Raw genomic sequence first — 62865 nt, 5'->3', positions numbered from 1 at the left:
TTTTTCAACAAGAATGCCCAGCCCGAGAGATGTTGAAGTAATTGCAGCACTGTTCTGTGCTGAAGCAACATACTAGCTTCTCCAGAGGGTCCTCTTCTGCGACTACCAACTTAGCACTGGGCCCGGATCCACTGTCAGAGTGCCAGAGACACTTGGCAGCCTTCCCTTCATGCTTGACTGAGGACGACGACGCCACAGATGGCTCAACCTGCAAGGAAAGAAAAAAAAAAGGAATAACAAATAAATAAACAAGAATTAAAAAACAGAGGTTTCGCTTAAGTTGTTACAACGAATCTCAACCTTTCATGCAAAAACCATGCCTTGTTTCGAGTATGTGCTATCGGTTTGCACGCGTTACTGACGATTATTAATACGGAGGCGAAAGCACTATATCTGGCAGGCCATGCGATGCACTGAAAAACCGATTGTCCGCCATAAGGATCGTCTCGTGAGAAAGGCCGGTTTGGCTAATCAATGGGCGTGTCCATCTTGAGCAGTCATGTGTCCTTGCCTTCGCATCGTTTCACGCCATGAACGCCGACATGAACCTCCCACAATTAGGGATACGTTTCCGACGAGTTTTCAGCGTCGGCAGACTTGGCCGTCGAGCGAGCGTACGGCAGGAAAGAAAAGCAAACTGCCTGTGTCTTCTCGTCCGTTCTAATCTTATTGCACTAAATTTCGTCTCAGCCTTCGCCAGCTACATTGACTACATTGTTTTCCTTGAGATGGGCATTGATGAGATGCAGGAAAATGCGCTTGTTGTTCTCGAGACGTTTAAAGACTGTTTTAAGTCCCTTGAATTGACGCATGAAATGCGCCGTAACAGTACTCTTAAGTTTCTTGACACTAAGATTGTTTTTAGATCGGACAAAATATGTTGGTGCTATGAACCGTGAAGTAATAAGCCGATTTTGCCCTATGCCTCGGCACATTCTAAACTGGTTAAAAGAGGAATCATCAATTTATGTTTTTTGAATGCAGTTAAGAAATCGTGTTCGCATCAGATGCAACCAAGTCTTCGCTACCAGGTGGAGCGAATGTTACAAGCTGGATACCCGTTGCATGTGCAGTGCTCTGTTGCAGAATCTTTGCTCCGAAGATTGCGCATGGAGATTAATCGATCACAGGTTTCATCCCCCAACACGCTTCAGAAAGTGGCTGTCATCCCTTATATTCATGGGCTGTTACATAATATCAAAAAGATTGCAGGCCGCTCGAAAGTTAATGTTGTGTTTTCGGCACCACAAAAGCTCATTAAATTCTGCAATCAGTGGTACGTTCGTAATCAAAGAGGCTGCAATAGCAGCACAAAGACCCTTTTGTTCACTGTACTACTAGTGTAGTCTACAGTATCCCGCTAACATGTGGCAAACAATACATAGGGCAGACGGGGAGATGTTTGAATGAACGTTTGAAGGAACACGCGCTAAACGTAAAGAAAACGGCACGTAATGGTTGGCTGGCAATGCACTGCAGTTCCTGTCAATGTAGACATCTTTTTGAAAAGTGTGCTGTTGTCAGCAGAAGTGACCATAGGCTCACCCGTGAGATAACAGAAGCTGAAAAGATATCTTCATTAGGCTCAACCTGTATCAGCACTCCTGTACACCTGTCCGATAAAGAGCTGTCCTTTCTTAGAAGGCACTGTGCGCATGTGTAGCGGTAATGGGAACATAGTATAAACACGTGTGGTGGTCAATAAACCTTGTTGGTAGTTTGCGCTCGTCTGTGTCTCATGTGCTCTCGTGTGTCTGTGTATTTGCGCTTCAAACTATTTCCTTCGCCAGCTATAGAAGCCCAACTGTCACGAACCTGTGGCATGGGCGTGGAAGCCACCGTGGGCTTGAAGGTGATGCGTGCGGTGCCCGGTCTGGTAAACGTCGACGACGCCGAAGACCCCTCGGAGTTCTGGACCATCTCGGCCGTCCCTAGAAGCGAACGCCAGAGGCGCGTCTGGTCGCTGTAGGTGGCCGTGCCTACCGCGAAAGCGGCGAACTCCCGGGCGCGTGCCGGGTTCAGCTTCTTCAGCACCGACGTTATGCGCTCTATCAGCGCCTCTAAGCTCTCGTCGCCGGCCCCCAGTTCTCGCTCGGTTTTTCCCGTCGGGTCGATGGCGGTGAGCACCCAGCGAAGGAGCTCGAAGCGCTGGCGTCCGGGGGCGAAAAACAACTGCTTCACCTCGCCGCTTCTGTCGTCGTTGGCGACCATGTTAAATGCACTTAGCAGCATAGAGGCGTCTCGGCATGTCAGGAGGTTGGCTGCCGATATTCCAGCCATGTCGACCAGGCACTGTCAAGTGCTCTTCAAAGGAAGCACCTGCCGACAAAAGTCTGCGTCATAGAATAAGGACCAACTTCTGCGTTCTGTTCTGCGTCAAATCCTGCCGCCTTGTCAACCGCTACTGCTCACCTGGCGGCGCCGGCGACGCTCTCTACCGGAGCCGCGATTTAGAGAAATGGCACAAAAGCGGTGGGCAAGGAGAGTTTTCAGTTATTTGTACATGAGGAATGTTGACACAAAATGGAGGAAGCTGACCAGAAAACTGTCAATCAAATATTTGGACTGCAGGAAGGGTGCAAACCCGGAAACAGCGCTTAAGAAAAAGGTTAAGGAAACAGAGAGGGGTCTGTGGAAAACAGGGATGCAGACGAAATCAGCACTGGGAACATACCGAACTTTCAAGCAAGAAATTGCCAAAGAAAATATCTGCGATAATTCTAGGGGAAGCTCTTTGTTGTTTGAAGCCAGGACGGGAGTATTGCGGACAGAGTCAAGTACCAAGGTATAGACAAGTTGTGCTGTGCGTGTGGAGAAGAAGAGGAAACGGCTGAACACCTCATACTTTTCTGTAAAGGGCTTAACCCTACAGTGCAAAGCAACGGGCTGATTTTTTCAAAGCATTGGGGTTTAGGGACAGTGAAGGCAAAATAGACTTTAAGCGGGTAGAAATAACCAAACAGAGGTTATCTGATTGGTGGATAAAATCAAGGCAGGGGTGAAATTTCACCCACCACAAAGTACAAAATATGTTAATAGTCATGGCTAGGTGGCGTATGCCACCGCCCGGTTTAAATGGTTCAGCCTCATCCTTCCATCCACCCATCCATCCATCCATCCATCGTGGGCTTTTCGCGCTCGCGAAGCGCGCCGGAAGCGAGGGTCTTCTGCTACGCGCTGTAGTTTTTTGCGTTCATTTTCCACGCAAAGCACTTAAACTCTATTCAACTTCAACAGTGTGGTGCTGCATGGAGCTTACCCATCTTTGAGCGTTTCTTTGTGCTTGGGCAGCAAGATAATGCAAAAACTAACGTATCAAACTCATCAGCGTGGCCTAGCTCCGGCGCTACAGTTCGGGAACGGTATCACGGTAACTGTGCGTGCGTAAAACGCGCTAAATGAGCCCGCACAAGGAAAGAACGTACAAAAATAAACGTTATTCGCATGGGTACGCGGGCAGTAGCACCATGCCTGCAAGAATAAGAGTAACGAAAAAAAGTAAATTACTCGCGCAGTAAAGTGAAATAAAAATGCGTGCAGTGACTGCTTCGCTCACCATTACGCGCTTTTAGCTCACGGTCAGAAGTGGTTTACAGCTATATGCGTATGTATTTAATCGATTATTTTTTAGCCACGACAATATTTTATTATGAACACATCAGAGTGAGAAGGTGTAAGGGAAGCAAGAGAAAGAGCAAAGACGGCCCTAAGGCCGCAATATTGTTAGCTTATTTCACTTCAAAGATTGCGTACACGAACAATTCTTGCTTTACGCTATCTCTAAAATACAAACTTCACGCACGATGTACCTTAAGGTTCACTGTGAGCGAAGCTTTTTCCAAATTCAGACATTCGAAAGAAAAGCCATTCGATCCAGCCAATATAGCTAAACAAATATATTTTTTTCTACATTGAAATGGATAGATAGCTACTACTGCCCTAGCCATTTACTAATTTGTTATGTAAAAGTCATTACTGCAATAGCCTTGTTTTAATAATCCGTGAATCCTCTCTGAAATTACCAACATGTAACTTCTCATTATACCATAGTTATTGCGTAACGTGTGATTTTTTACGTAAACTAACAAGCATTCATGTCGCGTGACGATGTTTGTGCTTGCATTATATTGAGTGGAAAATCGTCTTGAAAATTACTGTCCTTGATGCACTACAAATATCGCTATTGATTCTACATATCCCTAAAATAGTTACCTTCAACAACAGCATAAAATGAAAAGTTTATGTTCTAGTGATTTGTTGCCTCTTTCATTACGTAACTACAGGTACGTAGTCAGGCGCGGATCCAGGGGGGATGTCCGGATGTCCTGACCCCCCCCCCTCTCAGATTTCTGCATCGCCCCCTCGCTGACAGGGGGATGGCCCTGTCGCAAAAAATATGGCCACCAGCATTCTTGAAAAGCATTTTTCGCGAGTACCACTGATATCAGCCACGTATAGAAGTAAAGCTAGCTTGCTCACAAGCTTAGTTGTATTCCGTCGGAGTGTGGTGTCGCGAAGTTGCCGTAGTTATTTTTTCTCATGATCACCTTGGACCTCCTGGCGCCGGCGGTGCCTTACTCGTCCCGTCGGTGGCGTCGAATGAACGAGGTTGCCAAGCACGCCGATGTCCGCGCGAGCGCCTTCGCGCCTGATCAACTTAGTTGCCCCTTGGGGTGTCATCGGTTGCCTCATTGGCTGTCATCGGTTCCGCGACCAACCTGCTTAATGAAAGAGATCACTTGCTGATGTGTTCATATACAGTGTTTGTCCGAAAAGAAATGTCAGTGATTATATTGTGAAGCGACTATACGTCGCAGCGCGCTAAGACCAGTTGGGATTGGTGGAAGGGGAAGTTAGCATACGCATGCGTGGTCGCTCAGTCATCTGCAACAATCTGGAGAGTAAGGACAAGGTTTTTCGTCAACTCATTTTTATTTACCGTGCAAGCCGTAATGCAGGGCTCATTGGAACAAAGGATTGCCATCCAGTTGTGTGTGAAACTCGGCAAGTCTGCAGTGGAAACTTTTCCAATGATAAAGACAGCTTTTGGTGATAATTGTTTGTCAGAACGTCAAGTTTACCGGGGGCACAACGCCTTTTTAGAAAGTTGTGAAGAGGTCAGCGATGAAGCTAGCCCACGCTGTACCGCCATCAACGACCATCAGCGACGAAAATGTGACGCGCGCGAGAGGTCTTTTGTACTCAGACCCTCGTTTGAGTGTCCGTTTAGTGGCACAGACAGTAAACATTCCAAAAAGCACCGTTCACGAGATTTTGACGAATAATTTTCAAATGCGAAAAGTGTGCGCGAAGATCTTGCGCAAAATATTAATGGACGACCAACAATCAAGCCGAGTTGAAACATGACAGGAGGTTTGGGACTTGTGCGAAAGTGACCGCCACGTTTTGGACAATGTCATCACAGGTGACAAGACTTTGGTGTTTGAATACGACCCCGAAACAAAAAGGCAAAGTGCCAAGTGGCACGTACAGCTTGGCGTCCCCTCGCCCCAAGAAGGCCAGAATTAGCAAGTCAAAGTTCAAGACCGTGCTGATTGTGTTCTTTGACATCAGGGGTCTTGTCCACCATGAGTTTGTACCCCATGGTACAACCGTGAACGCCAAATTCTACGTGAAAGTGCTCAAGCGACTCAAACGAAGGATTCATCGCACCCGGCCTGATATCGGGGGCGATTGGAAACTTCACCATGACAACGCACCATGCAGCCTGCACCGCCTTCCTCGTGACCCGCTTCCTGGCCGATTGAAAGATGTCAACAGTTCCCCAGCCGCCCTACAGTCCCGACGTGGCTCTCCCAGGCTTCTTCTTTTTGCACTTGAAAATTCCCATGAAAGGACATCATTTCGCGACAGTTGGCAAAGTCGAAGAGGCTTGCACCAAGGCTCTAAAGGACATTCCTGAGGAGGCCTACCGTGACGCCTTCGATGGTTGGAAATCTCGCTAGAACCAATGTAACGAAGCAGGAGGAGCCTATTTTGAAACATTGTATTGTGTTGTACTGCGAGTGCTTTCTTCCCTCTCTCTCCTTTCTTTTCATCCCTTTAAACCCCTTCCCCCGTGTAGGGTAGCAAACCGGACGTGCTTCTGGTTAACCTCCCTGCCTTTCCTTCTTTTTTCCTCCTCCTCCTCCTCCTTATTGTGTTGTACCGATCTGATCAATAATTTCTTTTTAATCGCCTCACTGACATTACTTTTCGGACAAACCCTGTATAAATAACAACTAACAGCTAAACTAAGAACTACGCATGGGCAACTTTTTTAACTGTAGCACTCATTAATGTGATCACAGTTACACGTTGACAATATCCAGTACGAGCACAGTACCGTTCGTACGCTACAAGTTTTTCATTGTAACTTCGCAGTTTTATTGCCGTACATTAGGCATAGTATATAGGTCAAAGCCGCTGGATCCGTTTATCCGAGAGGGCGTTCTCGCGGAGCAGGGCGAAGTCTCGAGCAGCGGCTGCGAAAGTGGGGGAGCGTGACGTGAGCGGTCAACGCCAGCGCGCGGGCCAAGGATGGCGTCGCGCGGGAAACAAAACATGAAGATGCTGGCTCGCGCTCTCGGCTACTAGAGCACATCGTTCTTCTTGTAGGTGGCGTCGTGAGTCTTCATACGCGGTGATTCGCATATCGTAAACAACAAGCGTAGTAGTTGCTGCGTTGGAGCTCCAAAGCAAACGAAGGTGTCTCAGCCGAACACAAAGAATCTCCTTAAGGAAATCAATGTGTCCCAACAGAACTTCAAAGACGGGCCCGTGCTTACGCATTTATAACGAACCTGCAACAGATCATCCCAAATTTTATTTTAAGAAACAATACAGGCTAGATATACCAGGTGTTCAAAATTAAGCATTATGGTTTTCTTAAAGTTAGGCACATGGGAGGCACGTGAAGAGCACCTGCGCAAATAAGTTATGTGGCCATGGGGACACAAAGTAAGGTGATAATTATCGTTGTCAGCAGCCGAATTGACTAAAATTGAATAATTAACTTTTTATTGACTGCAGTAAGAAACACGACTGCCTCTAAGTTTTCAATACAAACATACCCACTTACTGCAGTCGACAAAAAATGATTGTTCAATTTTAGTTAATTGGACTGTTCACAACTACTATTATCATCTCACTTTGTGACCCCTCTGGCTACATAACTTATCTACACAGGTGGACTTCGCGTGCCTCGTAGTGCCTCATTTTAAGAAAAGCATAAAGCTTAGTTTTGAACACCCTGTATTTCAGGCACAGCCGCCAAGCACATGGCTGTATTGGGTAACGTCCTTTTCCTATAAGCTCGGAGAAACCGATATCTGGCTTCGCTACAGGTCTTTTTCCTCTTTCTGGGGTTTTACGTGCCAAAACCAGTTCTGATTATGAGGCATGCCGTAGTGGAAGGCTCCGGATTAATTTTGACCACCTAGGGTTCTTTAACGTGCACTACAACGCAAGCACACGATTTCAACCTCCATCGAAATGCGGCCGCCGCGGCCGCGATTCGATCCCGCGATCTCGTGCTCAGCAGCGCAACGCCTGAGCTGACTGAACCACCATTGTGGGCTACAGGTGTTGCTCTAGACGTATAAAACGCGGGTTTATCGTGAGCAGAAACGGTGAATTTCGATAAATAAGAAAGGCTACTATCATCATCATCATTGACAGAAGCTGACCCCCCCCCCCCCCCCCCCCTCAGAAAAAACCTGGATCCGCCCCTGTACGTAGTTATTGATACGTAAGAATGTTTGCTGTGTACGAGCCAGCGAGCATACGCAATAAATATTCCTAAAGTTATTTTTATGTTAAAATTGGCGTACTGTTGGCGCTCTTGCAACACAAGAAGGCGAAAGAAGAGTTGCACATACGTAATCCATCATGTTCGTTTTCTGACGCTTGCTCGTAATTATGAAATGAGGCATACGTATACAATGTTGCACTGTTAGCGTTTCATTTATTTTGGTTGTCTTGTTTTTTGCCGCGTATATTTCTCGCGTACCATTTACCTATACACGCCGTGGTATAACTTAATGGCTTTGGTAGGTTGTACTGCTAAGTTCGAGGACGCGGGTTCGATTCCCGGCCACGGCAGCTTACATTTCGATGGAGGCGAAATGCATAAAGCACCCGTGTACATAGATTTAGGTGCACGTTAAAGAACCCCAGGTGGTCGAAATTAACGGAGCCCTCGATCCACTGCGGCATCTCTTATAGCCATATTGTGATTTTTGGGTGTAAAACCCCAGAGAGAGAGAGAGATCACCGCCGACCTGCCGACCTAGCACCAGGTAAGTATAAAATTATCATTACTATTATTACCCTTTACCTGTGCTCTCAGTTCTTCATGATATATGGGTAAGTTCGACACGTTGAGATCGAGATTGGCATTCAACACGTTTTTATCGTCACACCCACAGCATCAGAGAGATTTCTGGCCGTCGTCATATGACCACACGTCATATTGTTATCGTTAATCGTGACGTGAGTGCAAGTATGTCAAGTTACTAATGCCATGACCCCAGGGGCGGATCCAGGTTTTTTCTGAGGGGGGGGTCAGCTTCTGTCAATGATGATGATGATAGTAGCTTTTCTTATTTACCGAAATTTACCGTTTTTCCACACGATAAACCCGCATTTATAGGGCTAAAGCGACACATGTAGCCCTCCGTGGTGGCTCAGTCAGCTCAGGCGTTGAGCACGAGATCGCGGGATCAAATACCGGCCGCGGCGGCCGCATTTAGATGGAGGCGAAATGCAAAAACGCCAGTGTTCTTGCGTTGTAGTGCACGTTAAAGAACCCCAGGTGGTCAAAATTAATCCGGAGCCTTCCACTACGGCGTGCCTCATAATCGGAACTGGTTTTGGCACGTAAAACCCCAGAAAGAGGAAGAAGACCTGTAGCGAAGACAGGTATCGGTTTCTCCGAGCTTATAGAAAAAGGACGTTACCCAATACAGCCATGTGCTTGGCGGCTGCGCCTGATAATACAGGGTGTTCAAAACTAAGCTTATATGGTTTTCTTAAAGTTAGGCACTGGGAGGCATGCGAAGACCACCTGTGCAGATAAGTTATGTGGCTAAGGGGGCACAAAGTGAGATGATAATTATCGCTGTGAGCAGCCCAATTAACTAAAATTGAACAATTATTTTGTTGACTGCAGTAAGTGGGTATGTTTGTATTGAAAACTTAGAGACAGTCGAGTTTCTACACAGTATCAGTCGGAAGAAATATTCTAGCGTGTCCGTGCTCCGAGATATCAGACTCTAAATTTCACTTGTCATATACTGCGCAGAATAATCGAGAATAAAGACGCGACATAAATTCCCGTGAATGATCATGAAGCTCAGTGACCACTTATGTGGAGGGATGGCGGTGCCATATTCTCTCTTGAGTCGTGGTGGTGTGTTGACTAGAGGAAAGTTCTTGAATACGGGCGTAACGGTCCGCTCCAACGCAGCAACCACTACGCTGGTTGTTTACGATATGCGAATCACCGCGTATGAAGACTCACGACGCCACCTACAAGAATAACGATGTGGCGTAGTAGGCGAGAGCGCGAGCCAGCGTCTTCATGTTTTGTTTCCCACGCGACGTCATCCTTTTATACAAGGCGCGCATCTGCTTCCGTTTCTCTAACCACGCGACGCCATCCTAGGCCCGCGCGCTGGCGTTGGCCGCTGACGTCACGCTCCCCCACTTCGCAGCCGCGGCTCGAGGCTTCGCCTCGCTCCGCGAGAACGCCCACTCAGATAAACGGATCCGGTGGGCTTGAGCCTCCTATGCTTAATGTACGACAATAAAACTGCGAAGTTACAATGAAAAACTTGTAGCGTACGAACGGTACTGTGCTCGTACTGAATATAGTCAACGTGTAACTGTGATCACAATGAGTGCTACAGTTAAAAAAAGTTGCCTATGCGTAGTTCTTAGTTTAGCTGTTAGTAGTTATTATTTATGTATGAACACTTCAGCAAGAGATCTCTTTCATTAAGCAGGTTGGTCGCGGAACCGATGACAGCCAATGAGGCAACCGTTGCCACCCCAAGGGGAAACTAAGTTAATCAGGCGCGAAGGCGCTCGAGCGGACCTCGGCGTGTTTGGCAAAAGGGACGTCCCCTCGTTCATTCGACGCCACCGACGGGACGAGTAAGGCACGGCAGGCGCCAGGAGGTCCAAGGTGTTCATGAGAAAAAATAACTACGGCAACTTCGCGACACCACACTCCTACGGAATACAACTAAGCTTATGAGCGAGCTAGCTTTACTTCTACATGGCTGATACCACTGGTACTCGCGAAAAATACTTTTGAAGAATGCTGGTGGCCATATTTTTTGCGACGTACAGGGCCATCCCCCTGTCAGCGAGGGGGCGATGCAGAAATCTGAGGGGGGGGGGTCAGGACATCCGGACATCCCCCCTGGATCCGCGCCTGCATGACCCATCAGTCATCTTAGTCGCACATTTGTGCCTTTCCACGTAAATATACTTTGGTATATATACCAAGTGAACGAGCCGAGAGAGTTACGTGGTTTGTATTTATTTTTGGTACCGCGGCATCGGCGAACAGACACATTCCGCTTCCCAAGAGCCCAGTTAAGGATTTCGCCTTAATAAAGAAACAACAGAGCGCGGGATGCAGTCTTGTAAAGCAAATCGAATGCATATGAAATAAAAGAAACGATTGGGTGTAGAAGCGTTAGCATGGGCTAGCCATATCTGCTACGTTCTCTTGGTTGTTATCGCAGTGTCCAGCTTATTTTCTTCTGCAGCACGTTCACGTTGCTAATTCCACGCATAACCAAATAAAGTAAGTGCGCGGAATGCGTTACTCAAACAGCCGCGTAAGCGCAGACCAAGCGAGCTAGAAGGAAATAAACAAAATACCCATATTCACAGCAAGCAAACGCGTTCTCTGTGCGGTGAGTCACTGCGGTATTACCTTGCGGTGACGTGGTACTTAATATATCCCAAATTATCGCGATGTTGGCTAATAGCAACCGAAATATCAGGATCGTAGCAGACGCCCGCCGCCTTGGCGCGGCTTCCGCAGCGGAGAAAGCCCACGGATGGATGGATGGATGATAGATGAGGCTGAACGCTTTAAACCGGGCGGTGGCATACGCCACCTAGCCATGACTATTAACATAGTCCTCCAGGTCCGGTACGCGTCCGGTACAGTCCGGTACAGCAGCGCCGCGGCGCGGGAGTTCACACAAAAAGGTCCTCGCTCCTCCCATGCATTCGCGTGGCGCTTTGGACACTCTCCCATATTCTAGGTCACTCTAGTGACGATTACGAGGCTGGCACCATAGAGTTTCACACTATAAAGCTTAGTGAGAAACTCTATCGCTGGCACGCGCTCGACCAACGCGTTGGCTCGACCAATGGCTTGACGAGAGACCGCGGGTCATGGAGGACGGAAAAAAACTCCATGCTGCGGGTCCTGCCTCCGGGATCGTAACAAACGCCGTTGTTATCTCGGAGGCAGGGTCGCATGATTTAGGTTTGGAGCGGCTGCCGCAGCTTGCGCTCGCAGCTGACGCCGGTGGAGAGGAGGAAAGAGGAGAGGGGAGGAACCAGCTTCTCGGCTCACGCGGCAGGCATCTGTCAGACCAAGTCAAAGGTCCAATTTGGTTGAAGCGTCGAAATGGCGGAAGCCGACGTGATGGCGGAAGGGGTGGATGCCTCCGGTAAAACAGTTTTGTATCTTGATTTCAATTCTTTGGTCACAGCTGCTGGGCAAGGAAATATGCAGAATGTTGTCATCGTGAACAGCGCTTCTGGCAACGCAAACATTTCTAGTGTGCATGGTGCTAATATCACAAAAGTACACGAAGTGCCTCTGGATGACATAACGCGGCCTCTTCCTGTTGCTCACTACGATGAAGACAAGGTTAGAGGAATCGTAGAACTTCTTGAGGTAAGTGGATGAAAAATTTTAAATTATACTGCCCAGTACTTACTTAGTGTCCGTGCTACTTTAAATTCTAATCTTTCTGCACCTAGTGCGATTACTAGCTCCCACGTGTTAGCAGTTTAACGGCGTCAGCCGTTAGTGATCTTCGCCGCGGTCTCATCTTCGGGCTTTTCCAGGTTGTGTGGGGCTTGCGAGGGGCGACTTTCAGTGAATATGCTTAGATTGATGAATAGTGGGTGGGAGTTAAAACGTTGCAGAGTAGAGCATTTGTAAATGGTGGGAAAGCGCTCAAAGGGCGCTTTGTGAAATGGAAGTGGGTATTGTGCCGGCACGGAACGCAATCATATGGTGCACATGAATGCATGTTCTGGAACAACGCCTCCTATAAAGCGTGGCTCTATGGCCTAGTGGTTACGACCCTCGCCTTGAGAACAGGCGTACGTTAGTTCGAATCCCGCCTTGGCTACTTTTTAGGGGCGAAGCTCCTTAGGGTGTGGGTCTGTCCCTCCTCTGTAGTATGTAGTAGTAGTAGTCGTCGTCGTAGTAGGTAGCCACGTCTACTTTTATGAAAAAAAAAAAAAAAAACACCGCATATCCACGGGGTGAATGATGATGAGTGGGCGAAGCTCCGGAGGGAATCATCGGTAAACCGTGAATCTTCCGTGTAATTCGCCCAGTCTCGCCGCACTAAATTGAACGATTGACTTCCACCAATGACACGCGCCATATGTGACGTCATTCCTATTTTATAACAGCGCCCTTCATTATAATTGCACCATCTCCCGCTTAAGGGGACGCTAGCACAAACGCGTTAGAATCGTGAGTACTCTCTAGTAAGGGGGAGAGGCCACAGCGTCTTACGCAGCCGTTTACACATGCCGGAACGTGCACCGGGTTTGCCGACGCCATCACATGACTGCTGAGAGAGTATATTCATAAACGCTCCTCGACTTGAACTTGACTTGCCACCGCCTTCAACGCGTTTCGAACGCGCTGCCCAAGGCGGTGGCAAGTTAAGTTCAAGTCGAGGAGCGTTTATGAATACGGGGGTAAGGCGGAGAGGCCACAGCGTCTTACACCAGCTTCTTACACGGGCCGTAACGCGCTAGCACAAACGCGTTAGAAACGCGCAGTCTTTCGGTAATGTTGGGTATTATTGCGATAGCAATTATATGGACACTCCGAAGTAGATTTCTGCCGTTGTCGTCGCCGCGCTCGGGACGCTGTATGTACGAGTGAAAGGGCGCGAGGAACGCGCGCTTTCACGGGGAGCGAACGCACGTCAGAGAGCAAACGCGCGTTCTGCGCCGTGCTCCCTGAAGGGCTGTAGTAGTAGTAAGTGGTTCGTGGGGAAAGGGAAAGGTTGACGCTATCTTCTGCAGCCCTTGAGGGAGCACATAGAATTAAGCGTCTCTTTCCTCCTTTCCATATATAGAGAGCAAACGCAACTTTTTCCGACGCGCGAAAGGCTGTGGGGCGACGGGAGGGAGGGGAGGCCACGTTTAGCTGCGGCACCAAATACGTATTTATATAAAAACGCCGCGCGCGTTCGGTGCGAACGCAGGCAAAACGCCGACGGCGTCGACAACAGTTCTTCGCGTTGCTAGTGCTGCTGCATGACCAAGTTTATACAGCTGATAAAACTACTATCCTTACTCCGTATAGCTCTCTACTAATTTGCTATCGCAATTGGTGCTTCACCTTTCGGGTGAAACTGCGACAAATTTATTTATTGTCATCGTGGGGCGTGTGTCCATGTGCGCTTCTGGCGTAGTGGTTAGCGCCGCGCGTTCGGAAGCGAGGGGTCCCTGGTTCGATTCCGCGCTACGGACACAACTTGGACACAACTTTCGGAATTTTTTTTTTCATAAAAGTAGTAGTGGCTACCTACTACGACGACTACTACTACATACTACAGAGGAGGGACAGACCCACACCCTAAGGAGCTTCGCCCCTAAAAAAATTCCGAAAGTTGTGTCCGTAGCACGGAATCGAACCAGGGACCCCTCGCTTCCGAACGCGCGGCGCTAACCACTACACCACGAAGCGCACATGGACACACGCACCACGATGACAGTAAATACCCAACATTAACGAAAGACTGCGTGTTTCTAACGCGTTTGTGCTAGCGTGTTACGGTCCGTGTAAGAAGCTGGTGTAAGACGCTGTGGCCTCTCCTCCTTACCCCCGTATTCATAAACGCTCCTCGACTTGAACTTGACTTGCCACCGCCTTGGGCAGCGTGTTCGAAACGCGTTGAAGGCGGTGGCAAGTCAAGTTCAAGTCGAGTAGCGTTTATGAATACGGGGGTTATACTCTCTCAGCAGTCATGTGATGGCGTCGGCAAACACGGTGCACGTTCCGGCATGTGTAAACACCTGCGTAAGACGCTGTGGCCTCTCCCCCTTACTAAAGAGTACTGCACGTTTCTAACGTGCTTGTGCTAGCGTCCCCTTAAGCGGGAGATGGTGCAATTATAATGAAGGGCGCTGTTATAAAATAGGAATGACGTCACATGGCGCGTGTCATTGGTGGAAGTCAATCGTTCGATTTAGTGCGGCGAGACTGGGCGAATTACACGGAAGATTTACGGTTTACCGATGATTCCCTCCGGAGCTTCGCCCACTCATCATCATTCACCCCGTGGATATGCGGTGTTTTTTTTTGCAAGATATCTGCCAATCAAAATTTACTGCGGGCCGAGTGCGCACTGTGTTGACACATCGGCTGTCTTCGCACGATAAGACTTTTTTTCGTTAACATTGCTACTGAATTAAGTTTTAAAATTACCATACCGTCGCCACCGGAGCACTGTAGCCACGACAATGCACCTTGCGGTAACACCATCCGCAACCTTTACAAAGTTTTACATTAGGGGGTGCCAGCGGAACGCAGGTATCTTCGTCCCCCCACCTAATTCCCAGTCACACGGGCACTTGATAGCGCTTCAGAGTGCAACACGCGAGTCACTGGATCCGGATTGAGACCCTAACGTGACTGTGTACCTACGACCGATCGGGATCGAGGCTCGATACGTCAGTCTGCAAAATTAACCCATTTGGCTTAACTGTCGGGGCGAAGTCGATGCAGCTGCTGGCAAAAGTGCAATTTAGCCGGCGACTGCCGCGATGAAATCGAAACGCCATTTTCCCGGCTGTGGCTTAGCGTCAGTCAACTGATATTCGCTAAATTAAGCACTGTTTACATTCCATCACTTAATCTAAAGTAAGATTTGCCTTAAAGCAAAATAACATTTTGCCAAGTTCTGCCGGCACACTGCCGAAAATGGTATTTTCGCCGGCACTTCTAACACCACTTCATCGTCCAATGAAATTATATTTCTCCCGGCTGCCGGCGGAATGCGAAAATTTAAATTTTGCTGGCACCTCTGACGCCACTCCATCAGCCCTAATTTTAAAGTGTGTTGTAAAAACTTTGCTAGCGCAGGAGGGCGTACACAGGTTAACTTTCTAAACGAATGAATTGTGGCGCAAAGGGAAAAAAGGAGGTAAACCAAGAAAGAGACAGGATACGGCGCCAAACTTTAGTTTTATTTGCATCACATCACCCAATTATATCTCTTTCCAAAAATATGTGCACAAAGACATGGCACAGTATGTGTCACAAGCTACCTCACTCCGTTATCTAAAAACGGACATTCACTTTTGTAGAGGGAAACGGAAGGCACACCGATACAACCATCGCCCTCTTCCTTATGTGATACGCCTCGAGCAGTTCACGTGCTAACACTTCTCTGCTTCTTACTATCGCGCGTGTGTCATGAAACCGTGGAGCACAGCCATGCAAGTCACAATGGAACGGCAGGTGTGAACACTCGATTTTTAATTGGTAAAACATGCTCCCTTAGGCAGTCATTAACACAGCGGCCTGTTTGGCCTATATACGACTTGCCACAGCTCAATGAAATTTCGTAGCGACGCCCAGTGATACAAGCGTCATAGTCTAAAAAGAGCCTTGAATTCCCACACCAGCTCCCGTGTGGTACCACAGATTTTGATGCACCTGTTTGGAGTTACTAAAACGTTTAAAGAGGGATCATGTTGCATTTGAAAGTATATAAAAACAAAACCTGATTGCATTTGGCAGATTTTTGTGCACAGAAGTCACCGAACTAGACAGTACTTTGGAGTCTGCTACCTCCCACTGACATCATGGGTGCCATGGCTTGAGCTTGAAATGCAAAAATGCAAGAGTGACTCATTTCATTCTCTTGGCTAACACTCAACATTTTTCTGCCATGTAAATGAAGAAAAAGGTTTGACATAAAGCTTTATTAGTCTAAGCTGGTTTAATGTCTTTTTTTAAGTGAATCGCAGTTGGTCAGAATTTCCCAATAGCATACCACTGTGGCATCCCTCAAGCCCCTTGTTACATTTGGGACATTAAACCTGATAGAATGAATCAAAGACAATTTTAGTAGGCTTTCTTATTCTTTTCACCACTTTTTCGAGAAAATACTCACTGGAATGAATTTATTCATGCTGTTATGTTTATTACTCATCTTACACCCTTACAAACTTCCCTTGCATTTTCTGATGCAGAACCCAAACACGAAAGACCAGGTTGCCCCTGTGGACCTACTGTGGATCAAGGGTAGTGAGGGTGGCAACTACTTCTACTCTTTTGGTGGCAACCACAGATTTGAGGCCCACTACAGGCTTGGGTGCACAACTATTCGGGCCAAACTCATTCGGTCAACACCTGAAGCCCTCGCTCTCTACTTGGGAGGGTCAACGCCAGACCTCAAGTGATTGTAGTGGTGCCTATTGTCGGGCGCGACATCTCAGTTACCAATCATGGATTGTTCCTAATTGCTATTGCTGTCTCAACTGCCATTCATGTGTATAAAGCTCACATCATGATGAAAAAACAGCAAGCCATTTTAATTTATCATTTGCTTGCGAGGCATCCCACTAATAAAAGAGGTATAGAGATACAAAAGACATCTCTTGTTTTCTGTGTGCCCACGAGCATCATTACGTAAGAAGTGTGTGGGCAAGGTACCCCACAGAGTATTCAGACCTTTGCTTCAGAACCTAGGTTTCCCGCTCATTAAAGGTACTGTTCTAGGTTCAATAATTTGCTGAATTTGCAGGCTTTGAGCAGAAATCGCTGAATCTCGCCTGTGAAAAAAAGCTGAACTGAGACTTGCATTATTTGGGTGTCATTGGCTAGGGGTGTGCAAACAGTAATTTTTGAGGCCGAATTGAATACAAAGTGAAAAATGCCTGAACAGAATCTAAGCGAATACTTTTCACCATTATTATAAAACTAAGTTCACGTCTTTGTACTATATTCATATTAGTGAACTGTGATTATATTGCGCAGTATGATGTATCGTTGATTACTCTCACATCGAGAATTGGGACCAAATAAGCAGTTTGTTCGCATATTCAGGGCTCTCTGCGAGTGTGAATGATAATGGTTTAGCTGAAAAAGCCTGGATTCATGAGCCGTCTTCTATAGCGTGTTTCATTATGTAACGCATGTTTTTTCTCTATTCGGGCTGCCAGGGTAAAATTTATTGCACTTTTGATCCAATTTTAAGTTTGCTCATGCCCATATGATTTAAAATATTTGAAAAATATTTGCATTTATGGATAGCGACAATTTGAAGACCGAATTGCATAGGGCGAAATTCTATTGGTTATGCAAGAGCTTTGAATATTTCCATACCCCTATTAATCCTTCGTGACGAATGTTGCCCGCAGGCAACATACCACAAAAATATTTTTTGCAAAATTTCGATATTGAGTACAAAGCGGTTTCTGGCTATCTTCGGCCAACACTGAATGATAGCCAACAAGCATCATTTGTTGGTTTAGAACAGGAACACAGGACGAGGTAGAAGTTCGGCAGGCGACTCACTTTCTTTTGAAAGCACAGTCAGAGAAGGCGGGTCGATGCAAGATCTCCGGCTGCATTGGTGTCACACATTTGATGTAAAGCAAATGAAATGTGCACCTATGGTTCACATATGACGAGAGCTGTCTACAAATTCCAAACGATGCCATAGGTGGCTTGGGGGGAAGCTTACTTCCTGTTTTCTGCCTGGTGTTTCCCCCCTTATTGGTGAAAAAGTTTCCGCAAAATATTTTTTCTTTTTGTTAATTATGATTATTATTTTTATTTATTTAACAAATACTGTCAGCCTTACACAGGCCATTAGAGAGAGTGCTTGTGGAGGTACACGTAGGTGTACAATGTACAACAATCAAAGTATACATCAGTAATGACAATCGATACATCAACATCCGATACAACAAATCGTAAGCCTCATAAGTAGAAAAAAGCACAATCACTAAGTTATAGCATAAGAAGGTATTCTACCCTCTCCACAAATTTATCCACACTATCCATGCCAATAATTTCTTGGGGCAAAGCGTTCCATATTTGAATGGTAGCAGGAAAAAATGAAAATTTGAATGTGTCGCAGCGTGTGACGTATTGCCTGATATGTTTATCATGACACTTTCTACGGGAATGTCGATGTGGTGATTTCAAGTGCTCGTGCTTATTTATTTTTATGCGATCATGATAAAGCAAAAAAAAAAAAGGAACTTCATTGCTGCCACCCGCCGCCGACAAGCAAGTGTAGGGGTGCCTGCAGCATTTCCAAGAGCAGTGATGCTGTCCCGACGAGAATACTTTGAATAGACGAAACATAATGCCTTATTTTGGATTCTTTCCAATCTGTCTGCAAGATGTACCTGATGAGGGTTCCAAACTATACTGCCATATTCGAGAATGGGACGCACTAGTTTTATAGGCTGATAACTTAACGGAAGCAGGAGCCGCAGCCAACTTTCTTCGTATAAACCCAAGCGTTTTAAATGCTTTTGTGCATATATTCTCTATGTGAGCATTCCACTTTAGGCTGCTTGTAATGGTTAAGCTGAAATATTTTATAGTGTCTGTTTGTGTTATGGCGGAGCCTGCCATTTTACAAATTAATGTAATGGACGACTTTCTATGAGTAATAGTCATGCACTTTGTTTTACTGGTGTTGATTTCCATACTCCAGGTTTAATAAGCTGAGCTTCACCAATGAGCTTCACCATTGGGTAATGTTATCTGAAGAAGCCTTTAGAAGCTTCTGATCATCAATATCACGCACACAGGCGTACACAACCAGGTCATCAGTGAATAACTGCACTTTCATGCCTTCAACACAGTTAGCAAGGTAATTGATATAAATAAGAAACAATACTGTCCCTAACACTGATCCCTGTGGTACTCTGGAGTATACCTCAAGTAAATCAGAATTAGTATTATTAATGGTCACATACTGTGCGATTCGACAGCCAGGCTAATAATTTTGGTTCTGTACAGATAGACCTAAGTTTCTCAATTTAAGATGTATGATGCGGTCTAACGCGTTTGAAAAATCAACGAATATAGGATCGATTTGTGACCTATCGTTAATTGCTCAAGCGAAGTCTTTAGTAATCTTTAAAAAAATTGTGTTACTCTAGATAATCCTTTTCTAAAGCCATGTTGCATTGGGCATAAAAGATTGTTCTAAGTGTATCATGATTTCTTTGTTAATTATATGCTCGAGTAATTTGCAACAGTAACTTATAAGTGATATTGGCCGATATTTATCTACCAGTGTAATTTTTTCCTTTGTGAATAGGGGTAACCTTTGCGCATAACCAGTCCGCAGGTAACGTGGCTGTACTAATTGACTCGGTGAATATGGTGTGCAGGAAAGGTGCTAACTATTGTGCATATCGTCTCGGAAATGTCGTATTTTGTGGAATACACTTCGTTGACGGAAACTCGTCAGGAAGTCACACGAGAAATCTTTGGTAACAAAGGCAACATTTAACTGTATTCACAGCATCAATCCAAAGACGTCTTCTTTTGTCTGTCCCTTGGTCCGCTCTCCCCGTCGGTCCGAGCTGCCGTCGCTCCATTCGAGTTGGGGAGAGGGTTTCCTCATCGCTTGCGGTTTTCTTCGTTGCCAGGGTTGCTCTCCCGCCTTCTGCTGAAGACTGGTCCCCCGCTTTTCTGTATTTTTTTACATCCTCCCCCCCCCCCCAAATGAGCGTCGCTCATTTTAGGTTAGTCTCCAGTGGATACAGAAGCTGTACCAGTCGCCGAACGACCTTGCCAGAGGGCAACTTGACGACGCAAGACCGCACGGCTCCGTCCCGCCCTTTGAACAACTCAGCAATGCGGCCAGTTTTCCAGGTATGTGGTGGTGAGTGGTCTTCCTGAAAGATGACAAGGTAGCCCGTCCTGAGGGCATTGGTTTCACTCGATGATATGCAGTGCGCGGACCGCAGTTGTAGCAGATATTCTCTTCACCACCGTTTCCAGAAGGCATCTGTTAGTGATCGACGGTACTTCCAACGTCGACCAATGTCGGTTCTTTAGGAGGAAATCCCTTCTTCTACGCTACGGCTACGGCTCTTGCTTCAGGCAAACTTACCACTCAACTCCCTGTCAACAGGTGAGATGGAGTCAGAATTGATTCCTCGCCAGGCTCTTGTCCATCATATGTCAGTGGACGCTAGTTGATGGTAGCTTCTGTGTCAGCCAGTATTGTAAGAAGTTCCTCAAAAGTGAGGCTTTGGCAGCCGAGAATTTTCTGCAAGGAAACTTTGACAGATCTCACCATCCGTTCGCACCAACTGCCCCACCAGGCGGCTTTTTCTATGATGAACCTCCATGTGATTCGCTGCAAACTGCAGTAGTCCTGCGCTTCGCGACTTCGTAGGATGTTCCACAGTCTCTGGATATCTTTCGAAGCTTTCTTGAATGTCAATGCATTGTCGCTGTATATTGTTGTTGGCAGCCCTCTGCGAGCGATGAAGTGCCTGCGTGCCAGTAGAAAACATTCAGAGGATAAATTTGAAACCAATTCTAGGTGAATTGCTCTCGTCGTGGCACAGGTGAAGAGAGCAATGTAGCTCTTCGCACTGTCGTTTCTCGTCTTTGTATACAGGGGGCTGGCAAAATCAATGCCGACTACTTCAAAGGCCTGATTGCAGTTCACTCTGTCACTAGGAAGGGGCGCCGTTGGTGCAGTAGCTGGCTTAAGTTGGTGCCGCAGGCATATCCGGCAACCCGAGATGACTTTTTTCACAAGCTGGCGGCAACTTTGTATCCAAAAACATTCTCGCAGCTCTGTCATGGTCGCCTGCACACTTCCATGCAGTGTCCTGAGGTGGGCGTCATTTCCAAGAAGCTTGGTGACGGCGTGCTCTTTTGGTAGTAGGACTGGCTGCCTTGTCTCGTGAGGCACCGATGAGAACTGCAGGGGACCTTTCACACGCAGAAGCCCCTCAGAGTCGAGGAAAGGCTGAAACATGGTGACGTTGCTGTTTGGAGGTAAGCTCTTCTTTCGATTAAGGGCAGCAATCTCTTGTGCAAAACCCATCTCCTGAATGTGGTGAATCCAATAATTTTCAGGTTCGTACAGTTCAATTGAGGTGAGATGTGCATCGGTGCTACGTGCTCGTTTCCGACAGGTGCTTATAAATCTCATTATCCATGCACTTGTTCTCAATAGTCGTGCGTAGCTACTGTACTGCTCTGCCGGCAGCAACGGCGTCATTTGTGATACTTCTGTCAAGTTCCACAATGCGCTTCCGCTTTTCTCCATAGATTAGCGAATTAACGCTAATCATTCCGTTAGTTCCGAAGTGTCCTCATTCATTATCGGCCATACATCCATCTCAACCAACCAATTTGGTCTGTTCCACCACGGCGCGCTTTCAGGCAGGGAATTTGCCCTCATGCCCCTTGTTAGGCAATCAGCAAGGTTATCTTTTCCTGGACAATGCCTCCATTTCTCCGGACTGCTCAAGCTTTGTATTTCCCTCGCACGGTTCTCTACGAATGGCTTCCATTCTTTAGCTGTGCTCTTTATCCAAAAGAGTGTTATGGTGGAGTCTGACCACAGGCACACTGGTACGGGCTGGTCTATTACACTTTGAAGGTAAGCAGCCATTCAAGTCCCAATTAACGCAGCCATGAGCTCAAGTCGCGGCAGAGATATTATCTTCAGTGGAGCCACACGGGACTTGGCAAAAATGAGGTTGGCACTCACCCCTTCGATGTCACTCTCTTTTTTGCAGATAAGCGCAGGCACCGTATGCTCTCGGGCTTGCATCACAAAAGATGTCCATTTGCCATGAAGCTGTTTGACTGGGTGCAAGGCAACGCGGGAACCAGTACTCCCGTAGGCTGGGGATATCCAAACATCAAGCTTTCCATTCTTCTTCCAGGTGTTCTGGAAGCTATTGATCCCATCCTAGTCCTCTTTCCCAAAGCTTTTGGAAAAGCATCTTAGCTGTAACCACGAATGGGGCGAATAAGCCCAAAGGATCAAATACTCATGTGGATGCCTGTAACACTACCCGTTTTGTGCTGACACCCGTATTGGCGGCATTCAGCACTGCACCCATCGATATTGCCATGTTGTAATTCGTGGGCATCCATAGCACCCCGATACCTTCTGTACTTTATCTTGGTCTTGGGATTGTCCTCCCAAAGTTCCTTACGAACCACTCCTGAATTTGACGACCACTTTCTCTGGTTCATACCAGCATCCTTCATTATTTTCTTAGCGTTCGTGGCTATCTTTAATGCTTCTTTTACTGTGCCAGCACTGGTCACCGAGTTTACGTAAAATGAACTTTTCAGTATAGCGACTTTCTCTTGAAGCTCACCCGTCTCTTGATCGATATGTCGGAGTAGGGTTGCCGTCAGTAAGTACGGGCTTGCTGTCGTGCCAAATGGTACTCTCGTCATCCTCCATTCTTCAATATCTGGCAAGTCGGTAGCGTTGAGTGGTGGGCGACTGTACCACAAAAATCTTATTGCATCGCTGTCCTCACGTTGCACTTCGATTTGCAGAAATGCCTTTTCGATATCTGCTACGAGCGCCACCCTGTGTAGATGAAAACTGCAATGGAATTAGCCCCAAGTCACTGATGAGATTTGGGCCATTTTCGAGATGTTCATTCAATGAAGATTGTCCCGGCGCATGTGATGATGCATCGAACACCACTTGTAGTCTCGTACTAGTAGTCATTTCGAATTACTGGCTGGTGCGGCATGTAATACACTGGGTTGAGTGTCGCCGGCTCTGTCACGTGCTCTGTATGCCCCGATTCCAGGTATCCTCGGATTGCTTTGTCATATTCCTCAGCGAGTTCTTTGTTACGGCACAATTTCTTTCTCAATCTTCTTAGCCGTAGCACTGCCATGTTCAGGTTGTCAGCCTGATCTGTTGCTTCTTTCTTCCACGGCAACGCTACCTCATATCGCACGGCTTTCTTTGTTATCTTGGCAATGTCTGAATGCTCGGTCTTGTGATTCTGAGGTTTATCGGAGATGCCGATGATGTAAAATTCCCAAAACTTCTGCAGCATTGTTTCCACACTCTGCAGTATCCACGCCGATCTTCAAAACGCTGACATTTCCAGCTATGATAAAGCTGGTGTTGATGCTGATAGGGCCTTGGAATGTCCAACCGAATGTCGTGTTGATAGCCGCCAACCTCTGGTTTCCTTCGCAACATTTAACTTCTCCGGTTAGGAACTTCCAGAGGTGGTCAGCTCCAATTAACATCCCAATTCCAGGAACAGCTGGCATGTCCTCGTAAAGGAGTTTGTCGGCAATTATTGCTCCTTCTTGCTCCAACTGCTGTACGAAGGCATGTTCTACGGGAACTGGTAGAACGTCTTTACATATGAAGGGCACCTCGACAGCTTCTATGGTCGTTTCCTTTCCAGTGCACCGACTCCAAACTCGAAGTTCGACTACACGGCGACTTTGGGCATCAGCCGCAGTGCTGCCAAACGTGTTTAGGTAAAAGTCGGTGGTTCCCAATGCCTTCAAGTTGAGTACTTTTGAAACATCTTCTCGAATAAAAGTCCTCTGGCTGCCGCCGTCTATGACGCCTCTGAGGTAGCCCCACGTACTTTCACCAATGGTCCAAGTACGGAAGGTTTGAAGAGCGAGTTCTTTGTCTTTTCCTTCTTTTAAGGCTGCATGCACGTTAGTTGCGAGTACCTCCTTAAGCTCTGTTGCTCTCCAGTCGGGGTTGCAAACGGAGGAGGCATGTCGTTTATTTCAGTGAACGCAGTTTACTTATGCACTGCTTCAAATGGTGCCCTTCAACTGTGCAGTGAAAGCAGCGCCCCGCTCGTCCCATCTTCGCTAGCTTTTCTTTGAAAGGGACGGGAGCCGTGTTTCCCTGACTCGCAGAAGAAACACCTCCTCACCCTCTCTGGGTGCGCGTGAACTGCTGCACTCGGGGTGACTGGCGTCTTTCGTGATTTTCTTGGCGTGTTTGCTTTAGTTTACTGCTCTCCTTCGCGGAATGCGCAAACTTCCTGCACCGTTCCCTGCTTTTTGTTTCAAGAAGAAGAAAGTCAAGTATTTCTGAAAGCTTTCCGTCAACCCCGGTCGCCATTACACTCGGGGAGGACGATGCTTGTCCTTCCGATTGATCCGCAGACACGTTAGATTTGCTGACTCGGCTTGCTTGTCTGTGGAATTCGACGATCATATCATGAGGGAGCGACGATAGGATTATGTTGCGCAGCATCGCAGAGTATGTGGATGCGGTAACGCCTAGTCCTTGCAGACCACGAACGTGCGTCTGTATGTGGTCAAACAATCGACGCAGTCCCCATACGTTAGTCGACGAGATACTTGTGGTAGTGCCCTTAATTTCCCAAGATGTTCTTGTTGTATCCTTTCTTTATCGCCGTATCTGCGTTGCAATATGTCTGTGGCATCCTCATAGCATGCTTCTGTCGCTTGCAGTCCTTTAATGGCGGCCATAGCTGGTCCCGTGAGAAGCGACCTTGGGTAGTGAAACTTCTGTGACTTTGATAGACCGTCGTTGTCATGCACTGCTTGTTTGTAACATTCCCAAAAAGCTTGCCAAGAGGATAGCTCACCGCTGAAGGTCTCCAAACGCAGCGTCGGTAGTTTCATTCCATGCTGTTGGACTGGCATAGATGTGTGCATCGGCTGCATTGTTTGCACGTTGCCTGGCGAAGCGATTGTCGCGACAGGAGCTGTAATTCTAGCCTTGAGAAGACCCATGGTGTTGTTCGCTTTGTCGTCATACAGTACGCATTCGGCGTAGTCTTCTTCGAAGATGTCGCCCGGAAGGCGCATTTGCAAGTCACTGTTGACCTTTCGTACTTCGCTGTTGTTCACTTCAAGTCATTGTGGAAGAGCCGATAGCTGCACGATGTCTGCACCTTCTAACGCTGTGGTAGCCTCTTTGATTATGACGATGAGCTGTCGCCGCAGAGTCCTTCGCTTTGCTTTGCGCTTCTCCATGTGGCCTTTCCCTTGTTCTTTCTTGCGTGCCTTTGCGCATCTCTCGGACGATGTCATCCATCCCGGGTTTCAGCACCATGTCGTATTTATACTTTGTTGACGGAAACTCGTCAGGAGGTCACACGAGAAATCTTTGGTAACAAAGGCAACATTTAACTATATTCACAGCATCAATACAAAAACGTCTTCTTTTGACTGTTCCTTGGTCCGCTCTCCCCGTCGGTCAGAGCCATCGTCACTCCGTTGGAGTTGGGGAGAGGGTTTCCTCCTCACTTGCGGTTTTCTTTCTTCGGACCCCTCTTCATTCCTGGGGTTGTTCTCGCGCCTTCTGTCGAAGACGGTCCCCGCTTCCTTTCTTTCCTGTATTTTTCTACAAATGTGTTAGATATGTTATCAGGACCCCGCATTTTTTTAGTATCAATTTGCAAAAGCAGGTTCAACACGCCTGACTCTGTTCTCAGTATCTCTGGCATAACTACTGTAGGCTCAACCAAAGATGTGCTCATTACACGTGAACAAGTGAATACCGATTGAAAATAATTATTGAACGTATTTGCTATAGTGCCTTCATTTGTTACTACAGAGCCATTGATTTCTAAGTTACTGCACGAGCCTCTGGTTTCGATAGATACCTCCAGAACTTTCGTGGTTGGTTCTGCATAAAGTTCACTAGGGTATTTGAAAAGAAGTTATTTCTTTCAGTTCTGATCTCTGATTTTAAAGTCCGCGAGAGTTCACATATGTCTTTGCAGGTAATCCTTTTATTCCTCATTCTTTTCAATTTTCGTTTAAGGTGGATTATATGGCGTGTTATCCAAGGAGACATATTCCTAATTCTCTTGAGTTTTGTAGGTATGAAGCTTTTTCACAATGCACGATAGCTTCTTTTTAATTTCAGCCACAGTTATTAACAGTGCCGCTAGACTCAATTGAAAAATTATGTAGTGTTTCCTCTTAGTAATCTTTTACGCTTTCGTCGGCAGCCCGGTTGTAGTCTTTAATTTCTATACGCAAGGGTTTAGTGTGATGATTAGTGCCCATATCTGTGATGTGTACTGTCAACACTAAAATCGTATGATCCGAGATACCATCATTTATGCTAATACTCATTCGTAATGATTCTGACACGAGAGCCAGGTCTAGCACCGACGAGATGTCTCCCTGCACATGTGTAGGTTTTTTGACAATTTGAGATAAAGAAAAACTGAACATTATATCCAAAAGTTGCTCAGAACTCTGCTTTTCCTTTGTGCCCACAGTTAGTTCTTCCCAGTTCATGTCCGGTAAACTGAAATCCACTCTTAGCATAACGTTAGTGCGTGAGTTTGTCACGCTCTGTAGACAGTCATGTACTTGTGATAGGTATTCATCTGGCGCTCCTGGACGTCTATAAATAGCTCCTATTAAGAGTGAATTCTCATTAAGCTTAACCCCGAACCATGTACTCTCGTGATTTACTACGCCTATTTCTCTTTGGAAGGGTAGGTGATTCTTGTATCGCAATAGCCACTCCACGCCCGTCACGATCTGTGCGTAACAATTTATATGAGGAGGGGACTACTTCTGAATCATGGATTTCAGGATGGAGCCAGGTTTCTGCAATTATGATAACGTCTGAAGAGTGCAGTAGTATTAATTCAAACTTTAACAATACTATGGGCATTTAAACAAAGCAACGAAAGCGAGACAGGATTTTCATTCCATCAGGCGGTCGCACCACTACGCCCCGTATCAACATCTCGCTTTGCAGCCCTACTTGGACTCCCTTACTTTCTTGATTGTTCCACAGTATATAGTTGGTCGTTCACCTTAAGTTTGTCAAATACAAGGGTAACTTTATCACCGTTTGCACGGTTATCTTTGGCTGACTGCCACAGCTCTCTGCGCCTTTCGTGAACACTGGCAGAGTAATCTTCCAACATTGATAGCGAACTGCCTTTCAGCTCGAAAGCAATGCGCAAGATTGACAGCTGGTCTGTGAAATCATAAAAGCGCAAGATTCCAGGACACTTTCAATTTTCTGCTTTAGAGCCAACTCTGTGAATACGCTCCAGCAAATGTACTTCAGTGCCCAGTATATCCCTGATAACGTACTTCACAACTTTTTGTTCAAGTGTTGCTTAGTCTTCCCGTACAATTTCTTTCAAGCTGTATACTACCACAATGTTATTTCTTCAACTGCTGTTTTCTAAATCACGAATTTTTTTTAATTTGGCTGACATCTGCACGCATCGCTTTGACTGTTGCTATGCACTCATCTACTATTTCATGGTATTGTCTTAATATAGACAATGCAGTTTTTACTTGCATTAGCCTTTGCTGTACACTCTCCAGTCCACTTACTAGAGCAGCCTGTGAAGTCTTCATTGAAGTGACTATGGCAAAAATTTCATCCAGCTTATCCGGACCGGGATTCACCTCGATGTCACCACTAAGTTGTAAAAGCAATTGGACAACACAACTCGTAACAACAAGATACCAGACACTGTGGGCTTAGCAGCACAATAAGGCCTACGCAATTACTTTTTATGCAATTGGCAAAACACTTTGTCACTAACCTGGATAAAGAGCATGAAGTTGAACATTGTGCAGCGAACGATGCTGCCAAGCCCACTGATCTGTCCGTGCCGCTGTTCTCAGTTTTTAACTGTTTCCCACGATGTTATCGATGCCGCTGGTAATCCAAAGGGCGGGTCTAGTCGGGAAGTTGTCTGCAGCACTTCCGTATGTTGCGATGGCGTCAGCAGAGGCATTAGGTTGACTATCGGGCGAGGCATCACCGGTTGATAGGTGGCTGTCTAACTGTGGCAATCCAAGAGCAACGGCAAGGTGCCGTTGCTTAGCCAGCGTACATCCACGAACACCTGGATAAAGAAGAGCACGAAGTTAAACATCGTGCGCCGAACGATGCTGCCAAGCTCACATGCTTGGTGTGTTTTTGATGCGTTCTGCACATTTAGATAGAAAATAAGTTTTGTATTTACATGTGCCGTCATTAAAGGGTTAATGGCGATTAGGTAGTATACATTATCTTTCGACTCTCCACTACTTTTTGCATAAATGAAACTTAAAATGCAAAGATGCATTCAGAAACATTGTATATCGGGAGTTTCATAAGTCTGAGGAATATTTTGAGAAATAGTTTTTGTTTGTGGGGTGTTGGTACGTTTGCAACCCTGAGCAATGAAGGCAGTCAAATTGGGTGATTTGTCCCCTTCAGGTCATTACACCCACAATTCAACAATATAAAATACTACAGAAACACTAATGGAAATAATGATCTTGAGAATGTGTGTGTACATCTGGAGACATTCCAATTGGACCTAAGCTGCGAAATCTATTAAATGTGGTAGAGATATTGTTTGTGAAAACAAGTTGTGAGGTAGACAACCATGTATTTGCAATTGGTGCAGGCATATGGCAATGCTGCGACTTCTGTGTTTTTGACAGTAAGGACAGAACAGAAAAGACATGGCTGACACATTTTGCGTTCAGTCTGTGAATGTTCATTCAGCTTACCATCCCTTAGCGGGCACATACTGGAGTGTTCCATGCGAGTGCTTGTGTTGTGGAAATGCATACAGGCCTAATGGCCTTTGTGCAGTGGGTCTACGCAGTCTCGCCTTGCATGAAGCATACAGCAAACCTTCCTCCCCTTGATTTTGTTTTTCCTATTATGTTTTAGCTCTTTCGTTACCGTGGGAAAATGTGCCACTTGTATATTTTTTGTTATAAATATTATGGTTACAGTGTCATGCTATATATCAATACAAAGCTAAATAAATGTACTTTCCAAAGACATTACTTCTAAAAACTAATATTAGTGTGTAACGAGTCATAATATTGATTAAAAACATGATTTATTGAAAATTGCATAGAGCACTTCCAATGTGGTGCTGATAACATAAAAGAAGAAAAAAGAAAGATAATCTGAATTACACAAGCTGTTTGCAAATGAATTGTCTATAAAAGTGGAAAATTTGAATTATCTAGCTCATAAAGCAAATGAGTTACAATTTTATTTTTCTGCCTAATGGAAACTGGCTCGTTCTGTCATGTGCCACAATTGTTTCTTCCCTCTACAAATTTTGCAAGCACAATAATACAGTGGATATCAGTAAAGAGAAGTTCGCTGTTGAACCATGGGTATTTTAGAAAATTATGCTAAATAGCAGCTCAGAAAAAAAAATATCGCCGAACAGCTGATGACGGTCCTAGCCGGTTTTGTGAGCCTCTGTCGTTCAAACTAAAATTCGACAATCTGGGGTGCGATCGGAGATCTTTGTTCATTTCGCGTTCTGTTAGTTGCTGCAACATCACAAAGTGGCAGTATACAAAATTTGTGACAATGGGAGGTAGAGATCAGCCAATCGGCATGCCGTGAACTCCTTGGACGTTTGTCATTTATGTGACACCAAAATGACGACACACTCCTGTCAACCATTTTGATTATGAGCACGTTGTCTGCTAGGAGCAGAACGCGACGAGATATGTGAAGTGGTCATCCGCTCGCTACGAACCAGCGGCGGCGGCTGTGGAATGGTTCACCGCTTGCCGATTGGCTGCTCTCTCCCTCCCGCTCTCACAAATTTTCCAAACTGCCACTTATGTTGCAGAAACTAAATAGAACGCGTTTCGAATCAAGATCTGCGATCGCGGCCCTGTTATCATTCTCAGTCACTACTGCTAGAAACAGCGGAATAATCGCTTGCAGACGCGAGAGTATCACCAGAAGGACGTCGTTGGTGCAAAGGTGCAGTTACCGAATCGTCTGCCATCTTCGTGCACTAATGAAGTGAACCGCACTCTGAGCCACTGTTAAAAAATCGTGGCTGATCAGGAAAAAATTACTCGGGAAATAAAACACTACTGCTTAGAAAATGTGCTATATGGTACAGCTAGTCCATATGACTGCCATTATTTTTTAGTTTTCGTGCGGCGCCTTTGGGTTTCTGATGACCCAAGTTCAATGGGCACGGTAACGAAAGAGTTAGACGAATTCTTGCACTAGCTAGGTAATAAGTATGGTAACATTGTGAAGAACCAGTGCAAACATGGGACAACAGTTAAAGGGCGCAAGACAAACTGCTGAATGCCAACTGATGGTTTATTGCGGTGACCACTACATATATACAGTGTTCTTCACGGAATACGTTCGAAATTCCTTGCAATTAGGGAAGCTGAGATAAATGGTTCGCTCTAGATTACTTTTATCACAAGCACACCCTTGAAAATAATTCAGTATAGTAATTACACAAGTTATTATGCAATTTAGTTTAATTGAGTTTCTTATCGAAAGAGCCACATGATTCGTCCCAATGGAAGACTTGAAGGTGGGCCTTTCGAAAAGCTTCATGCTCGCTGTTGGGCAAGCCTGAAGCTAGTACGATCGCAGCTTGATAAGGAGGGTAGCTTGATGCTCGCCCAGCAGTGAGGTGCAAACAGTCACATCACTCGGGAATGGTCGTCTACTAATGGCATGACATTTGCGCTCTTTGGCTGTTCACTTTCGCTTGTCCGTGTAAAATTAGCTGGAATTAGGTGTAAAAAATTTGCAACGTTAACTTTTTTTATTTCTGGAAACTGTTATGAGCTCCTTGAATAGCGCTTTCAAGTCTTCCATTGGGACCATCTGCGATGCTCTTTTGTTTATAAAGTTAAGTGACCAAATTTGCATATTCTTGTCTAATTGCTACATCAAATCATCTTCAAAGTGTGCCTTTGTGATTGAATTGCTACATCAAATCATTTTCAAATGTGTGCCTTTGGAATTAAAGTAATTCAGAGGAAATCATTTATTCATATCAGCTTGCCCAACAGAGTGATAACGTGAACGCATTTCGTGTTAAACACTGTATGTACCAGTCAAAGTGTAAAAAAAAAGTAGCAATAGAAAAGGGGAAAAAAAAAACGAAACCTGTGAGCACATACATCTGTTCTTAATCTTTAAGATATGAACTCTCTTTTTCGAAAGGTTAATGGCTGCTTATGCATGATAGTCATTCCTGGTAATCTGAAATGTCTCGAACCTCCCATGATTGCTCCTAAAATATGTTTAGGGGTAAATAAGTGCTAGCATCCACACAAGGCACAATGCTCTGCCAAATTTCTGCCTGGTATAGATTTTTGCAAGTTTGCCTGCTGACACAGGCAGCCAGTGATGCAACATCCTGTTTTGCCTATGTATAATTGACCTTAGAATTAATGTGCCTCATTTACAATACCGATCTTATATGAAATGAAGCTCTGCAGGCGCTTTGTAGACTATCTGAAAATACTGTTGTGATAGCAATTATATGGACACTCCAGGTGCATTTTTTCCAACAGCGCCGATCGGCGCGTTGCTGCCGCTGTGATGTTCCTTATAAAGTTCATTAATTGCACAAAGTTCAGAATTTGCACATAACCGAGCACTCATCACGCCGACTGCAGATGACCCTGACCCAGTTGACCCCGAGTATTCAGCAATCCTGAACTACCACAGAGGGAGTCGCTTGCGATATCCCCCACCCCATCGAATACTAAAGACGGAGGATGCCGCTGCCTGGCGTAGGCTCCAGACAGGCACTTACACGAACCTACACACATTACATCGCCTGCACCCCACAGCCTACAGGGACGAATGCCCGTGGTGTGGGGCCACACCAACCCTATACCACATTAAGTGGGAGTGCATGCTACACAACATAGAACACCATGACACGAACACCACGAGGGAGCAATGGGAGGCACTGCTCAAGTTCAAGAGCAATAACACCGTTGCCGCACGCCGTATGCTGTATGGACGAGTGAAAGCGTGCGAGAGGAGCTGACGATCGTGACTCAATCTCGCGCGCAAGGGAGAAAAGCGGAAAGGAAGCATGCTGTCTTCCGTCGTGCGCTAGGTTTTGGGGGGAGGGGGGGCGTTGTTCTGCTGCAGCAACTGCGTATTCTGCGGCCGTGATCTGCCTTGAGAGCAGAGTCTAGGCACTTCGACGACTCATACCTTTGTGTGTGCTGCATTCTCGGCGCTCAGTTTGCGTTGAAGTGATAGTCAGCAGAAAGGTCACTTTGCTAGCTGCTGGTGCCATGCTTCCTCACGCCAACGTTTTGACAGCGACTGTCCGCACTGTAGAGTGTGATGTGTGCATGTTTGCCTGTGCGTGCTGGGTCCTGGGGGGGGGGTGGCGTCATACTGCCGCAACAACTGTGTATTCTGCGCCATATCTTGAAAGTGATCTGCGTTGAGGGCAGAGTCTAGGTGCTTCGACGGCTCATACCTTTGTGAGGGCTGTGTTCTCTTTGTACAGTTTGCGTTGAAGCGATAGACAGCACGAAGGTCAATTCGCTCGCTTCTAGTGCCACGCTTCCTCACGCCAGCGTTTTGATAGTGAGTATCCGCACACATCGAGTGTGATGTGTTCATGTCTGCCTGTGCGCGCTGACACCATTCTTGTTAATTTAGTTAGTGAGCGAATACTTGCAAGTTTATAAGGTCAATAAAACTACTATCGTCGCTTTGTATAACTGTCTATTAATTTGATATCGGAATCGATGCTTTGCCTTTTGGGAGAAACTTTCACTTTTAACAGCAAAGCTGTTTAAGCCAGCCGTAATTTGGGGTGCATGCCAAGAAACTGCCGTGCCGTAGCCATGGTAACCTGGAGGAAGAGGAGGAGACCGCGTGCATGCACACGCGGTCTCCTCCTCGTCAGCTTCCCCGCCTTCCCGACTCCCGCCTCTCTTTTCTCCCCAGCGCGCTGAGCCAGGAGAAAAAAAAAAGCTGGCCGATTGATATCGAGCGGCTAGCCTCCAACGTGTTCGGCGTCGGCAAGCAACAGCGTTCTTGGCACTGTGCCAACCCTGATTAGCCTGCCTGCATATGTGGCATGCCAGCAATGCTGTCGCTCGTAGGCGCCAACGCATCCAGTGCTAGTCACGCGAAATGTCATGAAAGAGAAGGTACCTCCTAATACCTTCCTACATGCATAGTTAAGTTAAACCAAGTTAAGACCTAGCAGTGGCGAAGTTAATACCTAACAATAGCAGCCAGTAAGAGTTGAGGATTGACAGCTTCGCTGTGCCTAAGCTTTGCATGACGGAGTGCAAACTTGCCTGTTTTTTATATTCATACTGTAGATAAGGCCTTTTTTGTCTGTTTTAACACCGGCTCCACTCGCACCTTTGTTGTCTATTAGGGATGTCCCGTGGATTGGTTTTTTTTAGCAGCAGAGCTGTTCAAGCCAACCATCAGTCCGTGAAGCGTGTACAAAAAAAAAGAAACGCTGAACGATGATGTCACTGCGTGTTGCCTAGCAACCACCTCGAGGAGCGGCGCGTGCTTCGCCTCCTCTCCGTGTTGCCTTGACATGGGACATTAAGGAGAGGGAAGGAGAGCATGCGCTATGCTTGTGAGAGAGAAAGAAACTAGCAGCACCAACGAGGCAACGCGCAGAGCTGCTGCCGACACTGTCCGTGTTTCCCCGCGTTTGCACCGAACACGTGGGGTGTCCCAGCAGGCGCCTCTGGCAGTGGCTTGGCAGGTTTCGACCAGCCACGCCCCGGCAAGTGTGCAGGCGCAGCTTGGCCGTGATGTCACCGGGGAGACAAAGCTCAGAGCCGCCGCGACGGCGGCAGAACTCTCGTCAACTCTGGCAAGTACATGTAGCCTCGACATGGGACGACCAAAGAAGATCCGCACACCCGAAGAAGCCGCCACTCATTTTGAAGCGCGTTCCGTGGCCAAGCAAGAATCTGCGTGTTGGCGGCGAGCCAATTTGGAATACCGTGCCTAGCAGCACTTGGCATTTCCTAGCAAAACTTAGCCAAGCCTAGTAAAACCTGGAAGAAGCTTGGTCCAGCTCCACTGTTTACTCCAGCCTTGCACCACTAGTGCTAGTGCAAACTGCTCATGTTTCTTTGATGCCTGGAAGAAGTGATATCAGAATTCTATTTTTTTATTGGCTGGTCATTTTCTGTCCCCCACAACCTAGAACCTGGGAGACTTTGCTGGAGGCAAGGCTGTGCCAGGTTGTTGGCTTGTGCTTTATTCGTACTGTTTCTCTTGTCTTCAGGTCGTGAAGCGGATGAGCTCTGTGTCATCCGTCGTGATTTCTCTTTTATCCTGCTGCTTGTCATTGCTTTTGTTCCTGCAATACTTCCATGTCACCATTTTGCAACATTTACCTATCAATTCGACCATCAATTTGGCATTGCAAGTGCGGGGCCACCTCTGGATCATCAGCTGCGTAACATTCTGTCACCCACCGTGGTGGTTAAGTTAGCTAAGGCGTTGCGCTGCTGAGCATGAGGTGGCGGGATCGAATACTGGCCGTAGAGGTCACATTTCGATGGAGGCGAAATGCGACGGCGTGCCTTATAATCAGAACTGGTTTTGGCACGTAAAACCCGAGAAAGAAGAAACATTCTGAAACCGTATACTACATGCCACGTCATGAGGGTGCATACCCACCTCTGTGTGAGTGCACCAACAAGAAACACTGCACAGTGTCTACCCCTACCCTGTAAGTGAGCAATAGCTCCTGGACAGTTCGAATAGTGCATTGTGCTCGCAATTTTTGCACTTGCACGATAAAAAGTCCACAAAGCACAGACTGTCTTTAGAAACTATCTTGTATGTTTGTCTTTAGCAGGACCGTCCAACTTACCTGCTACAGAATCGAAGGTTTCAAGCTGTGCCTCTGTCAATCAAGCCCTGCTGTTTCGAACCTTGCAGCTCAGCATAAATCAATACTTATCAATGGTCGTTGAAGCCATATAATTGTATCTGCACATGTCAAGCACTTATAATGCTTGAAGGAAAGGAGCTAATAAGTATAAGGAACCCAAACAGATGCTGCTTCTGTTTCTCACAAAGGCTCAGTGTTTGCAACATTGCGGGACTTGATAGCTAGCCCAATCGATAGCTCTTGAATTATATCACACACTGGTCTGTGTAGCATACACTACAGCACACACAAGATACGAAGTATTGCGTGCCAAGATGTAATAGCCGGATAGGTTTACGGCTAACCTTTGACGTTGCATAGGTGAGTGCTTTTAATTGAAACTACACGCAGTTGAGATATTCTCAACCTTTCAGTTTAAAAGGGTTCTGAAATACTTTTCTAACTGATCATAGAATGGCCTCACTAAAGGACGTCGCCTCATGAATATCATGCCGCAAAAATTTTTCATATCCTTCAAGCATAAATGGAGTTAGAGGTAGTCATCACTCTGATGCGTAGCTTTCTCTCTCTCCTTTAGTTTCCACTAGCATGCTGGAAACTACACAGGGGGACAGCAGGTAGGCAAGGCCTTGCCCAAATCTTAGGCATGTCAATTAGTTTTTTTTCTTTACGACTGTACTTCTGGTTCAGGCGTTTCTCGACAGCGAGATGGGCGCTCAGGCTGCTTCGCTTAGCCACGCCGCTGGAGCTACAACACTGACAAGAGACCATTAAGAGCGCACGGTTCTCATGGGCCAGAGTGCTCGTTGTGGCACCCTGCGGTGGCCGCAGTATCTACGCTACACAGCACATCGGTGCGAACTCTGATGCCACGTGCAGCAGCTGCAGCTACGCGCAACTGACACATGTAAATCAAAAGTGCAAAAATGAAATACCTTTTTTGGTCGTTTTGAGGTATTGCATTTTTCATTTATTTAAGACAAAATTGACCGGGTGATGTAATTAAGAACAAACAGGTGGTCCTGGTCAGTATTCTTGATTTTGATGAAATTTACTTTAGGCGCAGGTTTTGGGCCCAGAACAATGATTCTGAGCTTAGTCTTTTGAAAAAAATTTGTTCATGTGAAAAAAAAACACAAATTTCGGCCGTCGAAAACACTTTTATGCCAGTTTTGCGATTTCTGAACTTTGAGCGCACATAAAAAACAATGGTACGCTTCTCGATATTTTTTCCCCACAAAGAACAAGTAAAATGCCACCTTATGAGTATTTTATTACACTTGGCTATGGAAGGACTTTTGAGAAAAAAAAATCGCAAACATGGTAAACGGACCAAAATACCTGTAATTCAGGAATCTATTGCTCTAGACTAATTAAAGTGAGGATAATAAAACTTGGTGCGCATGAAATTTTCAGTTTTCACATCTTTTTCAAAATATATTTCATTGTTTTGTCAAGCACTATTATATTTAAAAATTGCACTGAACCATAAGTGGTTTGCCAGAAACATCGAAATATGAAAATAGTTGTCTGAATAAGGCCATTCGTAATTTTTTTGATAATTACTCTGAAGTCACGGATGTTATCTACCACTGTGCGTAAAAAAACATTGCATTATTTGAGTACTGAGCAAGTTGCAATGCATCAAATGTGACCACACTCAGCCTAGTGGCCACAACACGGATTTCGTGTGTTTTGCTTTGTTGAGCTATTCAGGAACTCATTCAACGTAATATTCATTGTTCAGATATAACGCTGCCAACAAGCGATGCTGTCCTGTGTGGGTTACAACCTTTTTTAACAGCACAATTGCGCATGTTGTATGCCAATGTGGCCGAGGAAGAAGGCTGACGGTACTGTTACCATGGGGTTATATTTTATTGATCTGGTCTTGCACCTTTTTAAGAACATGCGACATTCGCTTTCACTGCCGAAGAAGTTGCTTATCTGAAGCAACTGTTCTTGCCACAAAGAACAGCAGTTCGGAGTTATAGGTCTGCTTGCACTCCCACATATGCCATGACTGAATACCAGGCCTTGCAGGAACCGCAACCCATTCTTTTGCCTTCAATCGCCTGAAAGATCCAATGTCAGCTTTTGCAGCGTAAATTAACATAACCTTTGGTAGCTTAGGAGTCAAAACTTTCACCATATCGGAAGCAGAGTTGATGGCAGATGAGGTGGGACAAAGGTTATGTAGTGTCGCTTGGTGCTTCACAATGGTTTGTGAAGCACCACCTTAACTTTGGTTCGCCAACTCATTCCTCTTGTCTACTTTTCTTTGCATTTTTTGTTCAAGATCAGGGTGCAGAAGGCTTAGCAGTGTCCTGGGCTTCCACGACGAAAACAGCTGGGCTGCTGTTTCACCTGTCGTTCTGGTCGGCGTATTCCTGTACATGAAAAGGAACTGATCAATACGATGCTGGAGCAACTGCTGTTCACCGTTTCTTTCCTCATCTAGGACTTGCTTGAACAGGCTTCACTTTAACGTTTGCACACAACATTCAGCAGTGCCATTTAAGGCAGGATGATGAGGGGTCTTGGTATGGCGGATTCCATTTCGTTTCAAAAAGGTATCAAAGCAGGCTGAAGTGAACTGGGGGACCATTGTCCGTTACTGTTTTTTCTGGCAAACCATAGGCAGCAAACACATTGCGCAGCTTTTCCTCCATCTTCTCACTATTTGTTGTGTTCATCGCGAAAACTTCCAGCCACTTTGAATGGGCGTCCACTGGCACAAGAACCACTGTTGATCATGATGTGAAAGTCAAGGTATACCTTTTGCCACCTGCGTGCAGGCCATCCCCACGATAGGAGCGGAACTTTGGATGCAGAATTTTGGGCCAACTGACACGTGACGCAGTCCATCACTGTTTGTTCGATGTCTTGGGTTAAGCAGGGCCACCACACGTGGCTTTGCGATAACATTTTCATGCGTGCCATTCCTGGATGACTTTCAAGCAGCATCGGCAGAACGTTCTGCCGGGGGGACAATGGTACAACCACACGGTTTCCCCACGTTACACAATCTTGTTCTATGGAAAGTTATCTGCGTCGACAGAAATACGCCATTAATGCTTCATCTGCTATGTTTGATGGCCACCCATATTGCGTGAAAAATAGAACCTTTGAAAGCACTTTCTTCTCTTTCCGTGTTTCAATCCTGATCTGTTTCGCAGACAGCGGAGCTTCGTCAAACACTGAAAAGAAGTGCACTTGCTCTGATTCATCCTCTTGCTCTGGCAGCGGCAACCTAGACAGTGTGTCCGTGTTTGCTACATCACTTGCTTTTCGGTAAACCCACTCGTTCAAGATCAGGGTGCAGAAGGCTTAGCCGTGTCCTGGGCTTCCACGATAAAAACAGCTGGGCTGGTGTTTCACCTGTCGTTCCGGTTGGCGTATTTCTGTGTGTGAAAAGGAACTGATCAATACGGTGCTGGAGCGACCGCTGTTCACCACTTCTTTCTGCATCTAGGACTTGCTTGAAAAGGCTTCGCTTTAACGTTTGCACACAACGCTGTACACTTGCCACCGACATGGCAGGGACCGGCTTATCATGTGCTAAGATGCCGAGTGTGATGAATATGTTGTAGGCGCAGGTCAGCCAGACGCACAAGAAAGCAACCAGAGACACAAAGAGACGTATTTATGACACGAATGGCACATGGGACGAATACGGGAACACGAACTATACAGATAAGCTGGATAAGCGTCACGCGCGAGCACTCGCAATTCTAAACAGGAGTCCGGCCTCGTGGCGACGGCTCGGCGGACTTGGCTCTGACGGCGGTAGGGTATACGGGCGGCGGTAGACGTTCAGGGTGGCACCAGGACGTAGCCCGGTTCCGGAGCGTTAGCTCTGGGTCATAGCCCGAGCTCGGCAGCACAGCGCTGGGTTACCAGCCAGGACGAAGCCCAGCACAGCCATGGGGTGAAGGCCGGGATGACGCCCGGTTCGGAGAACAGGACCAGGGCTCTGGGTCGTAGCCCGAGCCTGGAAGCATGGCAGCGGTCGTGCGAGCCGGCACGAGGCCCAGCTCAGCAAGACCCACGACGGTGGCAGAAGCCGGGGCGACGCCCGGTTTGGAGAACAGGACCAGGGCTCTGGGTCGTGGCCCGAGCCCGGCAGCACGGCAGCGGTCGTGCGAGCGGGGATGAGGCCCAGCTCAACAGGACCCGCGACGATGGCAGAAGCCGGGGCGGCGCCCGGTTCGCAGTGCAGGATCGGGATGCCGGGACGTGGGCCGGCGTTCGGTCCGCTCCATCTCGCTGCACTGCCCGTTCTGTCAGCCTGGCTGCCCCGTCGTTCCAGATGGTCTCTCCCGGCACGCGCGCCGTCCACGCGCACCAGCGACGCTCACTCCCGCGCTTTTCGGCCCCGCACGCCGAACACAAGCACGGAAAAGCCCACGCATTTCATCTCTCGGCCCCGCACACCGAGCACAAACATTAACTGGCGTCCTCCTACCACACCGAGCAACGGTTGGTGGTCTGAATATATGGAAAACTTCCCACCGAACAAGTATTTGTGGAATTTACACACCCCAAAAACCACTGCAAGGGCCTCTTTCTCTGTGTGCGTGTAGCCTTGTTCCACCTTACTGAGTATGTTTTTGATGAGAATGCTATCTTATAAAAGAGTATCGCTCTAACTCCATATGACGATGCGTTGCAGGTGACACCAAGGTCCTTTGTTAGGTCATAAAAAGACAGTATGGAATTCTCCTTCAGCCATTCCTTCTTCATCCGAAAACATCGCTTCGTTTGTTCTGTCCATTCCCATTTTGCTTTCTCGATTAGCAGATCATACAGTGTTTTAAGCTGTGTTGACATGTTCGGCATGAACTTGCCATAAAAATTTAACAATCCGAGATAGGATCGAAGCTCTTGCCTATTTTTAGGTGTAGGCACTTCCTTAATTGCCCGCAGCTTTTTGTCGGAAGGCCTGACCCCTCTTTCGTCAAGAACATTACCTAAGTAGGTTACCAATTTTTCGAAAAACTTGCATTTTTCTTTGCACAGTTTGATTTCTCTCTACTTGAACCTCCTTAGCACGCATTGCACTTTCTCATAGCACTCTGCCATTGTTTGCCTCGCTATAATATCATCTAGGTAGCATGACACTCTATCGAACTCCTTGAACACTTCATCCAAGACAGCTTGAAAAACCGCTGGGGCACTGGTGATTTCGTACGGTAAGCACGTATGTTTGAACAGTCCCATATGTGCGTTCACTGTGATGAGTGACTGGGAAGACTGGTCTAGCTGTAGTTGCTGATAAGCTGTAGAAAGATGCAATACAGTAAATAAAGTATTTGCATCCGTGCAAGGTTACGAAGATGTCTTCCATGAAAGAGAACGGGTAATGATCAATCTGCAGACGAGGATTCACAGTCACTTTGTAATCGCCGCAAATGTGGACCTTGCCATTGGGTTTCGGGACTACTACAAGAGGCGTTGCCACTCACTCTGTTGCACTGGAACTAGTACTTCGCTATTCACCAATGACTGCAACTCTTGTGCAACTGCACCTCACAACGCGAAAGCCACTGGTCTCACTGTGCAGAAAACCGGCACTGTGCTGTCCTTCAAGATCAACTTTACCGGACTGCCACTTATTAATCCCAATGCTGGCTCAAACGCCTTGGCAGATTTTTCTATCAGTGTTGCCGCTTTATCGCGACTGATACCACACACGCTCATCCAGTCTAGCTTTAACGCCTCCAACCAATCTCGCCCCAGCAGCAAGGTTCCGTGAATCTGCCACAAGTGGCAGATTCACTTTCTGGTCGTGATGCTCTATGAGCACATTACATTTACCTAGCACTTTTAAGAAAACGCCACCATACGTTTTCAACTGTAAAGTGCACGAGGCCAAAGGACAGTTAGACCAATATTTCTTGTAAGCACTCTCTGGTGTGATAGAAACAGACGCCCCTGTGTCAATTTGCATTTTCACATTCCAGCCCGGCACTTTAACAGTCACCGTGTAGCTACAACTGATACCGTCACAGGAAAAGATATTATACAGTAGTACGTCACCTGCACAGTGTGTTTCCGTGTCCTCTGCGCTGTCTTTCACAGTCTGTATCACACGTAACGATGTTTGACAACACTTAGCTAGATGCCCCATTCGGTGGCAAACACGGCACCGTACCTCCGGAATGACAGGTACTGGCGGCGTGGTCCTGACCACATCGGAAACACCCTTGTACCTGGCGTTCCTGCCTTGCCCATGTCTCCTTTGCCGCTGTTTTACCAGGCAGTCTTGTTTAATATCTTTCACATTGAACGTGCCGTTTGACCGCATTAATTTCGTCTGTTTCCCTAGACGTGTTTGGCTGTATTTTCTTTATCTCAGCGCAGGCCAGCTTTACGCTCTTCGCGATGTCACATGCGTTTACGAATGACAATTTGCTCCTCTTCAAGAGCTCTGCTTGAGTAACCTGGTCTCTTAATCCAGCGACAAAGCGTTCTTGCAAAGCGTCGTCTAGGAAGTCGCCGAATTCGCACGACGCGGCGATCCGTTTCAGTTTAATCGCAAATGCTGCCACGGACTCATTTTCCTGCTGTACTCTGCGGTTAAACCTGAATCGTTCTGCGACAACCATCCTTTTCGGGGCATAGTGAGCCTTTAGATAACCGATATTCTAGTTGACATTGAGAGGAAAAAAATGGAGCTGGGTAGGCCATGTAATCCATAGTATGGATAACCAGTGGACCATTAGAGTTACAGAATGGATACCAAGAGGGAAGCACAGTCAAGGACGGCAGGAAACTAGGTGGGGTGATGAAGTTAGGAAATTTGCAGGTGCAAGTTGGGATCAGCTAATGCAACACAGGGGTAATTGTAGTCCTGCAGTGGACATAAATATAGACTTATGATGACGATGATGATGAGCCTTTAGAACCTTAACGAGGTCTTGATACTCCTTGTTTTCTGGTTTTTCTGGAGCCAGGAGGTTCTTCAGTGTTTGATATGCTTTCTTTCCCATGGCTGTTACAAAAACGGATACTTTCAACTCGGTGCTCACATAGGTGGCTCGGAGGTAATGTTTGATACGCTTGACATAGGACTCGAAGTCTTCGTCCCCGTCTTCGACGAACTGTTCGAGTCGACCAGATGCACCCTTAAGAATTTGAACATTCGGAGAATTCGACTGCACCATGTCACCGCCTTTCACCGAGGTACTGCAGGCTTGCTGGTAACGATGCTTCAATTTGACGACAATGCCACCCTCGTCCCCACTGTTGTGACCTCAGTAGTCTGCGCGTAATTTCTTGGGTCACACTTGTACAAGGGTTTATTGTCAGTACCAGTTACAAAAAGGAAAGTCAGTATAAATACAAGTTGGCTGCCTTAGATATCGGCAGTGATCAGTGATAAATGTGACGTCAAGTCCCGTTACGCACATGCACACTGATTACACACACCGCACTGCACACACGCGCGCTGACGCACACGCAATGACACGACGGTGCCGAAACCTGGGATGGATGACATCGTCTGAGAGGTGTGCAATGAACCCCAAGAAAGAACAAAGGAAAGGCGATATGGAGAAGCTCAAGGCAAAGCAAAGTACTCTGCGGCAACAGAACACTATAATAATCGAAGACTTCCACAGCGTTAGAAGGTGCAGACTCCCTGCAGCTATTGGCTCTTCTACGACTTCAAGTGAACAGCGAACTACGAAAGGTCAACACCGACTTGGAAACGTGCCTTCCAGATGATGTTTTCGAAGAAGACTGTGCCAAATGTGTGCAGTATGACAAAGGGAACAACACCATTGGTCTTCTCAAGGTTAGGATTACAGCTCCTGTCGCGACTATCGTTTAGACAAGCAAAGTGTAAACGTGTAAACATCGCAGCCAATGCACACAACACCTATGCCAGTCCTACAGCATGGAATCAAACTACTGAAGCTGCGTTTGGAGACCTTCAGCGGTGAGCTATCTTCTTGGCAAGCTTCTTGGGTACGTTACAAGCAGGCAGTGCATGACAACAACAATCTATCAAAGTCACAGATGTTTCATTACCTAAGGTCGCTTCTCATAGGACCAGCTATGGGCGTCATTAAAGGACTGCATGCGACAGAAGCATGCTATGAGGATGCCACAGACATATTACAGCGTAGATATGGCGACACAGAAAGGATATAGCAAGAACATCTTGGGAAATTAGGGGAACTACCACAAGTATCTTCATCGGCTGACGTAAGGGGACTAAGTCGATTGTTTGACCACATACAGACTGTGAAGACAGGTTCTTTTGTTTAATTGGGGTCCTGACTGTTCTCTGAGGCGGAACCTCTGAGAACCTAATTGAGGACAAAGCCGTTTGGTGTAAAATGCACACAAACTTTTAATGAAACTAAAACAGAAAGCAACCCATAAAATAAACACTCAAAGGAATATCATGGCAAGAAACACACTCGGAAACGTTGGCTTTTGCTCTCGCCTTGTTCTATGTGTTGCTCATCCATCTCCCGCATACCCCATGTTTTCCCGGGATTCCTATTGACGGAAGGTGAAGGAACAAGGTGAGCGCCCTCTGCTTTCCTTGGCACACGTAGCATTAATTGGTGACAGTCATTACAAGTACATTCACAAACACTTCCCGCCGGGCCAACATTCACCACACATTAGCTTTAAGAGCGGCGCCACGACACGCACCATCCGAGACCTCATTGCCGCAGCACCACAGCACATCACACATTTCATCATTCACTGCGGGACTAGTGACCTGAACCACAACACAGGTGACAGCACAATTGAGGCCATGAAAATGCTGATAAATGACTTGCACACGAACTGACCAAATACAAAAATCAGCTTGACAATGCTTCCCAGGATTGCAAGCAAGCACAGGCCACTTATTCAACAATCAGAGACACTTCTAGCTCATGCACTAGGGTCATGTAACCTCAGTGATTTTCTTCTGGACATTGGACACCAACACGAAAACATTGATGTTATCCACCACGCTGAAATACACCAGGACCCAAAAATTCTGCTCGCCAGGGACGGACTGCACCCCAATTTTTATGGCGTCAAGGTAATTGCTAACAACATCAAGTACAGGCTCGGGAACTCGTTTAAACCAACGCAGCCAACATCACCAGTAAAGCCTCTGTCCCAGTTAGCTACAACACAGAAACACATGCCTGAAACCATCAACACCAGCTCGTACGCACGCTCCGCTGTAGCTAGAACCTTCACGCAAACAGCTACATACGCTAATAAGTAGATAGATACACAGACAGACACCAGTGCATGCCTCGACAAACCAACAAAGAGTAAAAAGGAACCACCTAAAGATGTTTCGCTCTGGAGGTCTGCCCGAGCCAAACAGAAATGACTACCACGCACTACGGATAGCACACAGAACAACAAATCTCGCTCTTTCCTCCAATCACACAAACTCGACGCCAAACAGACAAATTACAGATTTCACCTAAAGACCTGCGCTAGCTGCATAAAACAGGAAAATCCCCAAAGGCCTTAGAATTAAGGTTAGATGTGCCTTGGCTCTTTACCCTCCAGGCTATTATTGAAGTGGAATGCTGTCCTAGAAAATGCATCGCTCTCTTTAATTGATATTCTTGAAGAACACTGCCAGGAACAACTTGCGATACTTACTAATCAGCTCGACAGCATAAATTGATGTGAACCGCAAGAAAGAGAACTTGAACAATTCATCGAAACTAGGGAGGAAAATCTACCAGATAAATACCACCACAAAGGTATTAGAGCCGTAGATCCGCCTAAGAAAACTACTATGACCCCTACAGCACATAGCTCCACCGATAGTGCTACGAGCGAGCATCCAGAGCACTGCAGCAACGTAGTAGACATATCACAGAGTTTAAATCCCGACAAAGTTGACCTCTTCAAACGTGGTCGAACGTTTTGTCCCACGAACAACGCAGTATGACTCCATAAAGATATAAAGAGTTGTCAAGACGCATGCGCATCAAGGAATTCTTTTTCGATAGGCCCGTTGTAGGAAAACAGGATAAAGACTGAGGTCACCTAGCACGTAGACACCGAAAGCCGAACAATGCCCAGACCTTGATCTATACATTAAGCTAATCTCAAAGGAAATTCTAGAGTCAACGCGGCAGTGCCGCAAGCGCAAAAAATTTGTCCCCCCGCTGAGCATAAAATTCCTAAAGAACTCGCGGAAAGAAAGGATATTGCAATAAAACCAGCAGACAAAGGCGGCAGTATCGTAAACTGGCCCATAGAAAAGTACAAAAATAAGGCCTTCAAACAACTTAACAACCACACCCAGTACACAAAACTCGACTCTAACCCAACTTGGTTTACAGCAACCTTGTCCAAAGTACAATAGCGCAGCTGCTGTCCCAGGAACTTATCACCCAGTCTGAATATCGCTTCATGAGGCCCAATAACAAAGAAGCCGGACACTTTTACCTTCTTCCTAAAATACATAAGGTTCCCGTAGAAGAAATATTTATAGAAGAAATCCCAGGCCGGCCTATAGTGTCGAATAACAACACACCTACCGAGTCACTATGTGAATTCTTAAATCACCAACTGTCAAACATCCCACCCACCCTACCATCGTTTGTTCACGATACGCCCCACTTCCTTCGAATTATAGACTCGATTAACGCTAACCAAATCCTCTCCGACCACGCTATTCTAGTAACTTTAGATGTATCTGCTCTTTACACTAACATACCCATGAGGGAAGGAATTGAAGCCGTGCCAAAGTCCCTCGCAGTCAATCCTCAAGCGCATGTTCCTGAAGTTTACCTGTCACTACTCGAGTTAGTTCTCACGCTCAACTATTTCGAATTCGATTCTATTCATTACCTACAAACTTTCGGCACAAGCATGGGAACACCATTTCGCTCCCACATACGCCAACATTTTCATGGGACAGCTTGAAGCAAACGTGATAAAATCATACCCTTTAAAACCCCACACCTACCTGCGTTACATCGAAGACGTATTCATAATATGGGAACACAGCACAAATGCGTTAGTCGACCTAATTAGCCATTTCAACCGCTTTCACCCAAGTATTAAGTTCACTGCTCACAACTTTCCTAGTCGGATCAATTACCTCGACATGACGGTTTACATAGAAAATGGAAAACTGAGGACAACACTTTACTGGAAGCCTACGGATAGCCAGCAGTATTTAGACTACACCAGTCATCACCTGCGACACTGCAAGCAAGGAATTTTTGTCCGACAAGCGAAACGAATAAGAAGAATCTGTAGCGAAGACAATGATTATATCCACCACCTAAATGACCTTAAAGTAACACTAGCGAAACAAAACCATCCACAAATTCCTCTCGACCAGGCTTATGACGTCGCTGCAAGATTAGAGAGGCAGTCGGCATTAGCTAAGAAACAACCTACACCAGAATCTGATATACCACTAGCTTTTATAACAAAATATTCTAATGCCCTCCCTAACATAAACAACATCCTACAAAAATACCGCCCAATATTATCAAGTAACGAGCGTCTGAGGAAAGTGTTCCCGGATGTACCAGGGGTTACCTATCGCCGCAACAGAAACTTTGAAGACATGTTAGTGCTTGCAAAAGTCAGCCAACATCATTCCCCCGTAATAAAAGCATGTTCTCGCCCCAGGTGCAAAACCTCCAGGCACCTTCAAAGTGATCTTAAAATTAAAAGCACCGCAAATAGCTACACACACGAAGTGAAAACTAGCTTTACTTGCACTAGCTCCGATGTAATTTATATTCTTGAGTGTTCCTTCTGTAAGAAGCAATATATCGGTGAAACGGGAGAATCAATGAACATTAGGTTAAACGGACATCGTGCGGACACAGCTAAAGAGCTTCCCAAAGCCGTCGCTGAGCATTTCAACCAACCAGGTCATAACTTTGATGAATTTAAACTCTACATACTACAGTTAAATTTTCGTTCTGCGTGCGACAGAAAATAGAGAATTGTACCTCATCCATAAGTTCTAGACATTGCAACCAATAGGCATGAACGATTCAAAGGGAGCTTCAGAGTCTATTCGCTATGCTAAACTTCGAAGCATAGAGAACAGCACTTAGTAAATAATACTGCAGTTGAACTTACTACTACTTTCAAATACCTTGGTGTTTACCTTAGTTCAGACTTATCCCATCAACGTCATACTCGCATCTGCTAACCTCTCACAGGTCTTTTAAAACATAACTTGAAGCATGCTCCATCGCACCTACGTAAACTTGCTTACATCACCCTAATACGGCCTAAATTCGAGTATGCATGTGCCATTTGGGACCCTTACCAAGCTTACTTAATCAACAACATCGAATCGCTTCAAAACTGCGCAGTTTGCTTCATCTTTTCAGACAACTCCTGTCATTCTAGTGTCTCAGCATTGAAAATTCGTGCAGAACAGCCAGACTTGTTGCAATGACGCACAGCTTCACAGTTATCACTGTTTCACAAACTTTATCATCACCCATTGCATCATGACGACTTCTTTTCTTCACCAATTGCCATCCTTCCCAGACCTGACCATCCTTTCAAAGTGAAGCATTTTACGTGTCATACCTTGAACTATTCACAATTATTCATTCCACATACAATCGTTGACTGGAACACACTGCCATCACACATAACCACTGTCATTGATTCTGTTAAATTTCATGAACTAATAATGACAGAAGTTGTGAAATGAAAATAAAACTATTGCTATTTTTATTGCATAACTTCTGACACATTGTTCTTTCTTTGTTGTTGCTTCTTCCATGTCTATCTTTGTGTTATTTGGAGCTAACATTATTTTGTGATATTTGTGTTCGCTCATGCGTTGTTCTTTCCGCAGTTTGACTTATCCCACTGTATAACATTTTTTGTTGTATTGACCACCCCCTATGTAATACCCTCCTGCGCGAGGGCTTTTAGAGGTATTTTGAATAAATAAATAGTTATTTTTCATTGAGTTCTTTTTTGCGTTATTTGATTGCCAATAATACTCTGACCTCCCTTTCCTTTCACTCATTCCTTTCATTTCCTTATGTATATATGTGCCCCCCCCTCCCGTTTTTTTCCCATGTGCACCATTTATCTTTTCTGAGGCTACATTTATTCTCTCTGTCAGACACACATAGTTTATTGACCTTCAGCAGAGCAGATACCGCCCCCCCCCTCCTCCCCGTAGTCCAGGTCCCTTCCATGAAAAGAGGAACTTACAATGACACGTCCACCGGCTGATACACAGTGCTGCCTCAAATTCCTCCACTGACTATCAGTAGCGCATTAACTTTCTTTTCAATTTTACACCCTCGCCGCTAACACACACTCGTTACCTCAACCACCCGCCTTACCTTCTCTCCCCTGTAGAAGAACCCTACCTATATATACTGTGCTAAGGAGAGTATATGTTGCCTTGAAGAAGACAAGTCCACTTGCTGAAACGTTGGCTTTTGCTCTCACCTTATTCTACGTGTTGCTCATCGACTCAAAGCTAGAATAGTATGAATAGCACGTAAGTTCGGGCATATCATGCGTGTGAGTGTGCACAACAGTTTCGACGCGGAGATGAGGTGATGCAAGAAGTGGCATTGGTCTCGGCAAAAGTCGGTGTATTGGACCGTTTAACAGGTGATCATAGTGCGGCAGCTCTGGCTTGAAGAGGGATGGCAGGTGGCCTGGTGGCACGGGCAGATGGCAGCGGCGTTCTGGCCAGGCAGCTGAGCATAGAACTCGGGCCCGTAGCTCGACTGCTCACGTTCTGCTCATGGGCACAGAAGCTCGCCGGTCTTGGGCAGCAGTTCTTGATCGGGTAGAGTGGTGAGGCCCGGGAAAGGGTTAGCAGGAGGCCCCGGTCGGGTGAAGTCCTGGTGGCTCGGGTCCGTAACCCGACGGCTCGTCTTCATCTCCTGGTCTGGTGGTCGACCTTCTCCTGACGTTGCTTCCTGGAACTCCACCTCTCTTCTGCCAGCGCGCCTCGCTTTTGTGCTGCTCTGGCCGATTAGTCTTTTGCTGATGGGCTGCTCAAAGCTCCACGTTTTCTTCTGATTGGATGCCTTTTCCTTTTATTTTCTCTTCTTGCTCCTGCATGCTCACGTGCCGGACACTCCTCGTTGTTATCATCTTCCATCCAGCATGGAATTTGCCTCCGCGCACGTATTCCTTGTCGTCTGCTTCTTGTCTGTCTCCATCCACCGCACCACTGTTGCGCACTCCACACATCACATAGACGCACATTGGTGGTCTGCTACGACTAGGCGTCAGCACATCCATGTACTCTGCAATGCTGTGTGGCATAATCCTATCATCGCTTCCCCAAGATATCATCGAATTCCACAGACAAGCAAGCCAAGTCAGTCAGCAAATCTAACGTGTCTGCGGATCAATCGGAAGGACAAGCATTGTCCTCCCTGAGTGTTACAACGACCGGTGTAGATGTGTAAATCTTTCCGAAATACTTGATTTTCTTCTTCTGTGCAGGGAGTTTGCGCATTCCCCGAAGGATAGCAGTAAACCAAAGCAAATAAGCCAAGAAAATCATGAGAAACGCCAGCCACCCCGAACCCCAAGTGCGGCAGTTCTTCATGCTCACCCGGAGCGGATGAAGAGGTGTTTCTTCTACGAGTCAGGGGAACACGACACCGAGGCCTGCATGGCTCCTGTCTCTTTGAAAGAAAAGCTGGTGAAGATGGGGTGAGCGAGGTGCTGCTTTCGCTGCACAGTTGGAGGGCACCAGTCGGAGGGCAGTCAAAGCAGTGTAAAAGAAAAGTAAACTGCGTTCACTGCAATAAACGACATGCCACCTCTGTTTGCAACCTTGACTGGAGAGCAACAGAGCTTAAGGAGGTACTTGCAACTAACGTGCATGTAGCCTCAAAAGAAGGAAACAACTAAGAAGTGGCTATTGAAGCATTCCGTACTTGGACCATCGGCTAAAGTAGGTGGGGCTACCTCGGAGGCGTCATAGATGGCAGCAGCCAGAGGACTTTTATTCGAAAGATGTTTAAAAAGTACTCAACTTGAGGACATTGGGAACCACTGACTTCTACCTAAACACTTTCGGTAGCACTGCGGCTGATGCCCAAAGTTGCCGTGTTGTCGAACTTCGAGTTTGGAGTCGGTGCACTGGGACAGAAATGACTATAGAAGCTGTCCAGGTGCCCTTCATATGTAAGGACGTTCTGCCAGTTCCCGTAGAACATGTCTTCGTACAGCAGCTGGAGCAAGAAGGAGCATTAATTGCCGACAAACTCCTTCCACGAGGACATGCCAGCTGTTCCTGGAATCGGGATGTTAATTGGAGCTGACCATCTCTGTAAGTTCCTAACAGGGGAAGTTCAATGTTGCGAAGAAAACCAGAGGCTGGCAGCTATCAACACAACATTCGGTTGGACATTCCAAGGCCCTTTCAGCCGTAAACAACAGCTTTGTCATTGCAGCAAATGTCTGCTTTTGAAAGATCGGCGTGGATACTGCAGAGAGTGTGGAAACAATGCTGCAGAAGTTTTGGGAATTGTATATCATCGGCATCTTCAGATAAACCTGAGAATCACAAGACCGAGCATTCAGACATTGCCAAGATAACAAAGAAAGCCGTGCGATATGAGGTAGCGTTGCCGTGGAAGAAAGAAGCAACAGATCAGGCTGACAACCTGAACATGGCAGTGCTACGGCTAAGAAGATTGAGAAAGAAATTGTGCCGTAACAAAGAACTCGCTGAGGAATATGACAAAGCAATCTGAGGATACCTGGAATCGGGGCATACAGAGCACGTGACAGAGCCGGCGGCACTCAACCCAGTGTATTACATGCCGCACCAGCCAGTAATTCGAAATGACTACTAGTACGAGACTACAAGTGGTGTTCGATGCCTCATCACATGCGCCGGGACAATCTTCATTGAATGAACATCTCGAAAATGGCCCAAATCTCATCAGTGACTTGGGGCTAATTCTATTGCGGTTTTCATCTACACAGGGTGGCACTCGTACCAGATATCGAGAAGGCATTTCTTCAAATCGAAGTGCAACCTGAAGACAGAGTGCACTAAGATTTCTGTGGTACAGTCGACCACCGCTGAACGCTAGTGATTTGCCAGATATTGAAGAATGGAGAATGACGAGAGTACCATTTTGTAACAATGGCAAGCCTGTACTTACTGACGGCCACCCTGCTCCAACATATCGATCAACAGACGGGTGAGCTTCAAGAGACAGTTGCTATACTAAAGGTTCATGTTACGTTGACAATTTGATAACAGGCGCTGGCACAGTAAAAGAAGCATTAAAGTTAGCCACAGATGCTAAGAAAATAATGAAGGATGCTGGTATGCACCTGAGAAAGTGGTCATCGATTTCAAGAGCAGTCTGGAAAAATGGAGGCATTGTCTAGGAAAAGAAAAGCCCTCTGATTGCCTAACAAGGGGTATGAGGGCGAATTCCCTGCGTGAAAGCACGCTGCGGTGGAATGGACCAAATTGGTTGGTCGAGACGGCGGATGTATGGCCTGTAGTGAAGGAGGACACTACTTGCTTTAATTCACTAATCTATGAAGAAAAGCGGAAGCACACTGTGGGACTGCTGACGGAAGTATCTCAAACGGCGCCTTTGCTGCCTGGCAGAGCAGTACAGCAGCTATGCACAACTATTGAGAACAAGTGCATGGATAATGAGGTTTATAAGCGACTGCCAGAAACGAGCACATAGCACCCATGCACATCACAACGCAATTGAACTGCGCGAAGTTGAAGATTATTGGATTCACCACGTTCAGGAGATCAGTTTCCCGCAATAGATTGCTGTCCTTAATTGAAAGAAGAGCTTACGTCTGAACAGCAAGGTCACTATGTTCCAGCTTTTCCTTGACACTGAGGGGCTGCTTGCGTGTGCAAGGTCGCTTTCTCCTCGGTGCTGCACGAGACAAGGCACCCAGTGCTACTACCAAAAGAGTAGGCAGTCACCAAGCTTCTTGTAAACGATGCTCACCTTAGGACACTGCATGGAGGTGTGCAGGCAACCATGATAGAGCTGCGGGAATGTTTTTGGATACAAAGCTGCCGCCAGCTGGTGAAAAAAGTCATCTCAAGTTACCGGATATGCCTGCGACAACGACTTAAGCCAGCTACTGCACCAACGGCACCCCTTCCTAGTGACAGAGTGAACTGCAATCAGGCCTTTGGTGTAGTCGGCATTGATTCTGCCAGCCTCCTGTATACAAAGACGAGAAACGACAGCGCGAAGAGCTACATTGCTCTCTTCACCTGTGCCATGCCAAGAGCAATTCACCTAGAATTGGTTTCAAATTTATCTTCTCAATGTTTTCTACTGGCACTCAGGTGCTTCATCGCTCGCAGAGGGCTGTGAACAACAATATACAGTGACAATGTCTTGACATTTAAGAGAGCTTCAAAAGATATCCAGAGAGTGGAACATCCTACAAGATTGCGAAGCGCAGGACTGCTGCAGTTTGCAGCGAATCACCTGGAAGTTTATCATAGAAAAAGCTACCTGGTGGGGCGGTTACAGGTGAGATCTGTCAGTTTCCTTGCAGATAATCTCGGTCGCCAAAGCCTCACTTTTGAAGAACTTCAAAGAACTGCAAGAACTTAGCTGACTGAGCCGTGGCTCAGTCAGCTAAGGCGTTGCACTGCTGAGCATGAGGTCGCGAGATCGAATCCCGGCCACGGCGACCGCATTTCGATGTAGGCGAAATGCAAATACACCCGTGTGCTTGCGTTGTAGTGCACGTTAAAGAACCCGAGGTGGTGAAAATTAATCCGGAGCCCTCCACTACAGTGTGCCTCATAATCAGAACTGGTTTTGTGACGTAAAAACCTAGAAAGAATAAGAAAAGAAGAACTTTTTACAGTACTGTCTGACATAGAAGCTTCCATCGATTCGCATCCACTGACACATGATTTACAACAGCCTGGCGAGGAATCAATTCTGACTCCATCTTGCCTATTGACAGGGAATCGAGTGATGAGTTTGCCAGAAGCAAGAGCTGTAGCCCTGTCCCTTCTTCCACAAGAACTGACATTGGTCGACATTGGAAGTACCGTCGATCACTAACAGATGCCTTCTGGAAACGGTAGCAAAGAGAATATTTGCTACAGCTGTGGTCCGCGCACTGCATATCATCAAGTGAAACCAATGCCCTCAAGACTGGCGAAGTCATCTTCTTGCAGGAAGACCACTCACCACCATATATGTGGAAAACTGGCTACATTGCTGAGTTGTTCAAAGGGCGTGATGGAGCCGTGCGGTCTTGCGGCATCAAGTTGCCCTCTGGGAAGGTCGTTCAGCGACCGGTACAGCTTCTGTACCCACTGGAGACTAACCTAAAATGAGCCACACTCATTTGGGGGAGAGGATGTAGAAAAATATAGAAAAGAAAAGAAGCAGGGACCGTCTTCGGCAAAAGGCGCAAGAAGAAGCCCTGGAACAAAGAGGCGTCCGAAGAAAGAAAACCACAAGTGAGGGGCAAACTCTCTCCCCAACTCGAACGGAGGGACAGTGGCTCGGACCGACGGCCAGATAGGACCAAGGGACAGAGAAAAGAATACGTTTTTGTATTGATGCTCTGAATATAGTTAATTTTTTTATTTGTTACCAAAGATTTCTCGCGTCACTTCCTGACGAGTTTCTGTCAAGAAAGTGTATTCTACAAAATATGACAGAGTCCTTTTAACTTCTGAAAGCGGACACATGTCTGTCATGAACCACTGTGGCAGGTGCTGAATGACACATATGCATGAAATAAATCTGGTGCTTTTACAGTCTATGACAACTTTGAAGGAATGAAAGACAGTTTACAGCACAAGTGGATTGTACGCTGTGGGCACATAGGCAGAGGAAACAACCAGTGCTCCTTGCCAAGGCTAAAATATTACCTGCAGTTGAATAGCAAAGTGAGTACAAGCATGTCAATTAAATTGCCAGAAAATATATAGAAAACTTGGACAACCTGGACAATCTAATTTTCCGTCGCACTCAACGTGAATACGGGACATTTTGGGACAACAGGGTTACTGAAAACTAGGTGCAACCAGTTTGGTGGATGCATGTACGTAGCTGAATCTAACATCAGGACATATTTCAAAACCTGAATATGTCCCACAAATCCCAACTCTACTGATAATGCCTGACTGCATATGCTCCAGAGTGCTGTATGTAAAGATACAGAAAAAAAATAAAGACTTTCAACTTCAACTTTCATTATGTGAACGGGCTACTTATTTGTTCCTGATGCTTCATTTCTGCTTTCAGTAAACAATGCTTCACAATGTGCAGTGCAGTGACAAAAACTTGCTAATGTTTTGACTATGAGGATGTGAAGATTGTTTTAACCTTTGTCCACATGCTTAGAGGCGCTGCTGAGCATTTGCGCCCATGCCATGTAATGAAGGAAGTAGTTTTTCAGGTTTCTAAGAGACCGGTTGACAAAAAGAACTAAAAAACATATTATATCACTAGAATTTTGTTGGGCCTAACGAGGTTATATTAATGGTGAAAGAGGCTGCTCGTTATTCGAAAAGTGTTTGATTACCTTCTTGCTTATTCGATTCATATTCTGTCTCTCAAATTTATTTTCATAGTCTTGGTGCCCAAAGGCATTACAGAGAGGAGTGGAGTTACAAAATGTTAGAAACAGGGGGCATTTTTGAAGACAGCATCAGTGATGGTAGCAATGAAAGAAAGAAGGCGATTCCATCCACGGCTGGTCCGAGGAATAAGAGTAAAAATGTTTGTTAGTGCAACATCTGGGGCCAACACCCACTTTGAAGTGATGATCACTGACACAAAATGTAGTTCAGATTAAGCAGGAGTTGACATTTTAAAGCTTGTGGCACAAATAAGCATTTGGCCCACCCCTAGTTTAGTCCTTCCTATATTGTCTTTATTGGATCTGTAAAGTGTAGCAGCTTGTGCCTTCATAACTTCTTCCTACCATGGCGGCAGCCTTTTCAAGCTGCCGCTCTTTGTCCATCTCCATTTTCTTTGACAGTGTACAGTCCACTACAACCCTCTCATGGATTGTTTCACTATGGAAATAAGTGAGGTTACATACTTTTGCCAAGTGATGCCATTTAATGATGAACTGATTGACTTCCTTGGCTTGTCTCTGTTCTCTTCTGAAGAAATTAAGTGCCTTGTTCGTAGATGATGGTTCTCGAATGTCTCCAAAATGACATAGTATGTCATATTCTTCTCCTTGCCAACATCGCTGGAGAACAACCTGTACCTTTTTTCGAGAGTAAATGTGGGTATAGGCTTATTCCATCTCACATTTTGCAGAAAGTCCACACGCGATGCGAAAACACTCAAAATGCCATTTCCACTGTGGCCACTCAGTTCGGTTTGTGTTATTGGAATTCCTCAGAAGGTTAACATTCGAAACGTGATGCATCACTACATAAACTGCAGCTCTGCCATGTTCCTCTTTCACAGGTTTAAACGTATACTGCCACAATGTGGTGTGTTTAAAGAGCAGAAAACCTTGCAGACATAGTCTGCAAGTCTGTTCAATGTAGTGACCCTTGCCAGGTGCTTTAGAATGGTTGATTTTAACAAATTGGCTACCAAATATTACACGCCCTGTGTGGCCTTCCGTCTGGATTCATTTTGCCCCATACACACACCGCATTATATAATGTTCTATGGTAATAAACGCTGAAAAATACAAACAAATAATTTTTGTTTATAACATGAAGCAGCACTTATCACTTCAGAACCTTTCACTGCCAAGGAGAGATTCATTTTTGTGTGGAAAAGCTTGAAAAATTCGTGCGTGTGGAGAGCAGCACTACACTTTTCACACTCCCGGGAGCCTGTGTTCCCTTTTATTTTTTTTTTTTCGTTTTTGCACTGTACACTTTGTACTGCCATGATGAATTTTTTTGCCAGGGTTCTGCAGAATTTCGCATGGTAAGTATTCCCACTGTACTGCTTCATGTGCACACAGGAAGCAGTGCAGAATGCTGTCAGAACACGCATTCCAACATTCTACGAATATCGGCTACAAATTTAAAAACATCTAAGCACTCATGAAAAGTCTGAGGACAGCTAGTGACATCTATTGACAACATTTCTATGCTTTTCTAGCATATATTGGCTTTTGCACCATGTGCGAATAGCTTTTTAAACCAACAATACCTCTCACCCCGTGAATAGCTGGCTTTGGTATAGTGGCCTCTGTTATTGCGCCCTGTGGTTTGCCAGCTTTGGCAGCCAATCAGTGAGACCTGTATCTGAAGTATTTCTTACAATTCTGGCATTGAGTCTACATTTGTGATCATAAGAAAGCACTTAAAAAGTAAAAGAAATAATTTGTTTTGTCACTGTATTTCTTTAATGATGCAGGGAATGCAGGAAAATGTGTTAAAACTACAGCTTCGATATGAATGAATTCACAATTTCAAAGAATATGAGCCACAGTTGAATCCTTCTGTACTGAATGGACATGAGTACTGATGCTTTAAACAGCTTCAATGTGACATGTCTTTTTGTAATTTAATTTTTCACATTTTCATCTAAGTTTTCATCAAAGCATCAACAAAACTTTGTTGCCAGTGAGCTGAATCAAAGATAATGCCAGTGACTTTTTTACAAAAAAAACTAAGACAGCTTTTGATGACACTGAAGAGAGCAGATAACATAATTATGATAGATACAGAGCTGTATTTCACCTTTGTTATATCAGCCTGAAGTAGAACTATGCAAGCCATTCATGCAACGAAAGGTGCACCTTGGTGAGCAATGGGAAACAATGACTTCTCATATTTAAAAACCCATGGCAGCTCAATATCTGTCTTGGTTGCTCTTCTGCCATAAGTGAAGCGCATAATGAGAAATATGACTTTAAAAAATGACAACCCACTGATTGTAGAAGCAAAACAAATTGTGTAATTTCTTATGCGTGTTGGGACCAACTGGCATGAGTGTTTGCAATCTTGTGCTGCATTTTATAAGCACATGCTTTGTGCATAAGCTTATACTTCAAAAAAAAAAAGGGTAAAACAAATGTAAGATGGGCACGACGACGTTCCTTTTTTTTTTAAACCGCCTCCAGTCCTTTCCAGTTAGCTGCTACTATTTGTCACCATTAGTACAACACTATTCGCATTGCGCATACGATCTGGTTATGCAAGGTCCACGGGAGAACATAGACAACAGATATAATCAACGATAATATTCGAGTAAGTTCCAAATCACGCAGGCGCTTCTTGCGCTCAGCGATAACTTCAAGCTGTTAGCGGGTGAAATGCGGTCCCCGGAAAAAGGATAAACAACTACACGTGTCATTATTATTAACAATATTTTTGTTTTACGGCATAATTAATCCAATGGATTCCGATTGGGCCTTATGGGGACCACTTGACTGTCGTGTGCTTGACGAGAGGAGTCGCAACGTTGTGGGCGCTGAATTGTTCCGCCACGCCAGTAGTTCTGCCTCGAGGCATGAAAATTGCCCTTTTCGATGAAGCTTCATGCAGCTCAATAGCAGTACTCACAGCAGAGCCCGCTCCTGCTTACTCTCCATGCGATTATCGCCCTTCTGAAGAGCTGATTCTCGGTATGATCAGCAAGGCTCTCTGCACACCTGAGCGTCAAGCACTGGTACAAGTCCTATCTCGACATGTTGCTGCATTTGATTTTACCCACGGAGATAAGCCACTTGATTTACCATCATCACGAGCTCGCCACAGAATAGATACCGGCTCAGCACACCCCATTCGCCAGAAGCCCTACCGCGTGTCATCCTCAGAGCGCAAGGTTATCGCAGAACAAGTTAAGGAAATGATGAAAAAAGGTGTTGTTCAAGAGTCGTCCAGCCCATGGGCAGCTCCAGTAATCCTCGTCCGGAAGAAAGATGGTTCCTGGAGATTCTGCGTAGATTACAGACGTCTAAACGCTGTGACGAAGAAGGATGTCTACCCACTACCGCGAATCGACGACGTCATCGATTGCTTACACGCTGCTTCTTATTTTTCGACGCTTGATCTACGATCGGGGTATTGGCAAATACCTATGGAATCTAAAGACAAGGAAAAGACCGCATTCGTGACCCCAGATGGCTTATTCGAATTTAATGTTATGCCCTTTGGCCTCTGTAATGCTCCCGCCACCTTTGAAAGATTCATGGATACAATATTACGTGGCCTAAAGTGGGAGATATGCATGTGTTACTTGGATGATGTTGTAATCTTCGGCCGCACGTTGGAAGAACATAACGCCCGCCTGAGTCTCGTTCTGAGTTGCATCGAGAAAGCTGGACTAGTTTTAAACTCAAAAAAGTGTCGGTTTGGCGAGCGTCAAACATTGGTTCTGGGACATCTAGTCGACAAGGATGGTGTCAGACCCGATCCCCGTAAGATTGAAGCAGTCAGCTCTTTCAAACCACCACAGACAGCACGAGAACTTCGCTCCTTCATTGGTCTATGTTCCTATTTTCGTCGTTTTGTACCCCGATTTGCCGATATTGTTCACCCGTTGACATCTATTCTGCGACAGGATGTATCCTTCACATGGACACCGGAGTGTGACGCATCATTCTCGCAACTGAAATTTATACTAACGTCAGCACCCCTCTTGCGTCACTTCGACCCATCTTGCCCGACTGAAGTCCACACCGATGCTAGTGGAATCGGAATAGGAGCGGTACTTGTACAACGTCACAACAACGCCGAACATGTCGTTGCATATGCCAGCCGTTGTCTGAGCAAGTCCGAGCGCAATTATACGGTTACGGAGCAGGAATGCCTGGCAGCTGTTTTCGCCGTGCAGAAATTTCGATGTTATCTTTACGGAAGACCATTTAAGATAGTCACCGATCATCACTCTTTATGCTGGCTGGTTGGCTTGCGTGATCCATCAGGTCGACTCGCGCGCTGGGCGCTGCGCCTACAGGAATATGACTTCGTGGTGTCATACAAGAGCGGACGTCGTCATGCCGACGCAGACTGCCTTTCTCGCATTCCTCTTGCGACTTCCGACTGCGAAGCTGAGAATTTTGATGACTATCTCGCTGCCATTACTCGTACGTTCCCCGACGCGGCAGACTTTCAGAGAGAGCAACGCAATGATCTCAACCTGGATCCGCTGTTTGCCGCCGCTCGTACTGCTCAAGGCAGCGGTCGCTTCACCATTCGTGATGAGTTGCTGTATAAGAACAATTACTCCGGGAATGGAGCACGTTTTCTTCTAGTTGTTCCCGAGAGTCTCCGCGCCGACGTCTTACGCGCCATGCATGACGATGCGATATCTGGTCATTTTGGTGTCGTGCGAACGCTACACCGCACGCAAGAGCGCTTTTATTGGCCCAACATGTACCAGACAACCAAACACTATGTCGCTAGTTGTGAAACGTGTCAACGTCACAAGCGACCAACCACCGCTGTACCAGGTCCCCTGCAGCCATTGACACCGCCCAGTACACCTTTCGAGCAAGTAGGCATTGACCTTATGGGTCCATTCCCGTTATCTAACAATAAGAACCGTTGGATAATCGTTTGCGTGGACCATCTCACACGGTACGCAGAAACTGCAGCCATACCCTCTTCCACCGCTGCATGTGTGGCGCTTTTCCTGCTGCGTTCCGTAGTTCTTCGTCATGGTCCGCCGCGTGTTATCATCAGTGACCGTGGTCGCCAGTTCACTGCGGACGCCGTTGAGGAGCTACTTCGTCTGTGCACTTCTGAGTTCCGTCACTCCACACCGTATCATCCACAGACCAATGGCCTCGTTGAAAGGACGAACCGAACACTGACCAACATGCTTGCCATGTATGTTTCCTCCAACCATAAGAACTGGGACGACGTGCTGCCCTTCATAACCTACGCATACAACACGGCGAAACATGAAACCACGAACTACAGCCCATTTTATCTCCTCTATGCAAGGCTACCGCGCAGCCCTCTCGATACTTTCTTAAACTTTATTCTGCACGACGACGATTCTGTGTCAAAGACTGTGTGCCTCGCTGAAGAAGCCCGCCGAATAGCCCGCCTTCGTACTTTGGCCTCGCAACACCGTTCAAAGGACCGTTACGACGAGCGTCACGGGCCTGTTTCGTTCGCCAAAGGCGACTTGGTGCTTCTTTGGACACCACAACGCAAGCGGGCCTTGTGTCAAAAGTTCCTGTCCCACTATTCTGGCCCATACGTTGTCCTGGAACGTTTGAGTGAACTTTGTTATGTGGTAGCTCGCCTCCTGGACAATGGCCGGCGATCAAGTAGAACGCAAGTGACTCATGTTGCTCGCCTGAAACGTTTTTACCCTACTGATGCCTCCTAACTCGCCCTACGGGCTTCGTCTGCTTGTGGGGGAATGTAACGAGCATACAAGAGGCAGTTGAAAAGAAGAGGAGGACGAAGTGCTTCTAGGCCTGGTTGCGCGCTCACCATCATCCATCTCCTGTAAATAAAGTCATTTCTGCCCAACTCTCCGTAACAATATGGAGGGAGCCCTATCAAAACCAACTGGCATTTAGATTTAATTTCAGTGCAAATTCCAGGAAGTATGCATAACCTCAATTTGCTACTACAACTAATACCAGAAAGGTTTATCTGTAATTGTCCTAATACATTGACAGTGGGCCTAATGGACACTTATAATATGAGCTTATCCACAAGCAGGCCCGTAGCCAGGAATTTTTGGGGGGCAGGGGGGGGCACTTGCTGATGGCCTTGACTATTTAATTGAGGGAAGGACCTATTTTTCAGTAATTATTTTCGGTAAAAATCTCAGTATGTAAGTTACGTGACTTTTTAAATGCGATTTTATCAATAGTTTTATATTTTCAGTTTTCAGATGAATCTTCCTAATAGTATGAGATTTTTATACCGACGATTCGTCTCAATAGATTTTATTAATAAAATGAAACCGTGTTAATCGGAGCAAAAAATAAAAAGACGAAAAGTGGAAACCGGGTGCTGACTGTCGTCGAATATTGGGCGCCAACTGTCGGGTGCGATGTCCTTGGCTCTTTTGTAATGCTCCGGGTCGCTTATGCGGCGGCCCGTTCGGCCGATCTACTCAGCGCCGTAGGACAAGGGCACGGAAAGATCTGCTCAGTCTTGGACATGCTAAGCAGTTGTTGACAAGTTTTTTTGCACGGCGGGGTGGCGGGAGCCCTGCTGGAGAATCCCCCCCCCCCCCCTCCTGGCTATGGGCCCATCCATATATAATGTATATACAGAAATACAAATAACTTTGAAACTGATGTGCAGCGAATATGAATTACCTATCGACTAATATGTACCCAATGCAATTTCTAATGGACAGACAAGAAACAAATAAACAATTATACTGTACAAATATAAACTCCTACCAGACTAATAACTATATCTTAAACGTCAAATACAAAATTAAGCTATTCAGAATAATACAAATCTGTATTGGAATTTTTGCTTGGATTGCCATCACCAATGGCTGACTATATCAAGCTCTGGAAGAGGTGAAACAGGTGTACTTACTGCTGGTGCAATCAGCAAATCAATACCGTATTGTCCCTCGACCAAGCTGCGTGATAGCTGTACTGACCTGTACTGTCAACTAGTATACTAATGCAGAACAAAACAATGCTGCCGACACTGGAAATTGGGCAGAGTGCTATCATTACTCCCAGAAAGAGACTTTGTCATTCAAGCTTGCTCCATCTATCTCAGTTCTGGGGCCATATCAACAGACCTTTCAACAGATTTTTACCCAATGGGCATTGAAAATCTCTCGGATGTCCGGATAAGATCCCGACATCCAAATCCAAGAGCAGTTGTCCTGGGGACATCCACTGGATAATATTATCGGACCAATTTTAACATCCACTGCTTCTCCTCCTGCGGACGTCCTTAGGTCATTCGTGCTGGACATTTTGCCAACGGACCGAGCTTGACTTTGTTGAGATTTTTATTTATTTATTTATTTACAAATACTGCCGTCTCACTGTGAGACATTGCAGGGGTGGGTGCATAAGTAGCCTAAATAGGCAAAATCAAACATTATACAGCATACAATCAGTAGAGCATGTTACATATGTGCATGGTCAGTACAAATAATATTGCGTGTAAAGAAAGGCATGCATTCAAAGCTACAAAAAATAAAGAGTACGCTAGCAGGTCTTAGAACTAATGAGAGATGTGATAGATTTCTTTCGCGAATTGTGCGGGAGGTAACTGTCGAAGTGAGCTGTCAAGGCCATTCCAGAGTTCAACTGTTGACGGGAAAAATGAAAATTTAAAAGTGTTCAGGTGTGATTGAAATGAAACAAGGTTAAGGGGGTGAGTGCTTTGAGTTGCACGCGCAGGACACTTCACAAATGAAACCGGTACTGCAATAACTGACGACCCGTGTATGATCTTATGCAAAGTGATAAGACGCTCACACGTGCGTCTGGGTGCAAGTGTGTCAAGCGATAGGCCATGGGCATGTGAAGAAGGTGAAAAATGGTGGTCATATTTGTTATAAATATATCTTATCGCTTTGTTTTGCAGAGATTCCATTTGTTAGCGTCACAAGAAGAATAGGGAGACCAGACAACGGACGCATACTCCAAAACTGGCCTGATCAGTGTCTTGTATGCAGTTAGTTTGCAATCCTTAGTAGCATCCTTTAATGTACCTTTTAAATATGCTAATTTGCGAAGTGCCTTCGAGTGGATGCAGTCTTATGTGTTTCTGCCATTTCATGTTATGAGTAACAGTTACCTCGAGATACTTGAATTCATCTACATCTGCAGTTTTAGTCCTGCTGAAACCATTATTAAAGTGCAAAGGTGTTGTCTTATTCGTGAAGGTCATCGAGACTGTCTTTTAGTCACAAAGGTGCCCTTGTTGACCATTTCTGCGTTTGGAAATGCCAAAGCAAAACCGGCATCGAGTTCATTCAAGCTATGTGAACCACATTTAGCTTTGTTTAATAGACCATCACGTTTCTCAGTGAAGTATCATCG

General features: G+C 46.0%; 2 protein-coding genes across 2 annotated transcripts in view; one reads left to right on the top strand and one right to left on the bottom strand.

Annotated features, from left to right (window-relative positions):
* LOC119458394 (uncharacterized) overlaps positions 1-2407 on the bottom strand; it is a 16028-nt gene extending 13621 nt beyond the window's left edge. The window contains exons 1-2 of the mRNA XM_037720236.2: positions 1816-2407; positions 74-208 (exon numbers count right to left, since the gene is read on the bottom strand). Coding sequence (XP_037576164.1) covers positions 74-208; positions 1816-2280 — 600 coding nt within the window. The 5' untranslated portion in view covers positions 2281-2407. The remainder of the gene's footprint in view (positions 1-73; positions 209-1815) is intronic.
* Positions 2408-11594: 9187 nt separating this feature from the next.
* Positions 11595-16879, top strand: LOC119459716 (sulfiredoxin-1). The gene is made up of 2 exons (XM_037721358.2): positions 11595-11932; positions 16492-16879. The coding sequence occupies exons 1-2, from the start codon at positions 11660-11662 to the stop codon at positions 16699-16701; spliced, it is 483 nt and encodes a 160-aa protein (XP_037577286.1). The 5' UTR covers positions 11595-11659; the 3' UTR covers positions 16702-16879.
* The last annotated feature ends 45986 nt before the right edge of the window (positions 16880-62865 follow it).

The sequence above is a fragment of the Dermacentor silvarum genome, chromosome 7 (assembly GCF_013339745.2).
Source record: "Dermacentor silvarum isolate Dsil-2018 chromosome 7, BIME_Dsil_1.4, whole genome shotgun sequence".
Lineage (NCBI taxonomy): Eukaryota > Metazoa > Arthropoda > Arachnida > Ixodida > Ixodidae > Dermacentor > Dermacentor silvarum.
Note: the sequence above shows the minus strand (reverse complement) of the source record. Positions and strands in the feature narration are given on the sequence as shown.

Coding starts and splice junctions, on each gene's coding strand:
- LOC119459716 (XM_037721358.2), top strand. CDS start 11,660: ATGGCGGAAGCCGACGTGATGGCGGAAGGGGTGGATGCCTCCGGTAAA. Junction 11,933..16,491: donor GAATCGTAGAACTTCTTGAG/GTAAGTGGATGA, acceptor TTTCTGATGCAG/AACCCAAACACGAAAGACCA.